At 39.1% G+C, this 66,273-nt stretch overlaps 3 protein-coding genes across 6 annotated transcripts; 1 reads left to right on the forward strand and 2 right to left on the reverse strand.

Annotated features, from left to right (window-relative positions):
• Positions 1 to 4,055: 4,055 nt before the first annotated feature.
• On the reverse strand, positions 4,056 to 14,727 carry CDO1 (cysteine dioxygenase type 1). Its single transcript, XM_082074529.1, has 5 exons — positions 14,446 to 14,727; positions 12,126 to 12,203; positions 9,984 to 10,141; positions 6,990 to 7,159; positions 4,056 to 4,816 (listed from the first exon to the last, which is right to left on the reverse strand). The coding sequence occupies exons 1-5, from the start codon at positions 14,622 to 14,624 to the stop codon at positions 4,787 to 4,789; spliced, it is 615 nt and encodes a 204-aa protein (XP_081930655.1). The 5' UTR covers positions 14,625 to 14,727; the 3' UTR covers positions 4,056 to 4,786.
• Positions 14,728 to 24,332: 9,605 nt separating this feature from the next.
• On the reverse strand, positions 24,333 to 28,867 carry ATG12 (autophagy related 12). 2 transcript variants are annotated; one of them, XM_082075272.1, is made up of 4 exons: positions 28,521 to 28,867; positions 28,231 to 28,367; positions 26,688 to 26,766; positions 24,333 to 24,376 (listed from the first exon to the last, which is right to left on the reverse strand). In XM_082075272.1, the coding sequence occupies exons 1-4, from the start codon at positions 28,687 to 28,689 to the stop codon at positions 24,342 to 24,344; spliced, it is 420 nt and encodes a 139-aa protein (XP_081931398.1). In that variant the 5' UTR covers positions 28,690 to 28,867; the 3' UTR covers positions 24,333 to 24,341. The 2 variants fall into 2 exon arrangements, with proteins under 2 accessions (XP_081931398.1, XP_081931397.1); XM_082075271.1 differs by lacking the exon at positions 24,333 to 24,376 and adding an exon at positions 25,145 to 26,308 and having other exon boundaries at positions 26,704 to 26,766; positions 28,521 to 28,860.
• Positions 28,868 to 28,888: 21 nt separating this feature from the next.
• On the forward strand, positions 28,889 to 60,307 carry AP3S1 (adaptor related protein complex 3 subunit sigma 1). 3 transcript variants are annotated; one of them, XM_082075269.1, is made up of 6 exons: positions 28,889 to 29,049; positions 31,376 to 31,467; positions 33,361 to 33,472; positions 40,942 to 41,013; positions 50,332 to 50,439; positions 59,657 to 60,307. In XM_082075269.1, the coding sequence occupies exons 1-6, from the start codon at positions 28,981 to 28,983 to the stop codon at positions 59,783 to 59,785; spliced, it is 582 nt and encodes a 193-aa protein (XP_081931395.1). In that variant the 5' UTR covers positions 28,889 to 28,980; the 3' UTR covers positions 59,786 to 60,307. The 3 variants fall into 3 exon arrangements, with proteins under 3 accessions (XP_081931395.1, XP_081931396.1, XP_081931394.1); XM_082075270.1 differs by lacking the exons at positions 40,942 to 41,013; positions 50,332 to 50,439; positions 59,657 to 60,307 and adding exons at positions 36,990 to 37,119; positions 38,902 to 39,041; XM_082075268.1 differs by lacking the exons at positions 40,942 to 41,013; positions 50,332 to 50,439; positions 59,657 to 60,307 and adding an exon at positions 36,990 to 37,968.
• Positions 60,308 to 66,273: the final 5,966 nt, after the last annotated feature.

Genomic DNA, 66,273 nt, shown 5'->3' on the forward strand with positions numbered 1-66,273 from the left:
ATTTCCATTTCTGGCAATGTCCTTGTTGTCAGCTTTTCTATTGCATGTGGCATATGCCTTCCCAGGCACTCTTTGCTACAGAGCCTTTTCATGTAAAACGTAATAGATAAACCTCAACTTTTCTTGCAAAATTTCCACAAATGACCCTCCAAAAAACCCAGCAAAATCACTGAACCCTTGCAATTTGCTATATTAATGTAAATACTGCGTTTCACTCCACTCCATTCCCTATGTCTTTCTGTTGAATTTCCTTCACTGAAACCTTATTTAATGCACCAAATCATAGTTAGACTGAGTTCCTCCTGCTGTTGCCAGCCTGAATGATTAAGTAGTGTTAATAGTTTAGAGCACTATCTCTTAACACCGAAGGATCTTAGCTGTAACTGAGATAAATACTAAACTCTCTTCAATTTGCAGTGACACTCCTCAATAACACCTTCCCAGATGAATGCATATGAAATGTCAGACATCTGTTCATTGCCCAGTGAAAACTAATTGTCAGTCTACAACACATGGCTACCTCATCAACTGGCCAGTTAGCATGGCTCCAAAGCTCAAGTACTTTCCTGTGTTAAAAGGTTTATTATCTTGGCTGTTCAGCCATAATAATGTGCAAATACTATTTTGTTTTTACTGGTTTCTATGTTCTAAGCCAGCAGAGGTTACCTGAACTTATTTGTGTAAGTGAAAAGGTGACTCTATTTCTCATTATATCACCTGACATTTATTGAATAAATATTGCTTTCAGTAGGTACTGGCTTTATGCTTGTGCCATACAGAGTACAAGATGTATGGTTAGTCCTTAGGAAGTAGCAAAGGTGGTAGCTGTAGTATGTGTTCTAAGGACTCTGGACACAATTAACTTCTCTTGAGCTTTCCTGTATAAGTGCCCTTGATGTTGGATAGGCTACCCCTTTATATTTCTGATATGGTGGGCATAAGTACTTTGTAAGTACCTTGTTTTGAAGCACTGAAATTCCCGTATTATTCTACACAACATAAGATACCATGTTTATGATGGCTAAGCAGCGTTTGGGACAACTTACCTAGATAGTTGTTGTCTTTTCTGCGTATATTTCCTTAGTCTCACTTGCTAGGCATGTGTGTGTCTAGCTGGAGTACTGCCTAAGTTTCTACATCAATGGATCTTGGTATAGCTAGCTGCTGTCATCACTGCTGCGCTTCTTGGCTGTCTCTCTTGCATTTCCAGTTCCCCTGACCTGACTGAATGTGTGAACTACAAGCTGTTGGGTTTGTCCTTCAATGTTACCTAGAAAGCAAAAGCATGGTGAATACATTATATTTGAAGTTAGTTAAGTAAACTGCTCATGTCCTGTGAGAGGGGGAGTAGGACAAGAGGCAATGCATGCAAACTGGAATACAACATATTTTATCTAAACATAAGGGTTTTTTACCGTGAAGGTGGTCAAACACTGGGCATAAGCAATCCAGGAGGTTCCCAGAATGTGTTGATAACAACTTCCTTCTCCAAGTGATAGAGGAGCCAAGGAAGAGAGGTGCTATGCTGGACTTTGTTCTCACCAACAAGGAGCGGAATTTGAACAAGGTGGGGAATTTGAAGCTCAAGGGCCGCCTTGTTTGCAGTGACCATGAAATGATGGAGTTCAAGATCCTTAGGGCAGTAAGAAAGGTGCACAACAAGCTCACTACCCTGGACTTCAGGAGAGCAGACTCTGCCTTCTTCAGCGATCTGGTTGGTATAGTACCATGGGACAAAGCCCTGGAGGGAAGAGGGGCCCAAGAAAGCTGGGTAATATTCAAGGATCATCTCCTCCAAGCTCAGGACCAATGCATCCCAACAGAGAGAAAGTCAGGCAGAAACATCAGGAGGCTTTCATGGGTGAACAAGGAGTTCCTGGACAAACTCAAACGCAAAAAGGAAGGTTACAGAGGGTGGAAGCAAGGACAGGTAGCCTGGGAGGAATACAGAGAAATTGTCTGAGCAGCCAGGGATCAGGTTAGGAAAGCTGAAGCCCTGATAGAATTAGGTCTGGCCAGGGACATCAAGAGCAACATGAAAAGCTTCTAATGGCATGCCAGTGATAAAAGGAAGACTAGGGAAAATGTATGCCCTCTCCAGAAGGAAATGGGAGACCCGGTTACTGGGGATAAGGAGAAGGGCGAGGTACTTAATGACATTTTGGCTTCAGTCTTCACTGGCAAGTGCTCTGGCCACATCAACAAAGATACAGAAAGCAAAGGCAGGGACTAAGAGAAGGAAGAACTACCCACTGTAGGAGATGATCAGGTTCAAGACCATCTAAGGAACCTGGAGGTGCACAAGCCCATGGGACATGACAAGATGCATCTGCGGGTCCTGAGAGAACTGGTGGATGAACTTGCTAAGCCACTGTCCATCATATTTGAGAAGTCAGGGCATTCTGGTGAAGTTCCCACTGACTGGAAAAGGGGAAACATAACCTGCATCTTTAAAAAGGTAAAAAAGGAAGACCTGAGGAACTACAGGTCAGTCAGTCTCACCTCTGTGCCCAGTTACATCATGGAGCAGATCCTTCTGGAAACTGTGCTAAGGCACAAGGAAAATAAGGAGGTGATTGGTGACAGCCAACACGTTTTCACTAAAGGCAAATCATGCCTTACATATTTGGTGGCCTTCCATGATGTTACAGCGTTGGAGGATAAGGGAAAAACAACTGTTGTCATCTACCTGGACTTGTGCAAAGTATTTGACACTGTCCCCCATGACATTCTTGTCTTTAAATTGGAGAGACATGGATTTGATGGATGGACTACTTGGTGGATAAGGAATTGGCTGGATGGTCACACTGAAAGTTGTGGTCAATGGCTCTATGTCCAAGCAGAGACCAGTAACTAATGGTGTTCCTCAGGCATTGGTATCGTGACAGGTGCTGTTTAACATCTTTGTCAGCAACAAGGACCAAGGGATTGAGTGCACATTCAGCAAGTTTGCCGATGACACCAACCTGTGCAAGTGTGGTTGACGCACTGGAGGGAAGGGATGCCACCCAGAGGGACCTCGACAGGCTTCAGACCTGGACCTGTGCAAACTTCATGAAGTTCAACAAGGCCGAGTACAAAGTCCTGTACATGGGTTGGGACAATCCCAAGCGCAAATACAGGATGGTTGGGGAATGGACTGAGAGCGACCCTGAGGAGGACTTGGGAGCGTTGGCTGATGAGCTCAACATGAGCCAGCAATGTGTGCTTGCAGCCTACAAAGCCAACAATATGCTGGGGCTGCCTCAAAAGAAGTGTGACCAGCAGGTCAAGAGAGGTGATTCTGCCCCTGTACCCTGCTTTGGTGAGACCCTACCTGGAGTTCTGCATCCAGCTCTGGAGTCCTCAACATAAGAAGGACATGGACTTGTTGGAGCGAGTCTATAGAAGGCCATGAAGACAAACAGACGGCTGGAGCACCTCTTCTGTGAGGACAGGCTGAGAGAGTTGGGGTTGTTCAGCCTGGAGAAGGCTCTGGAGAGACCTTACAGCAGCCTTCCAGTACCTAAAGGGAACCTATAAGAAAGCTTGGAGAGGGACTTTTGGCAAGGACATGTACTGATCCCTGGAAACAGGGTCTCATAAAGTATTTTCTGGGCTTGTAATCATGGAGGCAAATAGGCAACACATCTAAAAGGGACACTGTTAAACTGCTGCCTGAGTAACCAGCAGACAACTCACAAGACGAGGAGACTTGCTACACATTCCCCACTTGTCTTATGTACTATCTGCATTGAAAGAATGGGACAGACTCTGTGCAGACAGATTTGCCGATTTTGATATGTTTAATTAGAGTTAAGTTTTTTCAAGATGGTTCTTTCCTTGTAACTAAATCTGGAGCATAAAACTAAGCATTAGTGAACTTCGTGGCAGAACTCCCACCAGCTTAATTGGGATCAGGATTCTTTGCATGTTTGAAATAGTTCCAACTTTTTAAAGCCCTTTCTAACAGTGTATTACTTGGAAAAGATTTAGATGTTCATAAGGAATGTGGATTTTGGGAAAATGTGATTAGTATTTTAGATACCAAGAGAAAAAGGCTGAAAACTTTAACATCTGTGCACAAATCCAGTTTTATTTCAGTTACCTTTTTCACCAGCTATACAGAATACTTTGGGAACTGGACATTAGCTGAATTAAGTATGATTAGTCTTATTAAAACCCCAAATCTCTGCCCAATCAATTCTGAAAATCATTGTGCATGAAGCATTTTGTTGCTCCTTATTTAAAACAAGATCTGACAAACGAATTTGTAAAAAATAAAAAGTAAAAAAAGCACAAAACTATCAAAATGGCCTAGAGCATTAAAACCTAATAGATTTAATTAAAAAAAAGAGCTGCTGCTAGTTGGATCTAGCATACTACCTATACGTACAAGTGACTGGAAGCTTAGAAATTTATATAGTTATTAATTATATTGAGACCATACATACACGTAGGCCTATCAAGCAGTGTCAGATGATGTTTAAAAACTCTGTTTCTCATATTCTCAGTGTGGTATCACAAGTGGAATTAAAGGGAGGCTAGAATCAGAAAGCAAACTACTTAATTCTCACAGGAGCCTAAGAAAAGGCATCTAACCCCAGAAGCAGTTCATGGCACTAGTTAGCTTAGTGTCCCATAATCAGTGTTCGCTCAGGGAAACTGTGGGTGGCCTGGAAGCTGCCCTAGTGTTCTTCTATGTACAAGGTACAGAAATGTAGCTGGCTGTTTGCCTTAGCTGTGCATGTCTTCTATCCCCGGTTAAACATTCAGCAGGTCTTGGGCGTACGCACGCTGGTACCCCTCAGTTGTTCTCCTGTGGCACTGCTGTTGCCTAAAAGGAAAGAGGAGAAATTGCTGTTTTAAGGAAACAGGCACCACCTACTTCATGTTCTCAGCATGGGCCTTCATTCCCGGAGTAGCTTGGCACCATAAAATACCTAGTGTATTTATTTTCAGTACTCCTTGCCAGAGTTTTACAGAGGGCACTGTGCACCTAACAAAATCACCCTCTCCATTAGCCCCATGTGACCACAAGCAAGCCCACAGCAGAAGGGACAGCTGTGCAGTGCTTCCTCCTTCAGGCCGTCTTCCCAGTACTCTGCTCTGCTTTGTTTTGACAGAAACTGCTTGGAAGACAGGCTGCAAAGAGAAATCACCTTCCTCAGTAAAATTTCTGATGGCAGGAACTGATGTGGTATGACACCCAAGACGAAATCAGTTTTACCTCAGTGAACTTTTACATCGGCATTTTCATGGTTTGTACCTGAGCTGTGTAAACAGTTACTTCCATAGGAAGATCCCTGGATATACTGCATACTATTTTAATTATTAGGTCTATATAACTTCTCATGTATTTACTGGAGATTTAGTTAATTAAGGCTTCATCATGGCCAGAAGTCAGTAGGAATTTACCTATGTGCTTTACCCGCAGAAAAATTTAAGACAAAGAGGAAGCACTGATTGTTCTTTAGCTAGGCAGATCTTCTCACTCATAAAAGATACACAAGTGAAATTTATATTAATCTCTACGTCCTTTTGACATGTAGTAAGCAGAAAAAAGATTGATTTTCCAATCAGCTTTCCAGAAACCCTCACTGAAACCAGGTTTTTGTAGCATGAAGTCATTTCAGGCAGATGGATGTCCCAGACTTGCTACCATTTTCACCCTTACTGGAATTCAGTTTACAGGAATTCATGAAAGAGGCCCAATGATTAAGATTTACCCCTGTCCTGTAAGTCAGATCCAGTTTCCCACAAAGATACAAATACTGCCAGATGTTTACAGATCGATACAAGGACACTAGTCCAAGTCAGAACATCTAGTCTCGCTTGTTATCTTACTTACTTCATATTCAGTAAGCATTTAAAATGAAAAAAAAAGCAAGCATTGAATTCTGTTGTGAATTTTGTTCAACATTTTTCCATGTTAATTTCCCTTTAAAATCTGAATTATAGGTTTGAGTTTACTTTCTCAAGGGCCTTTCAAACTTAAAAAGGGCAAAGTTTCTGTTTCAGCTGTTTGGTAAAGTTGTAATCACGTAATGTGACAAGCTTCAAAGAAATAATTTACGTGGTACTTGTTGATTATATAAAACTTTAACTGGATCTTACTAAGAGCTCACTCCAGGAAACTCCTGGGCACCGGATTTCTGGCTTCAGTGAAAGGTAAGTGTTCTGTATTTAACAAAACCAAAGTCTTTGAATCTCTGTGGCTGAACATCAAGAATCTGTCTTTTCTCCTTGTATAAGTAGTTATGTTTCCCAATGCATGGAAAAGCACCAAAAGGAACCCTATGTACCTCTCCCAGATGCCTTAACTTGGTCCCTCAAAGTTGATTTTAAGATTTATTTTCTATCTAAATAAAATCTCATGCTATTGCTCAAGAATGCAGACAACAGCCAACCCGCCTACTCTCACTCTCAGAGTATTTCTGTATTAAAGTTTTGATTTTAAAGAATTAAATTAACTTTATTAAATCTTCACAGTAAGCTACAAGGTTTTAAACAACTGACTTGAAATATGATGCTTTTTGGCAGAACAGTGTAGGCAGGAAATGTTACACTTGACTTAAGCTGGCCAAAACAATGCTTCACAGTTTTCCATTGACTGGGTTGCATTTACCATCATTTGCTGCCTGAAGCTGCTTAGCTAGTAGCAAAATTCACATGAATCCTCCTCTCTGTTCAGAACCGATCTCCTGCTGATAAAGGGAAGGCAAGCTACAAAGCAGCAAACTCCATACGAAGGAAGTGCAAACTGACAGATCAAATAGTATTTGGAAACAGGTTTTATGATGGTCCTAAAGGCAGATGCCCTGGGAAAGGCAGGGCCTGCCAGACCTCCTGCCTGTCCTGGGGCACTGGTGACCTGCCCTGTGCAGGCAGGAGGGCAGCGTGGGCAGGAGGGCAGCACGGGTAGCGGGGCAGCCCCTTGTGCCAGTCCCCGCAGGGACCGAGGGCTCAGGACCTGAGGGCGAGCAGAGAGAGTATTATCTCATACTTACACAGACAGTCCTTTCTCCGAACTGGCTGTAGAAGCTCATCTTGACTTTGTGCTTGTGTCCAGTCCTCTGATCGAAGGTGTTGCAGCTGTCGAAGGGTGGGCTGTACAAATGCAGGCTAACAGCAGACTCTGTGTGGCTTATGTTCTCCACACGGTGCAGGCCAATGGAGTCTACACCAGCAAGGACATGAAATAAGAGGTTGTGTTAGTGGGAACATTTAATGAGATCTCAGATGCCTGGAAAAATGCTTTCTAAACCAAACTGAGCAAGCCAGTTAGGCATGCTCGCACACTTATGGGCTACATGTAACTTGGTACAGGGAATGTGACTGCTGTTCTCTAGCACTGATTCCTAAATAAACTGATAATTAAAAATGTCATGGCCTTCTGCACTTACGTAACTTCTGGATTATTTGCTACAGGATAAAGGCCAACAGGAGTCCAGGGACACCTACAGAAGGCCACGCTGTCAGTAATTTTCCAGCTATCATTCCCAAAGTACGCCAAGGTTATCTACTTTCCTAGGAAAAGCTGTTGTTATAGATGCGTCAGAAGTAGCAAGGTTTGTATTTCTAAAAATCAGCATGACATTCTACAGGGAAAAAGTTTTTGTATTGCTAAGTCGTGGACCAGTAACAAGGACAGTGGTCACACTGAAGGTCAGCTACATGTATTTGAGGCATGGACTTAGGGAGGGAGATACAGTTGTATTATACTGCAGGCATCTGTTTCTTAATCCTTCCCATTTATGAGTTTGGAGACTAGCTTTTCATTTGTCTGCTCTTTCGACTAAAGCGACAAATTAGTAGTGACTGGCATGCCTCCAACCTTAACTGAATAGTAAACATAATTGAACATGTAACAAAACAAGGTACTGTCTGTTGTGTGGTTACTAATGAACTAATGGCACTTTCTAAGATGGTGGAGTAGAAACCAAGCTCACACATAAAAATGTAAGGTATGAAGAATCACATCCATGAAACAAATTATTTCTATTCTACACTGAAGTGGAATTTTTGAGTTACTTAAAAGAGACCTTGAATTTAAATTTATGACCCTGCTGTATAAACAACTCAGGCCTTTGTACTCGAATTAATATTTTATATAATACTTGGACCTGTATTGTGAAACATAGGCATGATAGCCTGAGAGTCATGAGTACACTCTTAACTCTGATACATTTGAAGAGTAAGCCCTAAGTGTTGCTAACATACTTTATCTAAATAGTGGACATAGGGAAAAATGTCCCAAATCTATGCTTATCTAATGGGACACTGCAATAAACTCTGTTTAATGAGTTCTAACCTCAAAGTACAAGAGCAACCAAGAAGCATGCAATAGAAAGATGAAGGTCAGTCACTACTGGAGTAGAGTGACCAACACACTATCAGTGTTTTCCATCTACTTGTTTTACCTGTTTCTTTTAAACCAAAACGTCTGTTATGAAACATTGCAGAGATTCAAACTGCCTGAGAGAACTGGATATCAAATTTCCTTAAATCAACCAAGGAAGCTTTGGATCAGATGCACACAGGGTGCAATTGCTTGCATCGGAAACAACCTCATGGGTAGGAAAAACCTGATTGAGTCTGAGAACCCATGTCCCTGGCACAGGAGCATCAACTGATATGTCATGCTCCTTCTTGCATGCCCTGTCCCAAGGATTCTGCATTTTCACCTAATGTGGCATACCTTCATCTGAGGGCTGCAGAGCACTTGTCTTTTATTGCCCCAATGCCCCCACCCTGGCTCAGTCCATAACCCAACATGAAGCTCCCTCCAACAGGGGAATTCCCAGGCTCAGCTCCACAAGGTGCATGCTCCAGTTTTTAACTCATTGCATAAAAGGCAGACAGCCCCCTTTTCTTACACTTTGCCTTTGTTCTGCCAAACTCATTGCTGTTCAGTGTGATGTGCAACGTCTTTCAGAGCATCAGAATATGCCACACCAAGCTGGTCACTCCAGGGTGGCTTCCAGCATAGCACAAGGTGGTGATAATTACAGATACATGTAATGGCACAGATTTAGGTACCTAGGGAGCCTTACTGGTGGAAACTCAGTCATCTCCCAGCATCTGTGGAGTCAGACATTTTTTTTGTAGATTGGATAGATCTGAGCATTTCAATTCTGCTGAAGCTGCGTGTCAGTACTACAATCACTGATTTCACAGAATCACAGAGTGTTAGGAATTAGAAGGGACCTCAAAAGATCATCTAGTCCAATCCCCCTGCTGGAGCAGGAACACCTAGATGAGGTTACACAGGAAGGTGTCCAGGTGGGTTTTGAATGTCTCCAGAGAAGGAGACTCCACAACCCCACTGGGCAGCCTGTTCCAGTGTTCTGTCACCCTCACCATGAAGAAGTTTCTTCTCAAATTTAAGTGGAACCTCTTGTGTTCCAATTTGAACCCATTACCCCTTGTCCTACCATTGGTTGTCACCAAGAAGAGCCTGGCTCCATCCTCATGACACTCACCCTTTATATATCTGTAAAAATAAATAAGGTCACCCCTCAGTCTCCTCTTCTCCAAGCTAAGGAGACCCAGCTCTCTCAGCCTTTCCTCATAAGGGAGATGCTCCACTCCCTTAATCATCTCTGTTGCCCTGCACTGGACTCTCTCCAGCAGTTCCCTGTCCTTCTTGAACTGAGGAGCCCAGAACTGGACACAACATTCCAGATGCGGTCTCACCAGAGCAGAGCAGAGGGGAAGGAGAACCTCTCTTGACCGGGTGCGGTGGCGAGCGCCTGTTGTCCCGGCTGTGTCAGGAGGCAGAGTCTGTTGGATCACCTGAGTTCGAGTCCCGGAGCGTGAGCGCTGAGGCTGCTGGTGTTGTGTTCAGTGTGAAATCCCAGAGGGGTGGGGCTGGGGGCACTGGTGTGTAACTGAGTGTAATATTATGCTATTAAAGTCAGGAGACTAGAGAGCAGATTAACTCATTTGTTAGGAATAAGACTCATGGATGTGTAGTTGTCAAAACAAGCTTAATAGCTTACCATTAATGTAGGCACACTGATTTTCCCTCAAAACTCGTTCTGATTTCTTAGTCATTTCACCATTGCCTTTTTTTTCAGGCCATTCAAACAGAGTCTCCTTTAGGTTTCCCTGGAGGATCTTCATAAAGCAGTGTGAGTCAGTGTGATCATGGATGCTGCTATATATGCAAAAAGAATAATGAAACTCAGTGTGATATAGGTACATAATGTCAGTACAACAAACAGGACAGATAGCATAGCCCATTGTATCTGGACATAGCCCTAGAATGAAATGTCATTGCACGAAAGTCTTATGGAAAAACAAAACAAAACATTCACAGTGACTAAGGCATGCCTTCTTAAACCTGCTACTTCAGAAATGTACTGAGATAAGCTGACATACAACAGGACTTGGAGAAGGGTCAGATATTGATCAACCTATGACTTTGCCACAGAGAAATACATAGGAAGTCTGGAGGAGGGAGGAGGACAGAAAAATTCTTCAGAAAACAAAAATTCTTGTGGGCTAACAAATGAAATGATGCTTTCCACAGTGATCCCAGGCAGAGGCTGGTATAAACTTGCAAGTATACCTGATACATGCTGATCCACCATGCTTGCTCACAAAACATGGGAGAAAGGAGCTAGTTCCACTTAATTTCTATGGCCTCTTTACTGCTGGGTTGCGCAGCCATTTATTTAAGAAAAAATGCTGTACCTCCCTACTCTGATGGTACTAAGTACAACCAACTACAGTAAGCTGTTACTTTCACTAGTTTAATAAAACATGGACAAAACAACAGGATCTAGTATGATCTGTCTGCTTGCTGGATGCCTCTTATTACTCTGAAGCATGTTTTAGTTGCTACACTTGGAGACATACAGACTAGATAAGTAATTTAGTTTTGGTTTTATTTTTTTAACTGACCATTATGGAAGTCAATGGGATTAGGACAAAGGGAGAGCTCTCCACCCACTGGGGGTGAGGGAGAAGGGGGAATTTGACCCTCCCAGAAGTACAGTGCTAATGAGTTTCAACCAAAATTTTGTACTTGTAGGTTACTGTTTTCAGTAAACAAATGTCAGGGTTTCTTACAAACTGGGATGCCAAGAGAGCAGAGCTTGCTTCAGGCACAGAACAGTTCACAGATGCCACGTTGTCATGCTCCTTCTGCAAGCAGTGAGAACAATCTGGTCCTCCTTGTGTGGGAAGCAAAAACAACTTGTGGTCTCTGTCCAGCTCTAGCAAATGCTTGAATAGTTTGACATAAATTACAGGCTTTGTGGGAACAGCCTGTAAGAAGTAAAGGCTGTGGGCTTGGTTCCTGGATCCCTTGGAGTATAACATCATGGCATCCCCTAGAGAATACTGTAAATGTTCAATTGTACGCTCAATTAAAACAAACAAAAATACAGCTCTGATATTTCCTTACGTTTTCTATTTATATGCCAGAATTATCAGTCAACACCTGCAAGTTTTGTTATTCCATGTTTCGGTTTAGCCAACATTTTGTGAAAGACTCCGCGAGGGACAGATCCTGCTCTCATGTTTGTAGGACTTCACAAGCCAGTACAGACCCTTGTGCACACAACTCCACAGGATGCATCAGCAGTGTGGTCTGTTTTGAGGGAGGAGATGGGATGCATGAGCCTAGAGAAACCCAAGTATTGCATGAAAGGGGCTCCCTCCTCACAGCTTGCAGTCCTAACTTGAACCTACTTTTCTCATTTTGTCACAGAGGCAGGATTCAAACATCAAGGGAGAACAAAGACTATTTAAACGGCACCAAGCCCTTCTTCTGCAAACAGTGTTTTACAGGTCTGTTGTACGGGACAGGTTGAACAGCATCTGTTCAATCTGTCCAGCCCATAGGACCCACTGTATTGCTGGGACTAAAACTTTCCCTAACAGAAGGGAAGCTTAGATTGGGTAGAAGAGCAGAGCATTTTTAAGAGAGTGCCCACGAGGTACAAACTTGCAACAGATATAGCAAATATTCAGGACTGCTATACCAACAGGAGCTCTGCACAGCTCAGTTTTCAGATATTTTCACTTTTTTCTGATAGCTCACATAGGGCTGATTATTTGTGTCTTTCTGTAATTATAGTGAAAGATACAGTGGCTTTATATGTTTGCTAAAACCATAGTCTTTGGATACGAACCTGCCATGCCCTTCACCCCAGCACAAGATCATCAAGTTGAACTTTCCATTTCCATTATCCACAAGATTTCTTGTATACCTGAAATATAAAGTGTTTGCTTTTTATTGTACTGATATGCCTATCAAAGACGAAATTATACAAACATGTCTGTGAAGGAAGGTTGTGATATATAAAAACCCTTTTTTGTCTTTTTCCTGAAAGCCAAGTTTTACTTGGAAAAAAATGAAATTGTACTTTTAAGCTATTTTTTTGTAAAAGTTACATTCATGGGAAGAAAAAAAAGGATATATTTTATAATCATATTGCTAATCATATTAGAGTTTTGGAACGGTAAGTCTAAGACTAGCATCATAAACAGGATCAAATCAAAATAGTTATTGAATGAAGTCACCTCAGCAGCTGGCTTATAATTAGAAACAGAAGACTGCAATGAAACAAGAAAAATACATAGTCACATTCTTCTGCAGTTCCTTTTCAGATATTCTTGGCTTTCCTTCTGTTACACAGAACTCATTTGTACAAGCAAAAAAACCCCACAGAGAAATAAGATGTCAGGCTTTCTGTACATGGTCCTCCTACTCTGTTCATGAAAGCTCTAGGTCTTTTACTGTATCATTCATGTGTGGATAAAACACCTGTGTGGTGATTTCTGCCAGCATCTACTTGTAAACAAAGTTTATCAGACCAAAGTTATTAAAAATATTTTTCAAGTGCTCGCTTATAGGTAGCGCAGAATAAGCTTGCTCCTAAAGGTTTTTTATCAATATGTGCATTCTAAACTGTGATTTGGCCTCAGGGCTTGAAAACAACTGTAATAGCAACACCTTATGTTTGTTTCCTTGTAGTCTCCTGCAAGGAGACTGTAGTCTCCTGCTGCTGCTCATCTCATCCTGTTGAAATGTTCACTAGGGAAGACACTGGGATTTTGCACTGTACATTGCTTTTCACAGTGGGTCTCTTCTGACTCGGGGCTGGTGCTTCTAGCTGTTATGGTGCAAGTAACCCAGTGGAACCTTCCGGTTTCATTTTAGCTTTAGCCATGATGATTTGCACTTTGCCAATAAAGCAAATATTCATGCCAATGACAAGATGCCCAGCTCTCGCCTAACAGATGCAAGCAGAAAAGCAGACAGAAAGTGCACTGATGTCAACGGAATGCTTTTAAAATAGTTTCCCCATAAATCCACTATATTCTAATAAAGATAGGATGCTTATAACTAATTATTTTCTAAGCATAACACGTGTAGCTATATGCTGCCTCTCAATGCATCCACATTTTGTGTGTTTATTAGGTAGACATATTTTTCCTATGATGTCAGAACATAAGCAATCAATGCTGGCATTCAACCGAACCTTTCAAGTGCCGTTATTTCTGTACAGCAGGTCTGGCTGCCCAGAAAAAAAAAAGCTGCCATGCACATTTTTCATGTTAGCACACTTTGTTTTTCCTGTTCTTAGTTTCTTATGTTCCATTACAAATTTTGTGATTTGTTCTGAATAGAGGATAGTCAACACCAGGTGAAAGGAGGCTAAAAAAAAAAGTCAAGCCAGAGTGATGCTTGCATGATAGCAAGGTTAAAAGGAAAAGTTGGAGGGGGGGTGGGTACTGTTTTTTTTAAAGAAAGCACTCAAATAAAATGTATTTATATTGAAATTTAAGACAAGCCACCAATGACAGGAATAAATAAGTTGTCAGCAAAGTCAGACGAACTCAAATCCCTAACAAGTATTTTCCTTCCTTCTCGCAGGCAGCAAAGAGCCTCGAGCCACACTACCGCGGAGGAGGAAAAGACAAGCATAAAGCCGGGAAAAAAATAACACGCACGGGCTCCTCTACAGACACGGACGCCCCGCTTTGGGGCGGTGTGCTCCCGCCGCGCAGCTGTTTCTGCTGCCTACCTGCCTTTTTAAAAATTTCTTTTCCAGTTGTTAAAGGGTTTTTTTTGTCGCTTCAGCGTGTTTCTGTCTGCTCCGACGGTTACTCCCGCGGGACTAAGGGCGACACGCCTCGGAGGTCCCCGCACGACCGCAGCCGGGAAACCGCCAATGCCGGGTGCGGGGCGGCAGCCGCCCGCCCGCACCCGCCGGTGCCGCCATTGGCCACCGCCGTCCCGCCCGCTCCCCGCCCGCCACGCCGCGGGGCACCGCATTCTCCCTCCCGGGGCCTTTGCCCTTCGCCCCCCTCGGCTCTATCGGCCGTGTCAGGGGGGGAAGGGGGAGTGGGCGTCCCGGCCGTCCCCGCTCCCCGTCCGCCTCTTTGCTCCGCCGCCGGCCTCGCTTACACGGTGCGTGGGGCTCCCCGCTCCGGGGTGTTTTGTACCTGTACTGGTCGAATTTGGCGTACTGCAGCCACTCCTCCGGGTTGCTCTCGTACGACTCCATCAGCTCCTGAACTTCCTCCACACTGACTTTATCCTCGGCGAATATCCGATGGAGGATGCGGATCAGCTCCTCCAGGCTCTGCGCCTTCCACATCTCCGTCTGCACCGGCTGCTCCATCACCGCCAGCCGCTGCCCGCAGCCGGCCCCCGCCGCCTCCCTTTATACGTCGGGAGGCACGGCGGGAGCTTACCACCGCCCCGGCGGGCGGAGGGGCTGGGCGGCGGCAGCGGGCGGGCCCTTGGCCACGCGTGCCCGTCCCCGGTAGGGGGGCCACCGACCCCGGCGGGCGGGGGCAGCCAGAGCCGCCTGCAAGGGCACACTTCCTACCGCCTGCGTCTGCCTGTCCGCCGTCAGTCCATTCAGCGAGCCGGGGCGGTGCGGGCAGATCCCGCTCTAACCCCTGGGGCAGGCGGGCAGGCGTTTGGCTCCCTGATATCCGCGGTGGAGGGAACACGAAGAGAAGTGGCTGTCGCTGCCGGGCGGGAAGCACCTCTCCCGGCAGCAGCCTCCACGCAGCTCTCGCTTTCCCTGCCAGGCCTCTTTGCGTCTGCATCTTCAGCCCTCTTGCACAAGGTCTGCAGCTTGCGAAGCGTGGCCCGCCGGTGCCACCGTTACTTAGACCATAAAGGAACAAGCTTCCAGGCAGATAAGCTGCAACACAGAAATGTTGAGACTGGATTTACAAACATGGATGTAGAAGATCTATTTAAAAGCTGGAGGTTACATTCTTACAGCCTGTCTGTTGAAAGTGCTGTTCCTTGAAAATCGTGCACTCTACAGTCACATTTAGGGCTGCTGTGACCCTTAGCACTCGGCATGATACCTGGAAATGTAACAAATAGGACAAAGGAGGCCAGTCTAAGATGACACACTATTCTTCCACTCCTCAGTGTGTCAAACCTATATACTGCAGAGCAAACATATGCCATGCCAACCGTCTTCATTTCCAGTTCAACTGTTAATAGGATGTTTCTTAGTCATGAATTCTGGCAATGGAATTCACTATCCATAATCAAATTTTGCTTTAAAAAAATCCCTTTTTTTCTTTCTAAAGGAAAGAGTTAGCTATTTACATCTGTCTGATGACTGAGGGGTTGGAAGTAAGCAGATCGGTGATGTGCTCTGCTCTAGCTCTGAGTCTAGTTGGTTACAATACTGGCAGCTTGGGATTTCCCTTAGAGACAGTCACATTGAGGGATTTCTAGCATGCCTCCTTTCTCTTCCCTCTTCCTGACCTGTGCATCAAGTACATGTGAGAAAAAGAAGCACCATTAATACAGTAGCTACAACTTGAGAGGCTGGATGGACTCCTGGCTCCACTGCAACTGGGAATACATTCCCACAGATTTAAATGGCGCTGGGAGCTAGTGCACTGGAGTGAAATACAAACAAATGTACATTGTCAGGCATCGGTCCAGAACCTCTCCTGGCAGACAGAAAGCAGACCCAACCTTATCACTACTTTTTTAACAAGTTGTGTTTGTGTGTGAGAGAGAACTGTGATGCAAGCAGACTTTTTAAGGTCTGAAAGAACCTAAGACCATCCTGACTCTCTGAAACACAAATAGGATACCCAAGCACTGGTATCAACAGCAATTGTGTGATTAAAGCAGAAAACACACACTCTTCCTGGGAGAACTGTAGGTAGTGAACAAACACATCACCTCCCTCAGCAACCTGTTCAAACTCACATTGAGAATGAGTGCCTCCTTTCTTAACGAATCTGCCTCAGGTCTGTTTTAGCTATTGGTTAGTGTCAAAATATTGTATGGGCAAGTGGCACTTTTTTCAGTACTTGCTCAAGTATTCCCATATGGGCATCATTAAAACTGCTGTAGGTTCCAAACAGTTAGAATTAGTGTGAAACACCCCATGCCATTTATTTAAAAGGAAGAATTCACATTGTTTCACAGGTTGTTGGAAACACTGCCCAAAGGATTAAAATATTTTACAACAAGAAGTTGTTGTAAAGATCACCAAAATGGATTGTGAAATGAACAGTGAGATAAGCTTTCTAAACATTTTTTTGGTTTTGGTCTATTCTGGTATTCCCAGGATCTGATTTATATTATTTTCCAACAGTTACAATGTCCCTCTCCTTATTTGTACACCTATAAGTTTGGTAATGTTCTGGTATTAAAATTTGGGAAAAAAACAAAACAAAACAAAACAAAATGGAATTATGCTTCTGCTGTTAATCCCAGAAACCTCAGAACAATGTTGATGGGATCATTACTGATGCCTGTAAATACTACTAGTAAAAACAAAAGGGCATTTTATACCTTTCTCTGTTATGACTAAGGGATCATGGTGGATCTACCTATTGCAGTTTCAAACTGCTGTTCTTGTGTACTATAGCAGTAAACCCAAATTGCTGTATCCATTTGTCAAAGTTTTTTCTTTGTGTACCAAAACCTTAATTTTCTCTTGCGGTAATAGACAATCATATGCTTTTATTTGCTCCTATTCAAAAGTGTTCACACAGTTTTAAATTTTGAATTGTTCAATATCACTTGTCGATCTTTTTTATAGAAGTCCATTACTTGATTGCATGAAAATCACTAGGAACAGTATTTATGGCTCTCCAGCTTGTGTTTTGGCTAATACTACATTGACAGAAATGGTGCAAGGATGTGAGCACACACAGCAATCAGAAGATTCTAGCCTCAGTCACTGAGGGTATCTGTCACTGAAAATTTAAAAAAAAAAGAAAAAAAAAAAAGAGAGCATTGTAATCCACACAGCATGGTAATTGTCTTCACACTCCCATTTGTGTTTCTTATAAGGGAGTGTACAGTATTTTATGTGCTGCTTTTTTTTTCCTGAAAATCATCTATTTATACCCATGTAGAAAATAACTATTGCATGCATTTCTTAACTGTCTCAATAATATAGAATAATAATCTGTGGGAGGCTTTACTCCAACAAGCGTAAGGGATGTCATTACTTTCAATTTCATAGCAAAAAGCTTAGGTCCCTTTCAAGACCAATTACTTAAAGCTTATTTGAAAAATTAAGTCCAAAGTTGAGGCAAATCGCACTGTCATTCACATCTAGGTATCTTACAATGCAGGGTGCAACAGTGCAGCTGGTGTTCAGTTCTTCAGGTGCTGGACTGCACAAGGGTAATGGTATCATGGATAGTCACACATCAGTGAAAAATAAAAAACTACAGAAACAACCATTTTTGATCAGAACTCTCCTGTACCAACACGCCTCACAAATTAGGTCTTTCATCCTGCCTTTGGGTAGCACCAGTTCTCTCAGTCCTTGGCTTTTCATGATTAGCAAGTACTTAGTGCTACATTCCCATCAAATAATTCTGCAATAATTACCTTTGCTAGTTACTGTAATCAGGATTTTGTATCTTGTTTCTTTGATAAATGAGCTCTTGAGCTTTGCTTAATGATGGCACACCTTGCTGTTTCTTGGACAAGATACATACTCACATTTGGTTCTCCTGAGTCTGTATGATGCTATGACATCTGTAGGATAACACATGGGTACTTCATGCTCAGGTGTTCTAAAATCACATTCACTAAAGTGGATATACATTCTTTGGGCTACAGAGGAAGAGCAAGCATGCAGCTTAATGGAAGAAGCATAAAAGTCTAAGGTATTTTCCTGTATTTCACATTATACAGCACTTGTGAAAAGCACAGAACCTCAGAGAGTTCAGACAGAAGTGAATCTTTCTTACATTCTTCATGACATAACTTCATTGAAAGGTAGAGAGGAAACCAATCAACCGCTCCTGTTGATACCCCAACAGTTAAAACCTTGTCTTGGAAAATGGGAGTTTGGGCTTTAACCACAGAAACTTTTCTTCACGGACAAATGCCCAACCACTCCACTATTGTCCAAAAGACAAGTGTAAGCACTTCAAGCAACCACTGGACATGACATGTAACTCCAAGAGAGACTTACCAGCTGAAGTGCCTGAGCATATACTAGCATCTCGTATTGGGGTGCAGGTCACAGTGCTTTTCTTCTGACTGAAGGAAAACCTTCAATTAAGATTGATGGAACTAATGAACTCCCATGTTAACACACTTTGCGTCATGTATTTGGCCTGAATTGTAGCTTGGGATTGAAGATTTTATGATGTATCTTGTCATTTCAAATTAAAATTGTGGGCAAGTCAAAAGCCGGATCCAAAGTGTCTGAATCCTCAGACTGTTGCATCAAACAACTATTCTGTGACTCTTTGGTCTGTTAGACTAGACAGACGATAGCACTTGAACCCAGTAATGAGCATTAACACCTTCTCCTCCAGATACCTCCACTTTCACCCCTTTACCAATGTTATTAAGTTTCTGTTAACCTAAGTTTATTTATGCTTGCAGAGAGGGCTTTTGTAAGAGAAAATCTGGATCTGCAGCTGGAGTGCAGGCTTTGGGGCTACATAAATCAATGGCAATACCTCTCTGAGGAGGCTTAAGAGAACATTTTGTCACGCATAATACTGATAAAATGTTAATAACCTGTGCCAAAGAAACTCACCTTACTGAAATAGAACATTGTGTTGTATAGTCCCAAAGCATTACAAAAATATTACCATCTTTTCCTTTAAGCTTTGTATGATTTAAGAACTGCATCCTGCATCTGAAAACCTGAAATGCCTCAGTCTATGATGCCCACAGTTCTGTCCCTTTTATTTCACATGAAGGTCTTTGAAGTCTTGGAAGGATAGCAATTGCACAGAAGAGACCTTTTGGGTTACAATCAAGAGGAAAAGTAAGTGTTTGTTGCAAACATCGGATTGCTGTTTGGAAGCAATGGACCATATAAAACAGCAGTTCCCAAACCCTCATCTAGAACACAAAGGTAAATGATTATGAACCCCCACATCCAGGTGTGATGACACCTTCTGGGGCTGTAGAACAGCACTGCAGCTGTTACTCAGTCATATAACCTGGATTCATCAGTACGCAACAGATTTTGCATGAGAACCTGCTGCTTGCACAGTGATTCACTGGAAAAAAAGAAAAAAAGGAAGCCTGAGAACAAATCATATCAAATATAGATCATTCAGTGAAACATCACTGGACTACAAAATGCAGTAATCAATTAATGAAACAAGGGCACCATATGTTAATTCGTGCCACACACTGAAAACGCTAACAACTACTAAACAGCATGTGTATTGCTGAATGAAAAAAAATAAACTGCACTGAGGAGCTGTGATGCATTAAACCACACAGCACAGAAAGGACTCTTGGAAGAAATCAACTTGATGTACTTTTGGTGGGAGGTTAGTACCCTATGCACAGAATCACAGAATGTTAGGGATTGGAAGGGACCTCAAAAGATCATCTAGTCCAATCCCCCTGCTGGAGCTGGAACGCCTAGATGAGGTTACAGGCGGGTGTCCAGGCGCGTTTTGAATGTCTCCAGAGAAGGAGACTCCACAACCTCCTTGGGCAGCCTGTTCCAGTGTTTTGTTACCCTCACTGAGAAGTTTCTTCTCAAATTTAAGTGGAACCTCTTGTGTTCCAGTTCGAACCCATTACCCCTTGTCCTACCATTGGTTGTCACTGAGAAGAGCCTGGCTCCATCCTCATGACATTCAAACATTAATGAGATCACCCCTCAGTCTCCTCTTCTCCAAGCTAAAGAGACCCAGCTCCCTCAGCCTTTCCTCATAAGGGAGATGCTCCACTTCATCGTCTTCATTGCTCTGCCCTGGACTCTCTCCAGCAGTTCCCTGTCCTTCTTGAACTGAGAGGCCCAGAACTGGACACAATATTCCAGATGTGGTCTCACCAGGGCAGAATAGAGGGGAAAGAGAATCTCTCTCGAACTACTAACCACTCCCCTTCTAATACACCCCAGGATGCCATTGGCCTTCCTGGCCACAAGGGCACAGTGCTGACTCATGGTCATCCTGCTGTCCACCCTGACCCCCAGGTCCCTTTCCCCTACACTGCTCTCCAACAGGTTGTTCCCCAACTCATACTGGAACCTGGGGTTGTTCTTGCCCAGATGCAAGACTCTACACTTGCCCTTGTTATATTTCATTAAACTTTTCCCTGCCCAACTCTCCAGCTTGTCCAGGTCTCGCTGGATGGTAGCACAGCCTTCTGGTGTGTCAGCCACCCCTCTCAGCATTTATAACATGCATATGTTATAAATAAAATATAAAATATTGACATTGCTCTCTCTGAGAGAAAACACTTTAAAATAAGTTTCTGTTTCTTTCAGTTTGTGGTATTTATATGAGAAAGCTAAAGTGCTGGCTAGTCTTCTCTGCACTGACAATATTTACTGTGTAGTTTTCTGTTTGGAGTCCTTCTTTTCCTTGAGGTTTCCTGTTTCAAAGCTGAAGAGCTCTTAATGTATTTTAGTTCCTAAGAGTTGCTAGGGTATTAGTTCTGTTACCAAGCTGCATTTGAGGCATTTTTGGCTGCTTTAACATCACGCATTGATTTTTGGAATTGGGACATGGAACTCAAACCTTTTTTTTTTTTTTCCTTCTTCATACAATTGCATGGAAGGCTTTAGCATCTTAACACTGTACTCAGTTCTTCTGATACATATACATACATATATATGAATAATTTTCATGTGGAGTTATTCCATGAGAAGATATGGGGCAAGGCCACTGAGATTCCTGTACTTTGTCCTAAATCTTATTAATCCGTGTTCAGTCATCTGCTTCTAACAAGGAAAGGTTTGAGTGAACTGAAGTACAAATAGTACCATCTATAATCTGCATCTTTAACAAAAAACATTGTGGAATCTCGCTATTGGTAGGGCTTTAGTGCAAGTATGTATGAGATGATTACACAGAGGAAAAGCTAGAAAGCAATTTTTAAAAGTTTTGAGATTGCTTCTAAGTTCAAAGAGGGACAATATTTTTCTCCCCAAAGTTTATTTTTCCTCAGTGTGCATACAGGGGAATCAAATGTCACCTGAAACTGGGACAGTGTATCCACTAAAAAATATCCCAAGCACTGCCCTCTGACACAGAGGCCAACTTGCAAAGAGCAGCTTCCATCCACATTATTTGCCTTTCAACCTTCAGAGCAGGCTGGTCATGTTCAAAGTGCCCACCAGAAATGGCACCTTGCCAACTCCTGAAATGTGCACAGGCTGAAATCTGTGCCCGTGACTGTTACACCAACTAACTGTACAGATGACTGAGCTACAGCACCCCAGAAGATTTCTTGCCGCTGCTGAGACAAGTGACATAGATGTAATGTGACTGGCTTAATGTTACGATTTTAACATGCTCATTTCGGTCTCTCTTTAGCCGATAATGTGATTCATTCAACCTTCCTTTACCACTTATTTTAGGATGAAACAACCTCTAAATGAGATTTTGTCTCTCTAGGTATTTTGCCATCAAGTAAAAAGTTTTCTGACTAAAATACAGTGAGATGCACCTGACATCTTATGGTGTTATGGCTATTGAAGCAAGTGCAAAGCAGGGACAAGAAAAATACATAGCATTTTATGATTATTAGCCTTAGGAGCATATTAAGTATGATGCTAGCAAAGTTGAAGCGTGGTCTCTGCAAATAAGAACAAACTCATTTAACATGCTTTGTTGTCGAACTTTTTTTTCCTCTTGATTATCCAATATAAAACAAAGCTGAATATGCTTTTTCACTGCACATGGCATTTTATGCAAGTTTTTAATGGAGTCATAATCATAATGGAAAAACCCAGAGTGACAGGTATTTTCCCCCATTTTTGTCTTATCTCCAAGTAGGAAGATGCTGTAGTACAATAATATCTTGAGTAACCTTAGTACCACATCTCTGAAGAGTAATTAAGACTTCAGGATAGTCAAGGACAGTGTAAGCCAAAAGCTTGTGCAACAAAAAGGAGAATTTGATCTGCAAAGTGAGCATGAAGAGCAGCAATGGATAAACAGAAGCTGCTTTAAGAGTTGAGACGGCGTTTGCAGAATGGATGCATGAATTTCCACCCCGCCCTCCTTGAATTTACTGTAGATCAATACATTCAAGATTATGTTGTGGGGATAATTAGCACAGATACATCTTCTGTTAATACCTTTACAGTAGCTCTTCAGGACTTTAAAAGTACAGATGACATCTGCTCAATATGCATATAGGTGACATGACTATGTATTCTTTCATTTCATTCTCAAGGTAATTCTAGTTTCACTTAGCTCCTTCATGTGTTCCATGTGTTTTTAAGACTAGTTCAAGCTACAAATAGGAAATTTAAAGTTAGTCTCTAAACCACTGTCTGAATAATAATACACATAAATAACGCTTCCCAGTTTAGAGGTTGGGTAATTCTTACCTTGGAAATAGGATAATTGAATTTTGCATAGCACTATTTTTTAGTACCAGGATGCTGTGAAGTACCGAGTCTTTCCTAAAACTGGTATAATGTTTTTTTCTTTTCAATACTTAATTTTTAAAGATTGAGAAATAAAAATAAGTTTATAAATGGATTTTTCTAAGTTGCCTATTCTCTTAATTCAATTACATAAAATCAAGTGAATTAAATTATATTACAAATATTGGTAGCTCAGTACTGTAGCGTCTTTGGGTGGACCACAATATGCTTCTAAGTAAGTCTACACTTTTTTTTTTGTCTTGTACCACTTTCACAGACTTGCCTAGAAGGCCAGCCCTTACTTTGATATCCTTTTTCCTCCCACTGTGGGAACTGAACTCAGTTAAGCTAGACAGTCAACACTTTTGCTCAAGGCAGGCTGAATACAGAGAACATATTTCATGTTCTACTCAAGCTTCTGATGTTTCCAGTTTAGTGGAATTATTATTTTCAGAGATTAGCACATACATTTTAAAGCACTTCAGGATCATCTATGATTTCTGATGCTACAACTGTCACTTTTTAAAATATGAGATTTAACATGTCTTTCACAACCTTTGTGTGTTGCAAATTCTACAAGAAATGTGCTGTTAATCATTTATTTTTTCACCTGATACATCTACTTGACATGCCTGCAGTCTAGTCTGTTATTTAAAAATATGCACAAGGAAATGTTTGTGCCACTTAGTCACACCCTGGCTCCAGACAGAGAGCACATGTGGTCCTTGAGGAGTTACCAGAGATAAACAAGCACTGGCTGCCTCCCTGATGTAAGAAAGTAGAAAACTACAGGAGAAGGTGGCAAAAAGGAGGACTCTCTCCATACAGAAGCTACACAGGGGAATTAATAGAATTTGAACTGGCAGTTGTTAAAAGGAAAGGAACTGAATAAAGACATCCTATTAGAGCATTCAGGAAACAGAAAACAAGAGCTTGATCAGGTCAGTAGTCACTACACTGGTAAACTAGGGGCCAGGAAATAATTAGTTTGGCTTGGAGAAAAATTAAGAGCAGAAAAAATGCTGGAGCAAATAGTAATAAATAAATACTGTTCAAGGAACAAGCTGAAACTAAATAAACAAATAATAAAAATCTGCATGAGTGAGTTATCCAAGTTCAAAAATTCATGTGGCGAATAAAAGAAATGCAAATTATTACTGTGGGTTTTCCATTACTGGACTATTACCTTCGAAGGGATTGAGGCAAACAATTTTTTTTCCAACTTCAGAGGATAAAAATTATCTGTAGATTCAACATGAAGGACAACCTCCTATCATTAACTGGCAAGATACAATGACCTACAGTTCTCCTTCACCTCAAGATCCTAGTGGGTTTTTATTAAAAAAAAAAAACAAAACAAAAAAAACCCCACCCCCCCCCCCCCCACCAACCATCCCACCCCAAACAACAAAAAAACCCAACCCAACCAACCCAAAACAAAACAAAACCCCCACAAAATAACAAAACCAAACTAAACCACAAAAATCCTGAGAAAACACACAGACCAACCTTCTTGCATCACTTCAGAAGAGAACATTTGCAGTATATCAGTAGTTTTCATTTGTTAAGGTCAAATGAGGTAAAAGGCACCAATAGAACATTCTTTAAAGAGAGCTAGGCCAGTAACTTATCTTAGGTAAACATACTGCCACGCAGGAGACAAGCTACTTAATATTTGTAAGGCCAGCAAGCGGACATATTACGAAGAAGATTGGAAAAAAAACACCTAGGAAAAACTATGGAAATACCTTTGTCCCTGTGTACCTTCTAGTGGCCGCGCAAGCTGACACTGGCCTCACAGTAGCTGAGCGGGCAAGCTCCTGAAGAACTGACAGAATCAGAGCGCTTACCTCTGCAATAGTGCTCTTAAATAGGCAAAGTCACATGAGATCAGGGTTCTGATCTGGCAAAAGTATGGATTATTTGAAGTGTTTAAGCTTACAACCAGTTCTGCCTTTTAGCATAATCCAATGAATCCTGGGTTTCCATTAAAAGGTGGTAAAATGTATCAAGCTATTCACACAGGGAGCATTCAGGGAATGTGCCCATGTTACTGAGCCACGAATGCAGGCTACATGCAAACTGCAGCAAAATCATTATTCCAGCTGAGTGTTTCTTCTCTAGAAGTCCTCTAAGGGTGGAAACTATCTCATACACAGGTTGCAAAAAGCACAGAAGAGCCATTATACACAGAACAGCAATGAACAGCTCAAGACTATGATACAAGATTGGTTTAAACTACAATAGGCTGTTTGGTCTGTATGTGCTGAAGAAGTGGATTATGTCAGGGATCAAAACTGTCATTCAGCATAAGAACACTCTGCAAGCAAACTGCTAACTTTTAATGTAGTTCAACTTAAACAAACATAAAAGATTGTACAAAAGACACTTAAAATAAACCCACGAAAAACTAAACCCCACAACCAAACCATCCAATAAATAAAAGCAAAGGTCAGTAACGTAGTAAAGGTACTAAGTCCTCTCCAGGATGAAAAATAAAAAAATCCTGATTATGTGGCTTAGTAAAAGGATGTAAAGTGCATTCTATTTTATTGATGGAACATGCAGCTGGTGAAACAGGAAAATAACAGTAGCCAAAAGGAGATTACAGTAGGGTTTTATGCCTATTTTCTCATTCCTCAACTGAAAGATGCAACAGCCAGCTGCACCATTCAAATAATGATTCTCATCATTAAACAGTGCCAGAAGAAATACTCCAGCAACTGCTGAAGTGTTCAGCCTTCAACAAATCACTACACAATTCAGGTGGGAGGAAAGAATTTCTGAGGCCTGTCATTATGCTGTGCCATATAAACAATGTACATAACACTATCGACACAATGAAGGCACAGGGTGAAGTAATTAGAGTATATACCAAAACCTACATGTTAATTATGAGAAAAAAAAAAATCAAAATACTGTCTTGAAATGACATGAGATAATGCATTTTCAAGATGAAGACTTCAAAAAGAATAGAACGCATATGGCAGATGTACAACACACCAGAAGTTAACAGAATACCAGGCTACATGTACAATAAGTATCCCTTTTAATAAAAAGGAAATTTTATCTTCAATACAGCATATAGAATGACAGAGCTGCCCAGACCTCCAGACAACTATGAAATACTTTCCCTTCAGATGCAGCAACTGACAACTAAGCAGCAAGAGAGCTGGCTGTACTCTACAGAGGGCAGATGCAGATTTTTTTCTGTACCCTATATTCACATCGGAAAAAAGCTACCTGATCAGATAGCTTCGGTAGCTCTTTTTTTACGCTATTCATCTGCATATTTTTTATAAATGTACAGTCATAAGCAGAAATGCAAAAACCATTCTTTCTATGTGTTTACAGGTTGAGTTTAAAAAAGTTAGTCCCTTCTCCATTTTTGAAGACAACACCTAGACAACTTCATTGCTTGTAATTCATCCCCATGCCTGAGTTTTGCAATAATGCAGTACAAGCTTGCCATCACTTCCAAAACACTGCAAGAAAAGGAAAAAAAAAAAAAAAAGAAAAAAAAAGAAAAATCCAAGAGTCATTAGATTATTTATGAGCTAGCATACACATGAAGAAAAACAAACCACCCCCCTGCCACCAGATAACTGTGTCATGGATTACTGTTACTGGTAACAAAACTCTCCATCATAATGCGAGGCATGGCAATATACTGCACGTGAAACAATGCATTTCCAGAGATTGCATGAAATCACATCTCTTTAAATGATATCACAGAATCAATATGTCAATATAAACTACATTACACTGAATGCAAGCTATTACCAGCATAGTTAGGGGCAGTGACAGATTTCAAGTGCCAGAAGTGTACTAACAAATTCTGCTAAGCACATTTGGAAAGGATATTTAAGATAAAAGTCACCTCATAGAGGGTCCCAACTTCTTGGTCTGGAGATGGAGCAAAAGACTGGTTTACATAAATGAACTGCAAGAAAAGAAAACAGAAAATGGAGATCTCCAGCAGATCTCAGATGAAACATTCTGCAGCCAGAGGTGGGTAAATCCATCCTCTGTTAAACATTTATTTTATAATCTTTACAGTACACACCAAAATACCAAGATTAATATTTTCACTTCCGTATGGAGAGGCAATGTGACTTCCAAGAGTCATTTCTGGGAAAACAGTCCAAGCAAGCGTGGTGATTGTGTTCTCCTGCAAGTTGACCAATTAGTCTTCCATACAGCAGCACAAAATGCACTCACTGGTTTAGTTCTCACTCTTGTTTCAAGTTTTCAAACCATTCTCACTATTCCAAATTTGCTCAATTAGATGAACAGTCACAGAAATAAAAGTTAGTTATTTTTTTAAAGTCACCCTTCTTACTTCCTGCTCCAAATGTGAATATGCATACAGTAGCTAGCCTATAATGTCAAAGAAGGCCTTGGGTTCTGCAGTGTGAGGTGTCAATGCATATTAGGGTATCATGTGCTATTTCCAACCACACTGGCAGACTCCATGCTCCTATATATTTTTTTTCCTGGGATAATGAGATGGCAGTTAATGAATTAAACTGTTGAGAATGTCAATGAACAGTAGATATCTGAACTATCAATCTTCTTTTAAATATTAAGCCTTCTGAAAAAGCCTTCATGATTTCCAAGTGGAAGAGATGGTTAGTAAAACTGTTTATACCTATATGCTTAAATAAGAGCCTCCACACCAAGAAGAGCTAAATGATCCTATGATTTAAGTGTGATTTCACCTACACTGTAGCTACACATTTGACTATTTTAATGAGTCTAGCTTTAAGTTTATATCTTAAATGAAAACTTTGAAGTGTATGGGTCTTAACAGTTTAGTGCTAATTGCAAAATGAGTACAACATTATTTCTGAATGTTCCAGCTTTGCAATGTTATCAGAAGGCCACTTGGGCTTCACAGGAAGGGACATATAACCAGTACTGGTAATGTGCTGCCAAACTGCAAACATTCCAAGGTACCCATTTTAGAAATCAGTAATTAAATGTTTGAGAAGTAAGTTCTGTAGGAAACTGACACCAATATTCAGAAAGTCAACCCCAAACGCTTTAGAGTTTTCTAGCAAATACTCCTTCCATTCAGTTACACTGTGCATATGAACCTTTCACTGAAATACACCACTGCACATCAGCATCAGACCAGAAGAAATGGCGACACTGCGAAAAGTTGGTGCTGAGCACACCCAACAGTACCATTGCAGCCTGTCTCCACCTTACACTGCAGCATGTAACTGTAAGAGTTTTACTGGTGCCCCTACACCAACTTTCCTACTAAAAGCCGTGGCCTGGATTCACACAGTGTCCCTGCCAGGCTGACAGTGGGACCCAGGGTGCACAGCACTCCTGCCAGGGCTGGCCCCGGCCTCCCCCGCCAGGCGCAGGGCACGCCGGGCCGGGCCGCGGCCCCTACCAGCTGCTCAGAGGCCATCAGCTTGAGAAACTTCTTAATGAAGTCAACGAGGCCCTGGATGGTCCGCGTCCGTTCCACCGCCCACTTCTTGGTCTTCATGATTGGGGTGTCGCCCACGGCCTTCAGCAGGATGTCAACTGCGGGGGACCAACCAGAGTTAACACCGCCGCCGCCCGCCCCGTCATTGGCCAGAGCCACCCGCTCCCACCACCCATTGGCCAGTGGGCCTGCCCATCGCCGCACAAGCCCATCCGCCCGCCAGCCCTGACGGTGACTTCTCGCCCCATTACTTTTCTTTTTTGTGTCGCAGGCGGGCTCCTCGGTGCCCGGCGAGCCGGCCGGAGCGGGGGGCGCGTCGGCAGCCCCCGCTGCAGCTCCGCCTTCCGGAGCTTCCTCCCCGCCCTCGCTTCGGCCCTCGCTCTGAGGCGAGGCAGGCGGCTGCTCCTCCACCTCCGCCATGCTTCTCCCCGCCTGGCGGAAGTTACGCCAGGGCGCTCCGCGAGGCTTTTTGTCCCTTGCGGGACGCCGCCTTCCCGTCAGGTGACGGGGCGTGAGGCGCGTCACGTGCGAGCAGGAGCTGTTCCGCCGTTAACGGCTGCGGGTCGCCGGCGACGTGGTGCGCGTGACCCGCTGCCGCCGCCCCGAGAGTGAGGGGGGTGAGGGGGAAAGGGCGGGGAGGAGGAAGAGGAAGAGGAGGGGCGCGGGCGCAGCGCAGCGAGGTCGGCGGCCGCCGCCGCCCCCCGTCCCACCATGATCAAAGCCATCCTTATCTTCAACAACCACGGCAAGCCGCGGCTCTCCAAGTTCTACCAGCGCTACGTACGGGCGGGCCGGGGCTACGCGGGGGCTGGTTCCCGGGCGGGGGCGGAGGGCGGCCGGCGGTGCTGAGGTGGCGGGTGTTTCCGCCGTGCAGCCCGCGGGTTTCCTCGGGAGCGGCGGTGGTGGGGTGCGACTGTGGGGACCCGCCGGCCTGGGCCTGCCCCGTCGCCTCCGGCAGGTCCTGCCGCGCAGTGCCGCGGGCGGGGGCGTGGGCCCGGAGCGGCGGAAAATGGAGGGTGCCGAAACCTTGTGAGAGCCCTTAGTGGGGAAAACGAGATTTCGAAGAAAACTCTTCTCCCAGCCAGTGTGCTTGTCACTGGAAACTGTCCTTTAATAGTGCCGAAGGTGAAGGAAGGGGGCCTTGTCCAACGGCAAAGTCGGTTCACCGAGCTCATTTGTGGAAGCAGGACTCTGAACTCTGCCAGGCTTTCCAGCCTGACTTTAGGCTGTGTACCGTCATGCTGTGGCAGAGGTGTTGGAATTGGGAAGATGAGTTTTGTGAGTCTCACAAGTTCAATAAGCAGAGTTTCCTTTGGAAACTTTCAGAATACTGTAAAAATATAGTTGACATGAAAAAGTAATGTGATCAAATAGGGCAGTATACTCTGTTACGTGGGAAAAGGCAAGGAGCAGAGCAGCCCTGAAAATGCAGCACAAGCACTTGATCTGAATGGAGAGTGCAGCCACAGGGAATTAAGAAGCAAAGTGGGAACAGTTGATTCAATTCAAGGATTTAAGAGCGTTTAAGGTGATGTTTTGATTGTGTATTTCTGAGCAAATAAGCTAAGCTTTGCTCGGACTGACCTTGGGTATTAAAACATCAGAAAACAAATGATGCTTCTCAGAATTATATAAGCAAAATATTATTTTTCAGTAGTGCTATTACTTACGTGGATTTGTGGCCACGTATTGCAATTCTGGCTATTACTGTGTTCATATTTAACTGTATGGGAAGGGATGAATCTTGCTTCTACATCTCAGAGCAGAAGTGGTGACTGTGATAGTTCAGCTTGCAGTGTCAGGCCTTTAAGAGACTGTAACTGATACAGGTCGTTGCTATGGATGACTGAATTTGATCCCCTTTTAGAAGTGCTGTATTGGGAAATTCTAATATGTGTGTTTGTGAAACCATTTTTAAAACTTCGTGCATAGGAGCATATTCTAAAAACGAAAGTCACTATAATACTCAGTATCTCCGTTTCTTAAGGAAAAAAGGCATTGTCTCTTTCCTGCTACTGTAGAAATACAGGGAACTAACTGAGGTAACTGCAGTGGTGTAAGGCAGGCACAATTTACAGAACACAAACTGTAGGAGCAGAAGAACCTGTACTTTCTTATTCTGTGTTTTATGGAACAATTTACTGTTGCTGGAACTTTTTGCTGATTTTTTTTTGGTGGTTTTTAGAGGTCGTTTGTAAAAGAACACATGAACTACACCGATGCCAGGCTTTGATTGATTAGCAATCATGCAGAGTACTGCACTGTTCTAGCTGAAATCATTTAAGATACATGCATGAGTTTTGCTTAGAGTGTTTTTTCACATAGTGGTTTAAAATGCTGACTTACATGTTTGTCCAGGGATGAGGGCTATCTATGCTTGATTAGGGGTTCTGTAGTATAAAACAAATGTAGGATTTTAGGAGTGATATCTAAATTTTTTTTTTACTATGGAAGTACACACTTATTAAAAATGGGTCTGGTCTTAAGAAGGGTTGCAAAAGCAAGCGTGCAGGAATGATGGAGTCGCAGTGGGGATCCAAGAAGAGTCAAGCAAATTCAAAGTCAGCAGTGATATCACTAATCTGCTAGATGGAAAGTTAATGGCTTAAGAGAACCTGGTGTATTTTAAACTACTTCTGTAAGAGTTATGTATTGTGGGATTTTTATCTTCCCTGTGCCCAAACCTTTCAAGCCTTTGATACTTTGTTGTTTTTTTTTTTTCCTGTTCACGGGTGAAAGTAGTTTCAAAGCATGTCTGTAGCTGTTCAGGCTATGCTGGAAATAGAAAAATTTTAGAATACTTGAGAAGACTTCCTGTTTACTTGAACAAACTATTTTAGATTTTTTTTTTTTTTCAGAATTTGCTTTATAAACACACTTTTTTTTACAGTTGTTTCTCAGTAATGTATTCTTCTGCAACTTGTAAAAATGTATTTTTGGGTTGAAATTACAAAAACAATATCCAGCTGCTTAGTTGGCAGATTTAAAGCTTCAGAAGTAGATAATTAGAGGGTGCTAATATACTTTGTATGCTATTTGTTAGCTGTGTGTGCTGTACATTGTTAATCCATTTTAGCTTCATACCAAAATATTTTTTCTTTCATAGAGTGAAGATACGCAGCAACAAATTATCAGAGAAACTTTCCATTTAGTATCAAAACGTGACGAAAATGTCTGTAATTTCCTAGAAGGAGGATTGTAAGTATCAAGTTTGAAATAAATGCCCAATACTTATTGGCTAACAGATATTATTACTACTGATTGTACTATAACTGTTTTTACAGTTGTAATGTAACTGAGATAACTGATAATGTAACTTGAGATATTTTAATACACAAAGAAGAATATGTTCCACCAGGTATACATACTCTTTACTAACTGCAGCATAAATAAATAAATATCAAAATGAGTTAGGCAATAAAACTATTTTTTTCCAGTGCTGTAACTGACACAGCATCCTATCTAGTGCTATAATCGTTTCAGCCACAAGATGGGGAAAAAACAGGCAGATAATGTCTAATCAGTTTCCTTATAATCAATCTAAAGATTTCTGGTTTCATTTTAGGAGGCACTGGCATTTGCTTAGGTGTACCATGTCAGCTATGATGTCTTTTTATTGATCAGGATGATTCCCGATTTATTGAGTATTTTTGAAACTAAAATAATTCTCTTCCAGCTACTCGACTGGTGATTCTACTGTTAGGTTCTTAGAGATGATTATAAGCTGGAAACACACTGGCTTGAGTTTTGTAAGTGAAAGACAGAAGCCATTTGGAACCTTTTAAAAAAACCAATAGCTGTGCAACAAAAAGAAACTTAAGACAGAGGCCACAATTCTGGCTTTCCTCCTAGTGCTCAATTCTGGAGTTTCCATTTCAATATATTTTTTCAGTGTTTTTTTTTATAGTTTGCCATTTACCCAAAGACCTCAACAGTTTATAATATACTAAACCTGTATACTGAAGAATTTGAAAGAATTGGTAAACAAAGCACAAAAAAGGAAGCTTCAGTTGCCATTCCTTTCCACTTCCATATTTGTTTGTAATATTTTTGTCTGATACTTCTTAACCATATTTCATGCTCTTTAGGAACAAAAGGTTCTTCCTCCCCACACCCAAGCATTAATGCAAAGCAATGTGCTGAAGCAAAAGTGACCTAAAAGATTTGTTGTTCTTTTTACTTATTGTATATTATCTCTCTATGATGAAGGCAGAAACTGAAGGGATGAGTTACAGTTTACCAAACAGGCGATTCAGTTCTGCCATTGAATTAAGGGAGAATTATGATGTTCATAGCCATGTAGGTTTAGGTTACAAAATATTTTCGTTTCTATTTGAGTGGGCCTCCCGCTGCTCAAAGCAAATGTCAGTCATCTGAAGAATATATCTTCTTATGATTTATGTACCTTCTTTGGGAATTATGTAGCAGAAGAGTGGAAGGAAATACCTGTTGAGACTTCTTCTCATTCAGTAACTCAGTAGTGAGTCCATAAAAATTTGATTGCTTCTGTGACTTTAACATTGCATCACAAACTATTGGTTATACTATAGTCTCATTTCTGAAGGTATCAGACATTTTATAGCACAAGAGCGTTACATATTCTTCCTTTTTAAGTGGACCATAAACACAATTTAAGGCTTTTTCTGTAATCCAAATGCCAGTCTGCTTTATAGTTTTATTTTTCTGTTGATGCTCCTCTGAGAAGGGCAGTGAAGGCTCTGTTAATGTGTAAAGCAGATTAATACCTGTACAGTGCCCACTAGTGTGAATGGAATTGAGTTTAATACTCGTTTTTTGATGAAACTGCATGATCTGTTTGAAGTAATTTTAAGAAAAAGGTGCATATGTTGATGAAGTTATTATCCATATGGGTAACAATAACTGCTTGTCTAGTAAATGTAACTTGAGCTGTCTTGGTAAATATTCTATTGTAATTATAACACAAAATAAAAATTATGGTACAGTTGTATTTGGGAAAGCTCCAGGCATCCATTAACAATAGGCCTTCTATTAACTGCAATAACTGTGAGGATTTGCTCAGCTTATCCTGAGATGTGAACTTAAGCCTTCCTCTTTTTTTTTCCTGTTTAGATTAATAGGTGGGTCTGATAACAAGCTCATTTACCGACACTATGCCACCTTGTATTTTGTCTTCTGTGTGGATTCTTCAGAAAGTGAGCTTGGCATTTTAGACCTCATACAAGTAAGTTTTTTTTCTGTTTGTTTTTTTTAATAAGTTGAATTTTACAGTTAAGTACCTTAGACCTCCCATATTTAGCTGTGCCTTTTTCTGTAATATTTGGAAGTGAAGGTGGCTTTCATGCTGTGAACACACCCCAAGTGCTGAGTATTACGTTTAGACTGTTTGCAGTTTTCTGGACTGTCTTTGAAAAACTTGTTTCACAAGTTAGTGAGAGAGTACAGACACAGTTTGTTTGGAATGCACTGCACAATCAGCAGCTACTTTTTCTGCACGTTTTCAAGGCCTTGTTTTGGCTGCAGGTAAAAATGGTGCAGTTCAAACATTCCCTAGACAAGTTTAGATTATGAGAACTTCGATATGTAAAGCTCTGTCTGTGTGTGTGTGTGTATATATATATGTATTCACTATGAGCAGATAATGGATTAACACATTTAAAACCACTTTAGATGAAACTTTGCTTGTGGCTTATGAGCATTTTTGGACAGATCTATGCTAGAAAATGAATGCAAATGCTGCCCTAGGAATATGTTCTGCACCATGGGGTAGGTGCAGAGAGGTGAGGAGGAAGAGAGCCAGTACAAGTTCTTTCTGGATCTTAGTAAGAAAGGCTCAACAGCAAAATGCCTTAATAGTTGTTCAATAAAACAGAATAGGAAGAGAAATGTAGGTAGTAAATCTTTCATCCCTTCAGGTGCTAGGCATCCCATGTTCATACAGCATCCAATGGAGCCCAGGTGGATTTTCCCACAGTGTGCTGTACAGAGTATATTATGTCCGCAGAGAGAAACTATCTCTATTTTTTTGACCTTTTTTATAATTTCCTCACAAGAAAGCAACTCTATTCCTAAAGAATGTTATCATGGGAACCTCTTGCTGCACTTTGAGGTACAGGCAAGGCCATGTGGGTGGTGTAATCACCAGTACTAAGTGGGAGCTGCCTGCAGGCTCCTCTGTTACAGTGAGCTGGCTGGGTTTATCCTGCAGCCAAGGAATTTGTGCAGCACAGCATAGGCCTGTATCTACTCAGGTTAAGTGTTATGTGGATCACTAACTCCTAAACATACAACAGCCACTTAGTCAGGATCAATGTACTTTACTCCTTGATCCACCTACAGTGTACCTTTCCCAAATACATTATAAGTTAGAGATTACATGAATAAGATATAGTCTTTTCAAGCCTAGTAGAGCAGACATGACCTGTTCAAGATCACTGACTCCTCAAATACAATGTCTTGTGCAAGGTTTCCAATACAGCATGTATGATTTAAACTGTTATATGTGCCTGTGTCAACTCAGCAACAAAAATCATGTCTGGTAATACAAACACACGTATGTCAAGAGAACTCTGATGACACCAGGGATTTTTCAACTTCAAATTTGCACATAAACAATTTCACTGATGATTGTTAGTGTAGTCAAATGTGGCAAAAAATAGTTTCACACCATGAGTGATTTATGTCATTACATAAAATGGGTCTTCTGTGTGTGTGTGTATATATATATGTATATATATATAAGCTTGCACATAAAGATAATTGATTTGTTGCATAAGTAAATTCTGTGGTATCCTGAGATATGGGTCTGTATCTATTGATTATTTCACTGCAGAAAGCATTGTGAGCTTTAAAGGCCTCATAGTTCCCTGCAGACCTTTTGTGGAGCTAAGTAGATTCTCATAGTCACCTGTTAGTGTTCAGAACAGCTCTTCAGTGTACAGTGTTTTTCTGGACAGTAGATCGAAATTGTCTTTCACAGTGGCTGTGTGTTTAGCAGGGAAGGAATCTCTTTTTCTAGATTCTTATATTGTCTTTGGTCATAGAAACATTCTTCAATATCTGCACAGTGCAAGTTACTGAGTAAGGGATACAATGGCCTTACCTGTTCTTAGCAGTTCGTTGTACAGTTGCTTAGTTGCATGTTGCATAGTGTGTCTTTTTACTTGGAAGTGCTAAAATATTTATGAACTGGGAAAAGAAGTATGTTAATATTTCATGTGACTTTCAGATGTTTTTCACATGAAGTGGATGTAATAAGTATCTTATGCTTAATCAGATGGAAAGGATAGGAAAGGCTATCTAGGTCAGTCAGTCTGACCTGTTATATTTTGCAGGGCTACTATGCTAGTTCAACTATGATTTATTCATTATGGTATATTAAAAACTTCATATCAGTAACTTCCAGTTATTTCCAGTTACACAGTGTAGCCTAGATTCTAGTTTAAGGTGTTGAAGCAAATTACTTCAGCTTACTACTATCTATATTTGTACAGCCTTCAAACTCTCTGAATGCGGGAGATATTAAAATTTTCTTAAAATGGTGGTGTTTCTTTTGCCAGAAGTAGTTTGATGAATTTCAATCTCTCAGTCTTTATATTGCATAGCTTTTCCATTGAGCATTAATTACATGCTAGTACAGATATTTTTTTCTGACCTGTATGCCACAGCACCTGCAGCTGTTCAGTATTCCCCTTTCTCTAGATCATTATAATTCAACCGGCTGATTATCGTAGAAAGTATACGGAGATTAATTAAACCTTTTTAATTTCCAGTTTGTTTCACAAGAAGGATCTGTTTAATCCTCTTAGCAATCAGAATTAAATGTATATTGCACTGGAAAAATGCCCTCAGAAAGTATATTATTACATCTCAATCCCATGTGCAATGCAGACTGGCAGTATATACACATACACACCTACTCAAGCAAATAAGCTTGTCTGGTTTTTGTTGAGAAATGTTGAGATGTTTTCATGCACTTGAGTTTTCTGTCTTGTAAACTGAATAAATCTGATATCACTATTGGTTTATTTTAGGGTTAGGTGGAAAGTAAAGGGCAGGAATTACGAACAAAGAACATTTTGCCCTAAAAAGCCTTGTTGGTAGTGCATTAAGTCTATTGGTAGGTCTGCTTGAAAAACATAGCACGCTTCTGTTTTGAATAATTAGCAGGACTTGTACAGTCTTTCCCTTACACTGTAATTTTGGCATTCTGTGTATAATCTATGAGTACTTTTAAAAGAAGTATATTGAAAGAAAACAGGGATGTCAGTGTAAGTGTGGGAAAATGCAGTGGCTGCCCCAAGGATTTCCCAATTAGAAAGGCTGTGGAAATGCTGTAATTGATTTCATATGCTTGCAATGATAGTGAATGATGACTTATTAAAGGTCACTTGTAAGAGAAACCAGTCTTGTGTATGGAGAGCTGGCTATAGATTCACAGAACATTTTGGGTTTGAAGAGACCTTCAAAGCTTATCTAGTCCAACCACCCTGCAATGAGCAGGGACATCTTCAACCAGATCAGGTTGCTCAGAGCCCCATCTAGCCTGGCCTTGAATGTCTCAGGGGATGGGGCATCTACCACCTCTCTTGGCAACTGGTGCAAGTGTTTTCACCATCCTCATTGTACAAAATTTCTTCCTCATGTCTAGCCCGAATCTCCCCTCCTTTAGTTTAAAATGATTACCCCTTGTCCTATCACAACAGGCCTTTCTAAAAAGTCTGTCCCCATCTTTCTTATAGAACGGAAAGGCCGCAATAAGGTCTCCCCAGAGCCTTCTCCAGGCTGAACAACTCCAGCTCCCTCAGCCTGTCTTCACAGCAGAGCTGTTCCAGCCCTATGACCATCCCTCCTCTGGACCCTCTTCAACAGGTCCGTGTCTTTCCTCTACTGGACCTAGAACTCCAGGTTGGGGTCTCACCAGAGCAGAGCAGAGGGGCAGAATCAATCACCTCCCTTGGCCTGCTGGCCATGCTCCTTTTGATGCAGTGCAAGATACCATTGGCCTTCTGGGCTGTGAGCCCACATTGTCAGATCACATCCAATCTTTCATCCACCAGCACCCCCAAGTCATCTGCAGGGCTGCTCTCAATCCCTTCAGCCCCTAGCCTAATCACACTATATGATCAGACTATTATGTTCTAAGCTAGCTGGAGTTTCAAGTAGCATTTGAACAGTCAAAAGCACTGATGGAGAGGACTCTCCATGGGCAGATTGAATTCTGTCTCAAAGTTTACCATTGCTGTTTAGCCTAGGAAGAAGGATGGGATATTCCTGATATGAGTTACTCCTGTTCCTTTATTTTTTGTACCTGCTTTTGTTAGTATTTGACGTTGCCTAGCATCAGGGGCATATAATTGATAAGGTGTTCTGATTTTTCTGCTAGCCTTGTTATCTTCCCAACATTAATGTATGTTTTATTCCACTAACAATGTGGTATTTTCGTTCCTATACTTCACTCTCCAGGTGTGTATCTGTCTTTATTAAAGCATAGTTACTGCAAAAGAAAGGTGTGGTTGTTTCTCGTGTAGTTTTTGTTGGTGGTGTGTTTTTGTCTTTTAATCTTTTCCTGTTTATTTGCATAGAGATCTGAATGGGTTTTTCTTTGAACTATAAAGGATTGCAATTTCAAAAATAAAGCACAAGGGGGAGCTCGTAGTTCGTTGTGCACATATCCTTCTTTTCCTGCTATTTAACTAATTGATTTATTTATGTTTCTTTTCCAATAACATCACAAAATGCTTTTGAACTGACGGGGTGGGGGGGAGGGGTGTCCTGAAACAGTTTATGTGTTTTCTCCTCTGGTTATTTTAATTGACAAGTCTGCAGCATCAGAGGTGATTACTGAAGTACTTGAATTCCAGCACTGCATGCCATAGTGTGCAATGCATTTGACTCTCAACTAAAACTATGATGAAAGGAGCCCTAATTTTATTTGCCATATTGATTATTTTGAAGGCATCTTAAAATTGCTGAAAGAATATTAGTGTAAAAAATGTAGTTTACCGTGCAGATTAATAATTGTAAAGACCAGTTATTCCTATTAGATTCATAATAGATGTATAACTTGTCAGTGCTGATGTTGCTCTGAGTGAATGCTCCACCATGAATGGAGGATTGAGGAAGTGTCCTTGAGAAATCATGGTGAAAAATCTCTCTGAAGAATACTTAGTGCCAGCTGATTTCCCTTAGATTAAAAAATGTTTAGTGTGTATTATTGGTTGTGCATTTTGAGCAGAAATCTGTGAGTTCATTCAGTATGTGGTGTTGTCACTGTGTAATGGGTAAAGGTTTAGAAGTTACTGTAGTAACGAATCAAGTGTTGTAATAGGAGAAGACCTACTTACTGGAAGAAGATCACAAAGATGAAACTTGGGTGTTGCTGATTTGTGGGTATACATACTGCTACTAAATACACATACCTGTGGGGGGCCTTTTCTGGGGATTTTTGAGTTGGTTTTGGTTTTAACTTGTTCCTTTATTTTCCAAGGAACTAGATGGATGTCAAAGTCAGTACGTAAATTCATGTGCAAATTTAGTGATGTATATGAGGAATGTTTTGTTTCAAAAATAGTGTCAAACTGTTAGCTCTTGTAACTAAAACCTTTGAACAAAGGTTTTGTTTACACTCTGTTTCCAATCTTCTGCCTGCAGCTAATATCAAACAGCACCATCCTTGTAACCACATTCTCCTAAGGTACAAGGAAAGTAAGACAGTATTTCTGGTCATTTGTTTGGCTGTACATGGTTATGAACTGTGTAGTTCTGCTTAACATAGAAGGTTTTTTGTTTGCTTGCATCTCTTTTTTATAGAAGACTGTTACTATCACAACAAATTAACAGCTACTTGAAGGAAAAAAAAAAGATCTGCTTCACTTAGCTTCAATATAATTTAACAGAAGCATATTAATTATTTAGCTGTTGCCAGTGAACCTTATTGTCTTGAGTCTACCTGTGAAAATGCTCTGTGTTCCTAGTTTGTTATGAATTGGTATTTTGATATTAGAGAATAATCCTTGTTCTAAATGCATGGAACATCAGCTAGATGTAGTTTGACTTTAAAATGCATATTGATAATAGTTGTAATAGGAACAGCAGAATATGGTCCTCTTTTATTGTGTAAGCAGGATCTGAGACTGGTTATTCAGATGTAAAAGTAATCTTTCTTGATATGCAAGGTCATGTCAAGTAGACTTGTTTTAGTGGGTCTGTAGACATAAATATGTACCTATAGAAGCAGGCCTTTTATCCACTTTATTTTTGTCAGCGTAACATGGCTTCTCAATCTTCTTTCTCTGGGCCTAGGCAGTTTGAAGCCTGGTTCCTCTCAAAGACTAAAATGGGATTAATAAACATTGTTGAAAAGAGGGAGAATCAAAACCAGATGCTTAACTTGTTCCATATTGCTGCTTTAGAGTTTGAGTTTAGAATTGGAAAAAAAAAATACATACAGTGACAACTTAATAAATAATGTTAAACACACATTGTGATGAAACAGCCTTGAAACATATAAACCATGCAGTTAAAATTTTCCACAAGTTGCAGCTTATTTACTAGCCATTAATAAATGATCTTTAAATTCTTGCAGAAATTATTTTTAAATTTGAGGACCCTAAGCTCTCAAACTCAAGCATGTGTTTAGCTTGAACATCTTGACACATCTCATATAAGTCAGTAGGAGTTATCCCTTGTACAAAGGGAACTGTGCTTGTACCTCTCTAAAACTTTGTCAACACTCACCACAAGCACATGGTGACTGGCATTCAGGAGTTTGGGACTGCAAATACAGTAATCTTTTAATTATCTGGCCTAACTGGATGGTGGGATGCTCCTAGTGTACCAAAGCTCGCTAACATCAGTGCCAAGGAATCTGTTTCAGAAGCACCCAGAGCAAAGTAACATAAAGTCCATATCTGGCAGTGGCTGGACTTCAGCAGCTGCTTCAATTTTTCTGCTTTGTGAATTTACCTTCAAGATTCAGGGAGGGGTGGTTTACCTGGGTACAAGCTGCTGGACTTTTCTAAATTTACGTGGTGGTATGCCTGGCAGGATCAGCAGGTGTGATGTTAAGACAGCTACCTTTTTCCATGGTCCATCCTGACTTCAGCAGGTCTAACCCAGATGAAAGCTGCTGTACTGTTGCTGGAAGCCGTAATGCTTACAAATTTGCATGATGCTGAGCGTTTGCATTGCACATGTGTCTCTGTATAGCAAAGTTAACAGTAGTCTGGTAACCAGGAGATGCCTGCAATGTAGTAATTCTTGATAATAATAATGAAAAAATGAGCCGATATTTGCTTAATAATTGGGTTCTAATGAAATGGGAAGGAACACTTTGAATCACAGCTGAGAAAAATGTAACATAGATAATGTTACTGCTTTTTCAAGATGTAACTATTGTTTAAAACTGTGTGACTTAGCAGAGTTATTACATAAACTGACTTGTTCATACAGTTTTGCCCTCTACAGATAACATGCTGTTCATGGAATAATGTTAACCACATCTTTTCTATAGTTGCTTTTAATGCTTTAAAATCTACACAGTGTGTTGGTCTTTTGGTTGTTGTTGTTGTGGGGGTTTTGTTTGTTTTGCTTTGTTTTTGTTTTGTTTTTCCTATATTTGCTTTTGTTAAACCTCACACCAAATGGGTTTCTGTTAAAGCCTGACCTCTGGCTTTTTCTTCATCTTCGCAGGTATTTGTGGAAACACTAGACAAATGTTTTGAAAATGTCTGTGAACTGGATTTAATTTTCCATGTAGACAAGGTACTGTGATGAGCTTTTGCAATATTTCTTGTCAAGTAAAATGTTTAGTTTAACTGATACTTGGTGTTAAACTCTGCAGTTATTCTACTTTATTGTCAGTCAGATATATACAGTTTCTGTCAACACAGAATCATAGAATGGCTTGGGTTAGAAGGGACCTTAAAGATCTAGTTCCAAATCCCCTGCCATGGGCAGGGGCACTGTGTGAGCCAATGCAGGCAGATCGCAAGAAACAACCAGAGACCATGAATGCAATTGCAAAGAGCAAATTTATTTTTGTTACCTTGCTACTGGGGGATCTCCGAAATAGCCTAAGCTCCTGGGCAGAGGTAGTACAAGCAGTGATGCAGGTGCTGCAGAATTCAGCCCTCGTAGAAGATCACTGGGCCTGCTGTGTTTGCTTGTATTTCAAGGCTTCAGGCAGGCACAGCCTTCTGCTGTGTTCTGCTCTTTCTCACAATAAAGCAGGAATCTCAGGCATAATGAGCATTTCTCACAGGCCTATGTTCTCTAACACAGAGGTTCTACTTGTCAAGCACACAAGGTCAGTAAAACAATTAGTGCGATGTATGTGGTTTTTTTATACCTCAGCTGCAGTTGCATGAGCGTATTAACAATTAGGCTCTTTGCCATTCTTGTGCTATTCCCACATAGACACCTTCCACTAAACCAGATTGCTTCAAAGCCCCATCCAACCTGGTCTTGAGCACTCCCTAGGGATGGAGCATCCTTGCAGTTATGGCTTCATTAGGTTTGTCCAACATATAAGTCATTGCACGTTGGTCTTTTGCAATGCTGGTGTTTATTGAAAACCATACGAGTACTGCTGAAGCGTCAGAGCTGCAGCCCCTTGGCCTTGCCAAGAGACTTTCCTAAACACTCATCTCAGGTAAAGAAAGGAAGAAGCTGAGGAAAGTGAGATGAGGCTTATACGACTAGAGCAAAACACACAGTCCTGTCAGCAGCAGAACAAATTAAAACTGAGCTTACTGAGAATTTATATTTTGAGGGGAATATTCCTGTGTGGATGCTTTGTTTTGTAATCAGCAGTCCTTCTCTTTGTGAAATCCTTAAAAGTACCCATTCACTTAGCTGCCTATTTCATGATATATGGGGAAATTTAATATCCTTAGGAACTCCATTCCTCTTTCTCATGTGGATGAAATTAGTCAGTTCCTTCAAAACATATTACCAAAGAAAAGACATACATATGTTGAAAACACTAGATGTACATCATGCATTCCAGGGCAATTTGCCTAAAAATAAACTGCTCTTTGCTGCGTTTGGATATTTTCCTGAAGGACATCTGGCCCATGATCTTTCAAAGTTTTTCTCTTGCCCGACACAAGGGTGTGCAAAAGAGTGTGAAAGTTCTTCAACAGCTTGATACAACAGCTTTGCAGTCTGTGTGTCTCACAAGAGGCATTGCTTATGGAGAGACTGCAGCACCTCTCTAACTACCTTATCAGCCTCACAGATCTGTGCCACTGCTCACACCTACTCTCTTTGTATCACCGATGGAGAACATTCTTATCCTACACAGCAAGTGTGGAACCTGAATGCTGACCTTCCCCATTCTTGCTGTGCAGTTAATATGACTCATGGGGTCTTTACAGTGCCCTTCAGGGTTTTACGCTCCCATGTGGCTTATGAATGGTACATATCTTCCATGATTCAGTTCAGAACTGGGATAGTGATGTGGAAATGGCAAAACTGGCATATGCCTACTTTCTGATAGTAAAAAGCCCCACAACATACCAGGAGGCCTGACTGGAGAATATTTAGTTTAGTAAATCTCTGGGAGCTAAAATATTATTGGGGTATTTTGGAGAAATTGCTTCTTTTAAGAACTGGCTGAGAATTTATTCCAGGAACAAATACTTCTGAAGTTTATTCCAGGAATAAACATCTCAGTCATATCCAATAACGAGAAGTTAACTCCTCCCCTAAGAAACCATCATTAATATATAGGGCAGAGAAAACCAGTAAGACTCTCATGACTGCTCTAAAAACCTGTCTGGATTTAAACAACAGTATTTTGGTTCTTGTTTCTTAAAATGTTGCATCTTTTGGGACTTTTTTGCCTTTGAACATGCAAATAAGAGTATCCACAGGAGTTTAATGAATAGTTGGAATAAAGTTCAAACCTGTTTTATTGTTTCAGTGAGGGTACCATTCCCTACTAGTAATGTGGTTCAGACTGTGTGTGCAGTAGTATGCATAATCTAGACTATGATCTTGCTGATATATATAGATTAGGCCAACATGTAGGAAGAAGACTTGGTGAGAGACAGTGAGCATGACTCAATTAGTTGTAATTAGCTCACTGGGAAATACTATCTCAGGAAGTTACTGGCAAGACACAAAATTAATGGAAAAGGGAGAACATGTGGGTAGTGAGGGGAAAGGGTGTGAGAAAGATCTTTGAGTGTGTTTCTCTTCATTCTTCACCTGGGAAATACCCCATTTCCAAATCCCATCTTCTTTTTCCAGGAATACATATTTTTTTTAAGAAAACATATTATTTTTAAGACTTGATAGCTAAGGTGGAACATGTATTTCTGAAGAAAAATAAAATAAGGTGGGAGATATGCATAGTAATTTTGCAAATATAATTGCAAAATCTGAGACATCTGAATATTCTCAGAATAGGACTTAGTTTCAAGAAGTAATTTGTTTTATTTTGTTTATGGTTTGATGTTATATTACTCAGAACTGAAATTGTTATAGGGTTTTCCAGTTAAGATTGGCAGTTGCCTTTCAAATGCTATGATTATGTAGTTTAAATGCTGTGTGGATCTCTCTTTTCTGAATTTCAAACAGACATGTATTTTTTCAAACATTTAGAAACAATCTTGTTTGAATATTCCCAATTATAAGAAACAAGTGTTTCATTTATTACTCTAGTTTTGAGAAATGCTGTTATTACAGTAATCTTTCATTTATAATGACATTTGCACCTCTTGATGTTATGTAATTCTCAGCATTTCAGGTATATACAGAATTTATGTCTTCAGTTGCATTTTATGCCTACTGTTGCTTTCTGTGCAGTCACTTTTCCCCATCTATGAACATCTTTTTGCATCAACAGCAAAAGATGCAAAAAGAAAATAAGACAAAAATCACTAGAGTGTACTAAAAATAGTAACAGGTATCTGAAATATTTGGAACTGAATTAGTTTGTTTCAAAATCAGGAAGTTCTTTTCGAAGAAACACTTGTACCTTGATCAGGCAGTGGAATGCAAATGACCTTGAGTAGGTATTTGAACTGATACCATGCTCATGACAAATCATTAGCATTTCTAACCTGTCTGGAACACATTTTCCATTTCCAAACCAGCAGATTAAAGTACAAAAGAATTAATGAGCCGTTTATATATTGACTTCTGAGCTTGAAGAACCTAAATACTGCAATCGTTTTGAGGCACGGAGTTTGATCTTTAGCTGCAGAATGCTTTGGCTGATGTGAAGTCCAAGCTGTTGCTCTGTATCATGTTTCATTCAGTAGCATTCCTTAACATGAGTAGTCTTTTACACTTTGTATGGGAAACATCTTTCTAATAAATTGTAGAGAACTTAGGTGCTTCAAAGCAGCAATTTTTTTGAAGAATATTTTACTTTTTATCAGATATGAGATGATATTTTCTTCTTTAAAACTATTTGTCAAACAGAAGCTAAAATTTAAGTGTTTAATTTGATTTAATAAAGAACTGTATGAGAATCCCTTTAAACGTTTAGGCTAGAATCTTCAAACTCTGAGGAAAATGTGAACCCTAAATACTAATAAGGTACTTTAGCAAAAGTAACCCATTTCCAAAATAAAAGATCAGTGAAACCCCTTGAGTTAAAAAATTTTTGAACATGTCATTAGCCAGTGCAGTACTTTTTAACTTGAACATAAGCCAACAGAAAGCTACAGTGTAGAAAGCTTAACTTCTGCAGTAGTGCAAGGCTACTATCAGCAGTGCAATAGTATTAATTGTGCATTTGTGACTAATCTGATGTCTTCATTCTTTTTTCTTTTTTTTTTTTTTCCCAGTGTAATTGGTTTGTAAGACTTTATACCATAACATAGGATCAAAAATTTTGATTCAGTGCAGGTCAAATTCGCTAGTATTCTTGCAGATCCATAAGAAAAACAAAACAAACAAACAAAACCCAGGAAGGTGTATCTGTGAGAATGAAATTACAGAATTAAATTATCTTTAAACTGCTGATAAGGTCACCTTGTCAAGAAGCAAAATGCATTAAGTCTTTTGAGTTGCAACACATTTACTTTCTCTTATCAGATATTTGCAGCCTGGCTTGTGAATAGATTCCAAGTGTTGACTAGGGAAAAGCAGCAACTGCTGCTGGGTGTTTCTTCTAGACACAATCTTAGTTATAGTGGATACTTACATGTGGGAGCTGTTTGGAGTGGAACATTTCAAATATTTGTATTTTGAGTGGTCTGGTGTTGAGAAAAGTGAAGATTGACTAATTTGTGTGAGAGTTTATCTGTGTCTTCAGCTCTCAATGGAGTTGTGGAAGGTAACTTTCTTCCAATCCTGTTGCTGGAACTGCCTACAAAAAAAAAAAGCAATGCCTTTCTTGTAAGAGATTACGTAGCATGTAGAAGAGTTAAACTGTGCAATCTCAAGAGCTCTTGCCTCTTTAGTAGCATTTTATGTGGAATTTCTACATGGAAACATTACCTTCATCAGGCAGACATAATACAAAAGCCAGTGATGGCTTGTAGTAACCTGAAGCCAAGATACATACTTGATCAAGAATAATATTGTTATAGTACTAGAAATACATTTGGAAAATGGAATGTGAGATTGAGATAGTGTTTCTTGAGGACTTGTGGTGTCAAGGAGTGTAGTTCATGCAGGAGAGAACTGGGCTTCTCTTTTACAGATGAGCTGTATTAGAACAAACCAAACTTACTACATTTTCCAGAGACTGAGAAGGTTTATTTCAGTCCTATGCTGATTCCTACACAGTCTAAGAGTACAGAACTTTGTGATGGAAAAGCTGTCACAGAAAACTTCATAAGCATCTTTTACAACTAAAATAGTAGAATTCATTCAGTAATTGATGTAAGAAAATACTTTTATTTTTCCACAAGTTTTTGCCATCTGTTGAAATATCCCTGGGAGAATCTTTATTTCTTCCGAGAGTTTATTATCTGTCTGGAACAGTGAACCCTTCAGAATCAGGTTGCAGCTTGAAGATAAGAAAAACCGTGTTTGCAAGATTTTCCTGTGAGAGTTTTTTCTTGATGCATTCCTTCACATTTGTTAAAGCATGCATTCATACTTTTAGCGCATGGAGCAGACATAAGAAGCATGCTTGATTTTTGTAAAAACACCTCAAAATTATTACTACGAAATGGCAATTTCAGGTTTTGAAAAGTTGAAGTTCTCAACAGTCTGATGCATGTTAGAATATAAATGTGAGAGGTATATTCCATGTGCCTTCAGTCTTAAATACCATTTTGAATAAACTATTGAAGTGTATTTTGTATTTCATTGCAACTTAATGCTTTTTTAATTCAGCATTTTTTTTGTTTCTTTAGGAAAATAATTAGCGAAATTATTCATTTGAAAAGTAGAGAAGATAATGCATATTTGTTAATTTGTTAATATGTATTTGCAAAGAAAAAAGAAAAATAGTTAATATTAAAAATTTATGTCTTGCTGTTGCTCATATCTGGGCAAATATTTGCTAGTACTGTTTTATTCTTGCAGTTTATTTAAGAGAAAGGAGTAAAAGGATTACAATATTTACATAATATTATTGGTCATAGTCACGATTTCCTTTCATTACAGATTAACAAGTAAAAATAATTGTATTTTGTTTCTTAGAAAATCATAAATAAAAGTTGTTCAAAATAAAAAAAATCTATTAAGCCATTGTGTTAATCCATGGTTTATAAATATTTTAAAATCCTGTATATTAGACTTGCATTTTGCTTACTAAAAGAAGGAAGAAAATACAGAGGAAAGGTAAGAAACATTATCCAAGGACAGAACACCCTGAAGAAAATTTACAATGGTGTGTCTCACAACTAAAGAACATTAGTGTGTCAGATAAAATTTCAGGAGGTAAGTTTTAAACAAAGAAAATGTATTTTTCATGATTGATAATTAAGTTATGGAATGGCATTGTCCCATTTTATCATAGGATGCCAAGAATATTCTAAATGGGTTCAAAAGTGATTAGACATATTAACCAAAGGAAAATGTGACAGGGGCTATAAAATACAATAATATAGCAAGACACAGAAGACACAGTAAACAATCTGTGTTTCAGGAATCCTTAAGCTGGAGATATTTGGAAGTAGAGAATTTATGTCAAGATAAATACCACTCTTAAAATTTCTTGCATAGTTTTTTTAAGATGTCAGCTGGTGAATTTTTGAAACCAGATAGCGAACTAGTTGGATTTTGCCTCTGACTTAATAAAGTTTTAAGCATGTTTGAGCATAAATAGAAATCTTAACCTTAAAGCAACTTGCATGTCAGAAAGGTAAATGTTACGGTGTATATCTTCTGTAAGGTGAAACACTGAACATGAAACACTGAAACAAGTGTTCAGCAGTAATTCATGATGCTTTAGTTTGTACTGTATACTAACTAGAGGACTTTCTGAGAGCAAGATGATAATAAAGCAATCTTTTAAAACACCAACAGTAATGAAATAGTTTCTTTATGACTAAAAATATTAAGGAAGGTATTTTCTTAATGTTTTGATGTAGAATACTAAGACTTCTGTGGACTAGTGCTTTAGATTATGATATGATATGATATGATATGAATCCCCATTGTTCTTTCTGTCTGTAAAGCTTACTGTAATATTTGTAAATCTGCATATACATTCTCAATTATGAGCTTTTTTTTAGGTGAGGAAGCTGTATTTAGAATTGTATTCATTCTGCTTCTTCCCTGCATCCATCATAATAAGAATAATGGCAATAACATCCAAAGGCCGGATATTAAGACCAGTTGTACAAGTATACTGCTGCTCTGTACGGTTATGGCATCAATGCTAGAGCTAGCCAGCAAACTGAAGTTTGCCTTTTGCACTTTTTTATCTGCAGACAGTGCTCCTTTGTCAGTTGCTTCTTAATCTGTAGCTTTTTGTCATGTTTCAGACTTCTTTCAGAGTTTATACCAAGGGGAACTGATGCCTTGGTCAGATGCATTCTTTGAACCTGTAAACTGGGTTCTTTCTCTCAGTATCATGCAGTGGTTGCCTTGTTTTGCTGCTGTGGTTGAGCTACAACCTTACTTTTATTATCAGTGGTCTCTGTGCTCAAGAAGCCTTTTTTTTTTCATTTTAATTTATAAAATAGTAAAACAGTTCAAGTTCTTTATTCTTAGAACTGTAAAATAATTTACACTGGAAGGAGCTTCTAGAGGCCATGCAACCTAGTTCTTCTACCCAAGCTTGGCGACTTCTTGATTTTATGTCTGTCTCCATATTATACAAGATGCATCAGATAGGTCATGTCATAGTGTTGTTCCCTGAGCTGTCGTATATAATGTGCACATTGTAGAGACCTTCCACCACTGCGTTTTTAAGGTTATTATTACCAACTGGATCTCTTACTGGCACCTATTAAGTAATATCTCTGCATCTTCTACCAGATTGGAAAAAAAACCCAAACCTGAACCAACCAACCAGCACCTCCACACACACCAAATCCAGTCCACAGTCTTTTTGTTCATGCTTTCAGTATTTTAAAACCATATGCAAACATGCTGCTGCATGGGCTGCGAATTCATAGTTGAAGGTGTATGTCATCAAGTAGGATGTTCAGTAATGCCTAGTACCTCTTTCAATCCAAGTGATGATAGACAATATTAATGATACTGTTTTCTAAAACATTTGGAAATTTATTTGGACACAAAGCCTGTGATGCTTCCACAGTTATTCTTTAAAGCATTTACTACACCTGAGAAGTAGTAAGTAGCACTCTAGAGGAAAACATGATCTCTGTTATGAGTGGTGTTGACGGGACAGTAGTTGTTTACCTGTACCTGTTAGGGGGAAAAATAACTACCAATGATTGTGGCACTGAAAAGTTTCTACATTCACCTAATAAGAAACCAGGAGTATTAATTATTTGACATCTCTTTACTAAAATATTTTGCTTTTGAGCTTGGTATGTTACAAAGGAAATATATATGCAAGGAGTAAGAGAGTGGCTCAGTAAGGATTAGTAGTCTTTCTTGTAGCTCTGCTCAGGAGCAGTAGGCAGGAAGAGCTGTTTTTAGCATCTCTAAACAAGTTCATTTTTTAAGTTTCTACTGAAACACACTAATGATTTATCAGGGAAACAACTCTTCAGTTTTGTTTTTGAGATATGGCACAAAAATGGAAAGTGCTGTGTTTTTTTATATACTACTTGCAACTAATCTTTAGAAATGTTTGATTTAGAGATTTACTTCTATCCTTAATCCACCAGGAAATTGCAAGAATATCCAAAATAGTAGTAGAACTATGCTTTGAAGTATCAGATTGTACCGTGTGTTTATTTCAGAAAAGCAATAAAGTGTTCCTTGTCTTCGGAATTGTAATGGGGTTAAAATATCATACGTTACATATTAACTTTGGATTTTTACTAGAAAGTATGTGGAAGCATGTGGGTTTTTTTTTTTCAAAGAAATAGTCTCTAGATAAATACTAATATAGACTGTGAAATAGAGGTATGTGAAACAGAGCTCCATCCCCAAACTGGGGTTGCAGGGAAGAGGGATGTTTAGACATACCCATTTAATTCATGTCCCCAGATGGTTTATATAGTCCTTCTGTTTGAGTCCTAGCTCTCAATCTTAGTCCTAGATGCTGAAGACTTACTTTTTATGGTGTAGCTTGGCTGTGGGTAAGGTATGTTAATTCTATTTCTAAGCTTTGTCCTGGTACCCTTGGTGGGTGAATACCACTGAAGTCATTTTTACACATCTGTTTGTGAGCAATTTGTTTAATATTGTAGAACTTGCTCCTTACAGGTATTACCACTATTGATGCAGATTAGAACTCTTGTCCATAGTCCGTGGGCAGAAAACAGGTACTGAAAGAACTATGAATGTGGAAGTTTCTTCTAGCATTGATAAGCAAAGTGGTGTCTCTGATGAGTTTGTAACAGAACTAGATACTGAATTAACAAACATCAAGTTATGAACTTTGTTCCCAAATGGTTTTAAATAATAGCTAACGATTAAATGACTTATAGAATATGTGTTTCTGTATTTACAAATCTAGATATCATCTGTCCACATGTGTGTAGGACATTTTGCGTTTTTAAATCTTCCTTTGGTCTTTTTTAGGTCCATAATATATTGGCTGAAATGGTCATGGGTGGAATGGTTTTGGAGACGAACATGAATGAAATTGTCACTCAGATTGATGCTCAAAATAAACTGGAGAAATCTGAGGTAAGAGTGATGCACTGTGTAGTTTTGGAACTGAAAACTGTAGTAGTTGTAGTTGTAATTCGTACAGTTGTAGTTCTGGCTGTAGTTAATGCATGCTATATAATGCTTTTTGCCCTTCAGTAGCTAAGTATGTACAGCTGCTTGCTTATAATGCAAAAAATTGATGATGTATCATTAGGCTAGGATGTTGTACTTTTCACCTGAAGTAATAATTGATTAGAGTTGCTACTGATTAGTTTTTGTTATTTGTGTTTAATAGCATTGTGCACCATTGCTATTGAGATACATCTGTAGTTCTCTAAGTTTTTCTTGCAGAAAGCATCTTATTTCCAGTGTATTTGTTATGCTGGACTAGTGACCGTAACACTTAAGTGAAATCAGGTAAAGAACCAAAGTGTGTATACAAAGACTACGTATTCCTGTCTGCTAGTATGTTTCTAGCACCTGAAGTAAATCGCAGCATGTTTAGTGTCACAATAGTACTGCAACACAAAATGATAAATTGGACTGAAATGGAGTAGATAGACTTCAAAGCCCAGTTTTAGACCCTTTAAAGTAAAAATGAATTCTGCCATTTTGGTAATCTGAACATTGGGTCTTCAATTAAACAGATTACAGTGAGAAATGGTATTCTGTGTGTGCCTGTAACAGTCTGGGGGGTACTCACATAAGTTGTAGGAATCCTTTTTCACTTCAACAATTGTTGAATTTGTATTTAGGAAATAAACTTAGGCTAGGAAAAGATTTTAGAATTACTTCAGCTATGACACAGACTATTGTTATTCTTTTAACATCACCAGACACGCCTCGTAAGCCAAAATACTACTAGTACATCTTAGCTAAGTCTGTGATTAATTCTTGTTGATGAGAGTCATTCCACAGAAGAACACATAATCTGATTTTTGAAGTGTAATATTAGAACTTCTAAACAAACCTTTGCTTGAGTTGGAGACTGTTTCCAAAGTGGAAGTCAGCTGAGTAGATTGAAATATTGCAGGTGGCATAAATATGAGCTAAATGACGTTTTAGAAGACGCAGAGAACCTCCTAGTTTAAACTGCAACAAAGAGAAAAATGAATTCTTCAGCTTTTTTGTAGTACAATTCATACTGTTCTGCTAATGCTGCAATTTCACACAGACTGCACAACCTCAAGTCTTTTAATACATTTAATTGTCTGTTTTGCAAAACTTCCAAACTGTATACAACAACAGGACAACACTGTGAAAAACAGGAAAAAGCTAGGTATGATGTGATACAGTGCATAGCAGTATAAATCCAAAAGAATTATATTGTAGATTATGAAGGTGTCCAAAACGTTCATTTTAACATTTTTCTCAAACTCAGAATGAACCATTGGTCACAGAGATGAGTATTTGGAATTATTCTCATAAGTTTTTTACTATATTTGAATAATTCTAGATACATATTTTTTTCATTTGATGAAAGGGTAACATAGTGTCGCAAAAGCTGAACTTACTGACCAGCTGTGTCCTACCGTGTATTATGTGCATATCCCTTTTACCTAAAAATACTTCATTAAAGTATTTATTTTTAATTATGTGAATTCTGCTGCCAAGTCAGTGGTAGACCAGTCTCTGACTAGTGACATGAAACTGATTGTTTCACTGCAGCCAGCTGCAATACTTCCTGTTTTCCATTTTTCATCAGTCAGTCATTCTTTCTTTTAAGATGCTTCTAGTATAAAAATAGGTGGTAGGAGATACACATGCTCTGAGCTCTATGTGCTTTTGGTAAGGCAAATAGCAACTTGTTCCTTTACATTCAGCAATGAATTATAGAAGGTAAAGAAGTAGCAGTGATAAATTAAAACACTTGGTGGCTGGGATGGAGTAGAACATTTCACAATCTGCTCACCACAAATGCATTTTTTTTTTGTTAGTTAAGTGACTGTTTCTTTTCAAATGTAACAGTTACTGTAATGTTCAGATACTACATAATATCTGGTAACTATTTCCTCAGATCATTAATCATTTGTTTCATGTATATCCATAGAAGTTTCCTGATTGCTATTTGTTTTCCCTTTGCCTTTTTGATCAAGATTGTAAATCTTTGAACATATCTTTCCTGAACATGTATTTTCAAGATATGAGCAAATCCAGTTCATATAATTCCAGCTGGTCACTAAGAAATCAAAACTAGTGGATCTTCTTAGTTTTCTTTAATTAAAAAAAAAAAAAAAAAAAAAAAGGAAAAAAATTAGAACCTTTATGTAATATATTTAGAAATTATATATTGTATTGTATTATTATAGGGCTGCCACTTATGCCACAGCACTCTTGCTTTAGTCTGTTTGCCTAGTTAGACTCCGTCATAGTTTTTGCATCCTTAAAATAGCTGCTTAAAATTGCCATTTGTAGCTGAAATGATGACGCTTATAAAGTTGGAATAAGCAACATTTTCAGAAATGTTTTAAATTTTGTATTTTGCCCACCTGGCTTCCCTTAATATAAGAAGTTTAGCCATTTGACATCAGGTATTTGTCTAGTTATGTATTAGGTTTCTAAACAGCCTTTCAGTTAGAATTCAGTGAAGAAGATCGAATGCATTTTTTAAATTCACAATACTTGAGCAAAGCTATCAAGTCAAACAATTTGTCAATGCTTTCAACAAAGATTAATTACTTAAACCACTATGAGGGAGTCCCTAGCTTTGATTTCTGATTCAGCTCTTACATTGCTTGGATGGGCTACAAAGGAAATTTTATTTCTACCCTGAGAAATGTTGTTTTAAATGCATTTCCCTACCTTTCAGTTTAGTGTTTACCTGTGAATGGATTTGCGGTCAATCTTCCTGAAGCCAAAGGATCATTGTAATTAAGGGAGGGAATTTTTGGGAGAGGGGTAATTGTGATTTTATCCAGAGCCTCCTGAAGTTTCATAGGTGAACCTGGGCTACCTCTTCTCTATTTGGAGTGTTCAACTGTGTGTGATTTAGACTTTTAAGTTGGACCTCATTTTTTCCGAACCTCCTGATCTTTTCTAGCTCTTTCCATTCTTCTCTCTTACAGACCTTTATCTTTCAGTCTCCCAGACAGGACAGGTAGACAAAGGTATTGCTGACTTTTAGAAAAAAATGTACTTTTAACAAAAAGGGAAAGCAAAATGATGTCAAAGGCAATAAATTATGTAGGCCAGACTCAAAAATTATGTGTAAAAATACCCATACTAGTCCTTGTAGCCTACTTTTTGTGCTAGTTTCTTCTTGTAATTCCCTCATCTTTTTATTGGCTATAGTGTATTTTACTAGCATTCCATTGACATCATATTTTTTTTTTATTTCTCTTCCTGCATTTTAGAATTTAACTTTTCTTTCTATCATTGTTTAAGAAACTTATATGAATATTAGCAAAAAAACTGCAAAACTAATCTAAATAAAAATTGAACACACAGATAACAAAATATGATGTGATGACATAACAGAAATAGGTTCCTTATTGGGAGAGTTTTGTACCTCATAATCTAAGATAGGTAATATGAACTCTATAGCATCACCTTTTAGTATTTCCAAGTGAAAACAAAGAACTTTTACTTGCTTACAAAGACAAGTTTCAGAATAAGTTTCAGGTGAATGTAACTTAAACAAACAAGCCCACAACACCAAAATCAACAAACCAGGCAACTCAAATAGTTTTCTACATACAGAATAAAATTATCAGTGGAATTTGTATTAATTATGCAGAAATACCAGAGTTGATCTTTGAACCTTAAGTATATCAAACATAAAATGAGAAGGGCTGTCAGCATGTACTCAGCTTCAGATGTGCATTTGCTGCCCTTGCAATCTGGATCACTGATTTTGCTTTAAGAAATCTTGCTAACTGCTGCCACTGAACATGAATATTAACAAGGAACTGAAAAAGGAGGAGGAAAATTTATGTTTGAAGTTCAGCTTATGGTCATTGTCCGCTGTCATTTGCTGTTTGAAACACTTAATTCAGCTCAACACTTGCAATGTTAGTCAATGTTAGTAGCAGTACTTCAGAATTAATTTCCACTCATTTTAAGTATCTGTGTATTCAAACTGCTGGTATTTTAAATAGCTGGAATCTTAAGCAGATGAAGTTTGTTTAATTTATTAATAGCTTTGCTCTTTACTTTTATATGATCTTTCTAGGATAAAGTAATGTAATAGCTTTAAGATTGAACAAATATAATTCTGTAATTGGATATAGTAGCACTAAGTTGTAAAGCATTAGCTAAAAAATATTTTTGGGTAGTATGAAACATTTTACCTAAATTTGAAGTATGCTATCACACATGAAGAAAAACAAGCAAATGACCTTCCTCTGCCTAATATGTCAGTACTTTTAACATATAATGTGTATTTCATCATAACACTAGGGAGCTTGATTTCAGGTTTGTTTTGTTTTTATTTGTGCAAAGCTACTTTTCTTTTTCTCTATTCTGCTCACACATATTGTTTTTATTTTTGGGTCTGGCAATTAAAAACAAAGAAACAAATAATTAATCATTCCCATCCATTACTCTCTTTGTGATTCAAGTGCTTAAAATTTCCAAGAGTATGTCTTAAGTCTTCTTATCTGTTTGGCCTCATTTTGATATACTTGCAGACTTCATTTTGTTTTTTCTCTAATTATGTTCATTTATTTAACTTCATAAGTAGGGGCCATGATCATTCCTTTATATTATGTATTGCATCCTTTCATGATTTCATAACCCTGCTGCTTTGAAGTCATACTTGTTCTGGAAAGAAGCATTGGTATGAAACATCAGCAGCAGAAAGGTCCTAGTGCCTCTGAAATAACTGGAAAAGGGTGGCTTATTTTGCAGAGCGTTAGCCTTCATTATTTTGTTTTCTAGTAGCCTGTATATTTTTATATATTTGTTTTAGCAATAGCTAGCTCTATGTAGTGTTGTTGGGGATGACAGTTTGAATTTTTTTTTTCTATTTGTATATGCATATTAACTACATTTGTGATGTGCAATACTTTCTCCAAATGATCTGAATTTCTTTTTAAAGAGTACAAGAATGTTTCTGGGATCACTTTCCTGTAGAGTTATCAGTGGGGCATTATGAGAAAGGGTGATGATAAGAATGAAGGAAATTAATTCCTGTAGTGATAAATAATGACCCAAGTAAAGGAACAGCTCACATTTCTCACTTGATAGACTAGAATCAGTAGAATAAAAGTTCTATTATTAAATGTGTCTATTTGAGTTTTTAAAATAGCATTATTGTTTTGCATATATGCCATTGCTCTTTCACTCTAAAGGTATATGAGAATGTTTAGAAGAATTTTTTGCGGTAACTGAACCTAAAATTTTAACACACAGCATTTCAACATTAAAGTACAACTTTCAATAACAAATGAAATGGAGAATACAAAGCAGCTGTGGCAAAAAAATTGTATTGGCTTATTGTAATACAATTTGTATGCAATTTGTACTGTGTTTCCAGAATTTCATTAATATGTCTTTAGAAGTTTCATTTCACTTGCTTAAGTCATTTGCTTGCTGTGACAGACTATTCATCATTCATTGCATGTTTAAAACTTCCTACATGGATGTTGTTGTGGTGGGATTTTTTTGTTTGTTTTGGGTTTTGTTTTGTTTTGTTTTCCCAAGTGAAACAGTTTTTTCTTTGCACATCACCAACTTACCTGCTGAATTATTTGATAAAAAAGGCAGTTGAAACTTGTCCAGTTCACTGTTACAGTGATGGCTCTTTTAATCAGGTACCTAAGTAAAACTCCTTAAATCACATTGGGCTGGAAGTACTTCTTTTAGTACATTCACGTGTGTAAATATGGTTCACTTTCTGTAAAAGAAATTATAAGTAAATGGAAGGACTGCATACTGGTTGCTTCTTCAACATGCTAAAAAGGAATGCTAAGACATTCAGATATAATAGAATTTGAAATAATGTATTAGTTATACAGTTTGGGAGTTTAAGTACTTTTTATCTATTCGATATTTTTATGGGCTCTCTGTTCTGTCTTAGAAATAGTATATGACTGTCTTGTGCTTGATAGGGTTGACATTAATTCTGATAAATAGCATTCTTCTATGCATATTATGTATACATTGAATTACAAATACACTTAATACAGAGAATTATAGGAGAAGAGAATGTAATAGTTTAAAAATTTCTACTCCAGCAAATGATAGTGAAAGACAATCTGACTGGGACAAAAAAAAAAAAAAAAAAAAAAGTTATCCGAAATTCATAGAACTTTTGCCAGGGATCTTCACTGATCCTGATCCAGAACGGTCCTCGTGAAATGTGACTGTTGGAAGTTGTGACTGCATAAGGGGGTGGAAGGGCAATGGTCATGTCAACTGTGGTGTTTTAAATAATTCTCAATTGTGTCTCCATTGTATCCTTGCCATTGGGGCGGGAGGCAGGGACTGTAAGTCTGTGTAAAGAGGATAGCTGCAGGTAGGTAAAAATAATGACCAGTTATACTAAAACTTTTATTTGTCCATTAAGAATAATTAACTTCCATTAAATTAGGGTAAGGAATCTCCATCCTAGTCACCTAGAAGGCATCTCTCTTTCAAATTGCCAGCCATGCCTGTTTGTGTGGACCACGTCTATCACTTAACGATATTCTTCTGGTTTCCCATTGTTTCAGTTACAAGTTGTATAATTCATTGCTTTTGTTACTACTCTATTAGTATTTTCATCTTCTCTATGGAAAACAGTTTACATTGCCCCACTTTCATTTTTGCTTAAAGAATTTTTCTCCAGTTACCTAATAAAAAATTTAAAGGATAGAACCAAATAAAATGGAGATGCATTTACTGCTTCATGTGATGAAACTTCACTGGTAGTTACCTCTTGATTTCAAATTAGTGCTTCCAGGTTCTCAAATATAAAAGGACAGTGTTGAGCAGCTTCATGTCTTCTGCACTGTTTTTTAATAAATAGCACCAAATTGCAGTGTCTAATGCTGCTACTTTAAGATATTGCAGATTCAGGGATGCAAATTTAGGATACTTGCATTTCTTAATACTACTAATGTTAGGTCCAGATTTTTCCCTTCATGAAGGTATTGCAATTGAAACAGCCTCTTAAGTGAATGACCGGACAGTCTTGGTGATAGTAAGGGAAACCAAGGAAAAGAGGCTTTGAAAATAGCTTTTTGCACTTTTAGAGTTTTATTTAGTCTGCACTTTTGAGAACTGTTAATTTGGATCATGTTGGAGCCAAAGTGAGACAAATAACTTGGTGGCATTAGAGATTTAAGATTTCCTGAGCTTTCTCCTCCACGCCCACATGCCTCTCCCAACTTTGGCATGTCTCATGTGTGAGTGTCTGGCAGGGGGGAGTGTTGTGATGGATGACTCATGGTTTTCTGGTCTCAGTTCCTGGTACTGGGAATCCTCCTGTGACTAAAATCTAGGGATTTATGATGGAAATCTTAGATTTATTTCTTACAGGAGAGTAGTAAAAGGAAGATTTTACTTATTTATTTATTTATTTAATCATCCTTCAATAAGTGGAGTTGTTATCTGAGGAGTATATGGGGTGTTTGTGTCCTTCTCTGCAGTAGTGCAGGTGGACACCATGGAAGTCCCCTGTACTCCTCAGTAATTATACCTGTAATTGCAGTGAATTTCAGTGAAAATCAGGAATCTGAAAAGGTTATACTTTGAACAATAGTCACCTAGCAACACTATTTAATTAACAGATATGATACAAACTTTTCCAGGAGTTTTTCTTCTTTTGTTTTGCTGTATTTCTTGCTCAGAATTATTTTATCTACAAATGCACTGGTTTATTCAGTCTTTGACACTCTTGTAGTGAAAGTCCTTCAATTTCTACAGGTTTAGTCTTTTGTTTAACCAGTGCTTAGCATGTTGCTTTGTTTTGTGTGAATTTTTCCATCTTACTGGGCCTGCAATATGCCACACTCTAAAACTGTAGTAGTTCTGAAAATCACTTTGTGCTTTTCTTTATTTTTGAATATTTTTAATTCTACTTTGAAAACATCAAAATAAAAAGGTAGCTTTTTAACATATTCACAGAATTTGGAATATGTGTTTTTCTGCAAATAAGAGCTCTGTTTTTAAAATCTTTGAGGATTTTTTTTTTTCCCAGCAAGAACAACATTATTTTTTCACTTTTGTGGCAAACCTGATCAAAAACCACACAGCTAATTCTAAATACCCATAGAAAATCTGAACTTTTAGGAGAAACATTTCTGTACTTAAAACGAATAGTACCTTTTCTACACAGCATCAAATACAGTAACTAAATTAATGGCGTTTTTCTAATATTCCTTAAAATGGAAAGGTTTTGAAGAGGTGTTCTTCAGAAGTAATAAGGAAAGATCTTGTTTTGCATGTCTTCAGGCCTCTGAGCTGTAAATAATCTTTGTTCGCATTTCAGTGATATACTCTAGTGTGTAAACTTGGCAGTTATTTTATCTAAAAGGTAGAACTAGATGGAAGTCGGTAATGAACATTGTTCTGTATTGTAGAACTTGCATATTTATACAGAAAGGCTCTGGCTTTAAGTGAAGAGAGACTACATGCTATAGAGGTCTTTAATAGAAAATAGGTCCTTCAACATTTAATTTGGCATAACCAGATTATTATATGTTGTTATGGTGTGCCTGAAAGTGCAGATATGTTAGCATATAATTAGATTGTTCCAGTTGATCTGTCTGCATGCTCGTTATCACCCACAAAAGTAAGCTGTTTATCCTTTTCAGTTTCAGCTAAGCCACCTTGAAATACCTTTCATATACACATACATGTATATATTCATTTAGATTAGTAATATGGTACAACTGACGTTCAGTAGCTTGTTACTTTGAGGTTACATGTTCTGAACCTGTGACCACTGTTAGTGAACTGTGAACCATGTGAACTTTCAGAATAGGTAAGAGACAAAGACAGCACATTGGACTTCGAATACCTCTAGATTCTGTGTTCTATAACCTACACATTACACATGCTTGGATAAGCCTCCTGTTCCTCCCTGCATACTTTTTCATCAAGTTGATGTTATGTGTTTTGCCATATAAAAAGGAATGTGTGAACTGTTTTCTCTTTCTGGTTTAATATTTCCAAGTAACCCATTTCATCCCAAACACAATTACCATCTGGTCTTTCTAATTGTGTAACCACTGAAATACTTGAAAAGTTAGTTGTCTGTGTATACTGCTAGTGAAACTTCTTGTGACCAATTTGTCTCACTTGCATTTTTCCCTCACTTTATACACAGGCTGGTTTAGCAGGAGCTCCAGCCCGGGCTGTTTCAGCTGTAAAGAATATGAATCTGCCAGAGATCCCAAGAAATATTAATATTGGTGACATCAGTATAAAAGTGCCAAACCTGCCCTCTTTTAAATAACATGGCTACTTCAGGTAAAACCAAGGAAGAAATGTAATAGAGATTTACTGCATAATTGTTTACTAAATAAACGACATGTTGTACTTTTACTATTTGGATAAAACTCAAGGTACTGTATAGACATAACTTGAAAAAATCAGTGCGTGGAGTTGAATGTTGCTTTTGTCTTGTTTGTGAAATTAAAGGAAATGGGTAGTTCCCGTGTGATTTCTAAATTACATTCCTATGCCCTTGTAAGGCATATCACTGTGTCTCGGCTGCTGCAGTATTTTGGGAAAGTATTTAAGATGTTCTTTACTTTGTATAACCTATAATGCTGAGGTTTTTTGTATATTCACTAAGGTCTATAATTAGTGCATTCCTTAACTACTTCTGCTGTTAGTTATGATTATTTAAGTGCAAATGTTGCATGAAAACATTAAACTCTTGTTTTGTTTAAATAAAATAATAACAAACTGGACTTCTGAATACCTGTTTGTCAGAAATCTACTCTTTGCAATAAATCATGTAATTTCCTATTCATTGAGCCAATTGACTATATATGAATACTGTTGTAGCAAGCATTAATGTTGTGGTTTAATCTCTGAAGGAATTACACGGTGGTATTGTATTGAGTGTATTGGCTCTTTACATTTCTCACAAATGCTGTTCATTGTTATTCTGAAGGAGAAACTGCCTTTACTGAAGATCTGATGACTTCTGTTTACACATAGGTGTTGAGAAGATACTTACACAATCTGATAGACTTTCTCTGGGGGTCTGACATTGCTTTGGAAAAAAGGGTGCCTGCACTTGCCCTGTGTGTTGTGAAAAGTACAGAGTGGGCTGAGGAGACTGGGCAACTCAGAACTGTAAACATGAGGGTATCAAGTAATGTGATAAGAAAGGACTTCTGGAAAGATAAATGAGGACACCTTAATAGGGCTTCTGTGCCTGGTGACATTTGTGATTATCTACTTTGAGACTTAGATTCATGAGATACTTAGTATTGTTAAGACCTCAGAGAATCTGTGCTATCACCTCTGTGTAAGTTACTCAGCTCTTAAACTCTTCTGTGATCTAAAAAAAATAAAAGGGGATAGTGACTGGTTTTTATAATCATGCTCTTAAGCTCTGTGTGATGTACAAGTCTGTTTAAATAAATAATAAAAATATCATTGAGATATTTAAGAATTCTTGTGAAGTTTTTGTTTTGTTTTGTTTTCCAAAGGAATTGCAGTTGACAAAGTATATGAAATACAATAACATTGTTTTAAGGACAAACACTTCAGGAATAGCCTGAGAGGTCCCATGTTACTTCAGAAATTGGGATGTGGTGTAAACAAAGCATTCTTTTCCTATGAGTTGAATGTTAAGACACACCCCATAGGATAAACTTAGAATCACATCACATTCTCCAGTTGATCCATAGTGACTATCATTGGTACCTTTTGAGAGCATTTGAGAGAGAAAAGCAGAAAGAGAAATTACTTTTGAAGTAGAAAATCTGATACAATCCAAGGAATTTAAATGTACTTCAGGGGGGCAGGGGACACACACCAATGTATATTGTTCCTCTCACACTTAATAAGCATCAAGTAACACTATTTTATAAATGCTTTTGAAAGCAGTGTTGCCCTTTCCATGCCTCTTGAAAAGAATATTTATTCTTCCAAGTTAGCTTTTAGGTTTGAGGCTTCAGGAAATTTCAGGTGGGGTTGAAGTAGAAAACTGCCACTTTCTCATTTCCACTGAAGAAACAGAAAGAATGAAAAGTGCAGCATTTTTTTCTCTATGGAGTGTTCTTTACTATGCCCAAGTTAGACAGCTTAGCTAGTACAAATCTGGAACTGTGATAATTTCATCTACTTTTGCCAACTTTTGTTTTTCTACTTAAGGTATAGACCATGTGGGATTCAAAGTAAAGATCTTGAAAATTATCGGCATTGTTCCCCCTGTGAGGACTTAGTGCTGCTGCCAAAGGATAAATGGGAAGTTTTGAAACATTTAGTGCTCTGACCTGCAGAGAGTTTTTCTGGCTATATATGAAAGGAGCTCACAATTTCAGAAATTCTTCTTAGTCCTCTGTTTTTTGTCTCTTTTTTTCCTCTGTTTCGTTTTCAGTTTTGTAAGCTTATGTAGATAAAACGTTTTTCATTCCTCATAGGGAAATCTTTGCTGGGTTTATTAAAATATTTTTCCAAATCCTTGAAGAAAATAGTATGTCTAAGATGCATCTTGACATGAAGTGTATTTCAGATTAATTTCTTAACCTCTTATGTGTCAATAAACAGGCTTTTGTTCCTTTTAGTGAACTACATCTTAGGTCTTAGCAGTGATATGACTATTATAAAGCTTTTTTTTTTTTTTTTTAGCTTTGTGTTTTGCTTTATTGTTGTTTATACTACCTTTCTCCTACCTGTCAACATGGCTTCTGCTGGAAAGGATTTTTCTCTGTACAGCTCTTCCATAGACACCAGACTTTTCAAGAAGCTTCTCTGTCTGACTGGCCAGCAAATACTTAATGCAAGGCTGTGTCTAACAACTGGAGCTTTGTTACTCAGAAGATTCTTGGATGGGAAGAAATTCTTAGATTTTCACAGCAAAATTGCATTCCTTTAAAAGATAAATTCTTTCTCACACACAGAAGAGGTACCATACAGAAAGCCTGAATGGTAGTGGTTTTTTTCTTAAATAAAAACAGATGGTATGACAGTGTGGTTCAGCTTCTTCAGGGCAGCTGAACCTGTCTATTTGCCAAACCTTTGCCAGAGGAGCATCTTTAATTTGCCAGGGGACATATTATCCTCTTGCTATGTCATTTGACACTGACAAGACTTAAACTAAAACCAGTCAGAGGAAGATAGGGGATACTCCATTGACAGAAATGATGGAAATTGTATTCTTACTCTTGACCTTCTAGGGCTTGCCTTATATTGCAGATATTCCAAGCTTTTCCACAGTGCTGATCTGCTTGTATTCATCGCCATCATGAGAATGATGTGCCTTTTCAATTCTTTCTATTTCACTAGTGTCCTCTTAACTACTGCATAGGATTTAAAATGGAAATAAGTGTGGGCTGTAAATGATTAAGCTTCTGATTAGAAATTTAAATATCTTAATGCTTTTGTAACCAAAACAAAACCAAAACAACCTTAACATATGTATGTATATATGTGTGTGTGTATAGATGTATATATAGCATCAATTTTTTTGCTCTAGCTGTTGTTAAAAATGAGACGAGGTCATCTTGAGTCACATTATAGCTGCAGAAGCCAGGCAACTGATTTGCAATACTCAACTCCATAGGGCCTGCCTTTTCAGTAATGTTTATCAAGATGCCAGCATGTGTAAATGAATCCTTGAAAGCCATTTTTCCTGACCCTGGGCATTTCTTAGAACTACAAATGAAACATTATTAAACAGTAGCTTAGACTATTCAGTACTTATGGTACCCAAGGCAACACTTTGTGTTGGTTTACCACATCAGATTTTCTTTCCTATTCAATTCAGTTTGTCTGCTGGGGAAATTCTCTAGGGAGAAACCTCTTCATGTGATCACAGCAATTTAAATGATGTTCGTATTTTCTGTACTACTTTTTTGTAGTCCTTGATAAATCACACAGAGATTATTTTAAGGAGACTGTAACATTAGTAATACAAAACAGTAATGTTCAGGATGTCGTAACTAATCTATTTTTCCTCCACTTCCCCACACCTCCTGTTTTTTTATTGTCTGAAAGTCCCTGTATCACAGGTGGTTACTTGTCTCAATGTTCCACAGGGTAAGTGTTTTCCATATTTGTTTGTATTCTGGGGTTTCAGGGTGAAGTGCCCTCAGAAAGCAAGCTTGAGGCTTGGGAGTAGTGGTTGGTCACATTGCCTGTCTCCAAACTGTGACTGTTTCTCTCATTGTGAGTTGTGTCTTTCAAATTCAGATGTATTTATTGTGAAACTTAATAATGGGGAGAAGATTAAGTCTGATTAGCCTGCGAGAACAACCACTAGTTCTGGCAAGTAATTTTTTTTCTTTGAGAAGAAAATATCTGTACTGGGCTAGAGACTCTCAAGTATTAAGAGGAAAGGTGTTGGAAGCATTTTCCTTTCAGAAGCCAAAGACTTTCTCTGAAGGACCGTGTGAAGCAGACAGATTTTCTTCCTTCTTGCAAGAGGGATGCTGCTAAAGAAATGGAGAAAAGGCAGAAAGGATAAAAGTATCAAAAGTAAGTGGACATTCCCAGCTGCATCCGCAGACTTGAAACAGAGCAGCTAGTTTTCCTGCTGGGACAGCAGCAATGAGTGTTACTGAAAAAATATTTTGACTTTTTCACTAAAAGAGAAGTGTCACTTACTGCAAGGCAGAAACAGGTTCAAACCAGAAACTCAAACTGGCGCTGCCTTCCCGTGAGCACATTTGACCTTTTCTTTCTAGTAGCACATTCCAATACATGCAAAAATTAGTCCTGAGTTTTACGTGGGGCTGTGCTGACAGTTGAATGGGAACTTGCTAATCTCCTAAGGGTTACCTCATAAAGCTCCTTGATACTGAATTATAGAGTATATGGTGCATAAAATACTGAAAGAATTTGAAATTAAAATGTCACAAATCAAATCATTGTCTGTTTTTAATTGTTAAAGAAAAACAGAGCCTAATTCTTGCACAAAATATATTTCTCAACTTATGCACAGAGTATTCATAATTCTGCTAGGAACCAGGGAAGCAGCCAAGTACTGCCAAAACTGACAAAAGGTGAACAATTAATTTTACAAAAAAAAAAGATCTTTTGTTATTTACTTTTATGGTTAGCATAACAAATTGTAAATCTCTCTTCCTCTCTTCATTTAAGGAAATGAAGAGAGCTTGCAATTGTTAGTGTTCAGTGTTTATCCAAAATGCTCAATGAGCTTGGGTAATGTTATTACCTCCATTCCATAGGTGGAACTGCAAAGCTAGTCAGCTGCAACATCAGCTTAGCAGCCACATGTCTTGTCTGCGGAAGCTTTGGCCTTGTGGTGCGTTAGGAGTGCTGTGACAGTGCAGTGTGACTGGGGAGGACCCAGAGGTCAAGACATCTGCTCTTTGTGCAGACTGCATATGCCTGGGGCTGGAGTGCTAGAGGCATTTGAGTTGATCCAGGATCCATCCATGAAGCTGCGCAACAGGCACACGTGCCATATTCCACTGCTCTCCTGCCCAGCTTGGCTCTTCTGAAACTCAGCAGTACACACAGGCTGCCAGTGTCCCTTTCTGGGCTGGCTCTGCTGTCTGGCCAGCCAACAGGACTCTACCAGTAGTGGAGCAAATAACTCTGCATTCTCTCTGAACAGGACTGTAGGTGCATCACCAGAGCTGGAGCAAAAGCAGGCCTGTAATGATGACCACAAGCTGCTTGGATGGATGAGTGTATGGTCTCCCTGTTTTCTTTTGGCTTTCACAGTCCAATCCAGGGCCCTTCTTCTGGTGTGATTTTCAACGCTCACCCAGCAGAGTCACTGTGGGACATAAGTTATATTTTCCTGCTTTAGATGTTTGCTCGGTACCCCTGTGGCTAATGTATGGCAGGATACCTGCATGGCCAGTATTCTGTGTATACATCTAGGAAACATTTGCACTCACATCATCTCCACCAGAGGCCCATCCCCACAAATTTGACCAATCAGTCTGCAAAACTGTGTAGAGAAGCAAAATGGGAATGGGCTCTGCATTCAAAATAGTCTTTACAATAGTTTGTTGTGCTGAAGTGTGTCAGGACAACAAAGATCTTTCCTGATTCAAACAGCCATCCCATTCGCAGGTGAGGTGCTGTTTTACTTGATGTCAGAAATCCTAGGATGAATTCATGGTTCTGTTTCTCCCTGTTTCTCCCTGAGACACCACGGCATCTCGTGTGTCATAGACTATCCTGCCTGTGTCTCTGTACAAATGCTGCTTCACGAGTGCAGGCCATCTGTCTGTCATTCTTTTGTGTCTTTTTGGGACAGGTGTCATCACAGATACCTCCAACAAAGTCCAGCAGCCCACATCCTGGCTGCTGTCTCTACGCAAACTGTTGTGCACTCATTCAAGAAGTGATTGTGCTGGCAGTATATAGAATATGTTTCTATGTGGATAAATGTTACTATAAGCATCTGCATCCTGGTTCAGGTTTCCCCTGCTCACTTGAAAACATGGACAGATAAATGTTGGTTAGGGACAAGCCTTTGTACAGACCTGCATGCTGGAGTCGTGGCACAGGTGAAGGAGGGAGAAAGTTAATATGAGACCTTCTTGCCAGCATGCAACCTGAGTTTGTAGTGCAGGACTGGTTATCAGAGACAGCCTCATGAGGTGTCACAGTTCTCCTGGGCAGTGTGAGGCTACACAAAAGGCCTGAACTGCAGCTCTCCAGCAAGAGGTGCCATCACTGAAATGATCTTCAGGAAAAAACAACAGCGACACCCCCACCCCCACTCCCCCACCCTAAAACAAAAACAAAAAACAAACCAAACAACCAAAAAACCACAAACAC

Source organism: Streptopelia decaocto, assembly GCF_964273445.1.
Source record: "Streptopelia decaocto genome assembly, chromosome: Z".
Lineage (NCBI taxonomy): Eukaryota > Metazoa > Chordata > Aves > Columbiformes > Columbidae > Streptopelia > Streptopelia decaocto.

Coding starts and splice junctions, on each gene's coding strand:
- ATG12 (XM_082075271.1), bottom strand. CDS start 28,689: ATGGCGGAGGTGGAGGAGCAGCCGCCTGCCTCGCCTCAGAGCGAGGGC. Junction 26,767..28,230: donor TGATGGCCTCTGAGCAGCTG/GTAGGGGCCGCG, acceptor CTTTTCTTGCAG/TTCATTTATGTAAACCAGTC. Junction 26,309..26,703: donor AAGTTGGGACCCTCTATGAG/GTGACTTTTATC, acceptor CTTTTCTTGCAG/TGTTTTGGAAGTGATGGCAA.
- AP3S1 (XM_082075268.1), top strand. CDS start 28,981: ATGATCAAAGCCATCCTTATCTTCAACAACCACGGCAAGCCGCGGCTC. Junction 29,050..31,375: donor CCAAGTTCTACCAGCGCTAC/GTACGGGCGGGC, acceptor TTTCTTTCATAG/AGTGAAGATACGCAGCAACA. Junction 33,473..36,989: donor GCATTTTAGACCTCATACAA/GTAAGTTTTTTT, acceptor TCTTTCTTATAG/AACGGAAAGGCCGCAATAAG.
- CDO1 (XM_082074529.1), bottom strand. CDS start 14,624: ATGGAGCAGCCGGTGCAGACGGAGATGTGGAAGGCGCAGAGCCTGGAG. Junction 12,204..14,445: donor GCCAAATTCGACCAGTACAG/GTACAAAACACC, acceptor TTTATATTTCAG/GTATACAAGAAATCTTGTGG. Junction 10,142..12,125: donor TGGGGTGAAGGGCATGGCAG/GTTCGTATCCAA, acceptor TTGCATATATAG/CAGCATCCATGATCACACTG.